This window comes from Phaseolus vulgaris, chromosome 3 (genome assembly GCF_000499845.2).
Source record: "Phaseolus vulgaris cultivar G19833 chromosome 3, P. vulgaris v2.0, whole genome shotgun sequence".
Classification (NCBI taxonomy): Eukaryota; Viridiplantae; Streptophyta; class Magnoliopsida; order Fabales; family Fabaceae; genus Phaseolus; species Phaseolus vulgaris.
Genome location: NC_023757.2, coordinates 4,743,333 through 4,814,986, shown reverse-complemented (window position 1 = coordinate 4,814,986; position 71,654 = coordinate 4,743,333). Strand labels below are relative to the sequence as shown.

General features: G+C 32.6%; 5 protein-coding genes across 14 annotated transcripts in view; 2 read left to right on the top strand and 3 right to left on the bottom strand.

The window, feature by feature from the left end:
- Positions 1–1,423: 1,423 nt before the first annotated feature.
- Positions 1,424–15,437, bottom strand: LOC137806367 (pre-mRNA-splicing factor ATP-dependent RNA helicase DEAH10). Of its 3 annotated transcripts, none has more exons than XR_011080336.1 (14): positions 15,237–15,423; positions 12,465–12,670; positions 12,313–12,359; positions 12,102–12,182; positions 11,765–11,978; positions 11,002–11,422; positions 10,537–10,740; positions 9,577–9,737; positions 8,773–8,958; positions 7,814–8,045; positions 7,327–7,526; positions 7,085–7,219; positions 6,690–6,907; positions 1,424–1,877 (listed from the first exon to the last, which is right to left on the bottom strand). XR_011080336.1 is itself a non-coding variant. In XM_068606430.1 (14 exons), exons 2-13 carry the CDS (start codon positions 12,518–12,520, stop codon positions 6,713–6,715), a joined length of 2,121 nt encoding a protein of 706 aa, XP_068462531.1. In that variant the 5' UTR covers positions 12,521–12,670; positions 15,237–15,437; the 3' UTR covers positions 1,424–1,877; positions 6,690–6,712. The 3 variants fall into 3 exon arrangements, 2 of the variants coding, with proteins under 2 accessions (XP_068462531.1, XP_068462532.1); XM_068606430.1 differs by having other exon boundaries at positions 6,690–6,896; positions 15,237–15,437; XM_068606431.1 differs by having other exon boundaries at positions 6,690–6,896; positions 15,196–15,385.
- Positions 15,438–21,063: 5,626 nt separating this feature from the next.
- LOC137806365 (uncharacterized) lies at positions 21,064–26,804 on the bottom strand. Its single transcript, XM_068606427.1, has 5 exons — positions 26,685–26,804; positions 26,587–26,609; positions 22,233–23,827; positions 22,040–22,156; positions 21,064–21,948 (listed from the first exon to the last, which is right to left on the bottom strand). Exons 3-5 carry the CDS (start codon positions 23,811–23,813, stop codon positions 21,214–21,216), a joined length of 2,433 nt encoding a protein of 810 aa, XP_068462528.1. The 5' UTR covers positions 23,814–23,827; positions 26,587–26,609; positions 26,685–26,804; the 3' UTR covers positions 21,064–21,213.
- Positions 26,805–28,800: 1,996 nt separating this feature from the next.
- On the top strand, positions 28,801–41,018 carry LOC137806364 (cell division control protein 48 homolog B). 7 transcript variants are annotated; one of them, XM_068606425.1, is made up of 14 exons: positions 28,801–29,088; positions 29,492–29,594; positions 30,319–30,473; positions 30,595–30,639; positions 31,360–31,453; positions 31,553–31,702; positions 33,038–33,142; positions 33,673–33,772; positions 34,687–34,968; positions 35,041–35,210; positions 36,111–36,239; positions 39,928–40,015; positions 40,133–40,210; positions 40,409–41,018. In XM_068606425.1, exons 5-14 carry the CDS (start codon positions 31,380–31,382, stop codon positions 40,877–40,879), a joined length of 1,647 nt encoding a protein of 548 aa, XP_068462526.1. In that variant the 5' UTR covers positions 28,801–29,088; positions 29,492–29,594; positions 30,319–30,473; positions 30,595–30,639; positions 31,360–31,379; the 3' UTR covers positions 40,880–41,018. The 7 variants fall into 7 exon arrangements, with proteins under 7 accessions (XP_068462526.1, XP_068462520.1, XP_068462521.1 ...); XM_068606419.1 differs by having other exon boundaries at positions 28,803–29,097; positions 31,398–31,453; XM_068606420.1 differs by having other exon boundaries at positions 28,805–29,088; positions 31,398–31,453.
- A 9,820-nt stretch (positions 41,019–50,838) lies between these two features.
- LOC137806366 (protein SPIRAL1-like 1) lies at positions 50,839–53,249 on the top strand. 2 transcript variants are annotated; one of them, XM_068606428.1, is made up of 3 exons: positions 50,839–51,018; positions 51,840–52,115; positions 52,957–53,249. In XM_068606428.1, exons 2-3 carry the CDS (start codon positions 51,882–51,884, stop codon positions 53,041–53,043), a joined length of 321 nt encoding a protein of 106 aa, XP_068462529.1. In that variant the 5' UTR covers positions 50,839–51,018; positions 51,840–51,881; the 3' UTR covers positions 53,044–53,249. The 2 variants fall into 2 exon arrangements, with proteins under 2 accessions (XP_068462529.1, XP_068462530.1); XM_068606429.1 differs by lacking the exon at positions 50,839–51,018 and adding an exon at positions 51,445–51,524.
- Positions 53,250–64,325: 11,076 nt separating this feature from the next.
- Positions 64,326–71,654, bottom strand: part of LOC137806362 (U4/U6 small nuclear ribonucleoprotein Prp31 homolog) — a 7,531-nt gene continuing 202 nt past the window's right edge. The window contains exons 2-8 of the mRNA XM_068606418.1: positions 71,538–71,603; positions 71,290–71,427; positions 69,939–70,831; positions 69,751–69,821; positions 66,080–66,182; positions 65,849–65,924; positions 64,326–64,713 (exon numbers count right to left, since the gene is read on the bottom strand). Coding sequence (XP_068462519.1) covers positions 64,606–64,713; positions 65,849–65,924; positions 66,080–66,182; positions 69,751–69,821; positions 69,939–70,831; positions 71,290–71,427; positions 71,538–71,603 — 1,455 coding nt within the window. The 3' untranslated portion in view covers positions 64,326–64,605. The remainder of the gene's footprint in view (positions 64,714–65,848; positions 65,925–66,079; positions 66,183–69,750; positions 69,822–69,938; positions 70,832–71,289; positions 71,428–71,537; positions 71,604–71,654) is intronic.

Below are 71,654 nucleotides of genomic sequence, written 5' to 3'. Positions count from 1 at the left end.
ACAAAAAAATAAAGTACAACTTTGAAAATGTTTGATAAATTTGTATTTATTTTTATGAATCTTTAGAGTTTAGAATTTAGGATTTATATGAATTACTATGAGACTCTAACAACATTTTTTTCAAGACTAAGATGGATGATATTGTATAATGCATCTTTTTATTGAATATTAAATTTTAAATTTTTAAATAATGGTATATCATGATTTTTTTATGAATAATTTGTAATATTTCTTATGTTTTAAAATTATAAGTTAAATTAGACTAGGTCGGATTGCCTGCTTTAGTAGTCTTATAATGAATTATTTATAACAAATACTTTTACTATCACTTTTGACTTGTGTCTCTCATACTAAGTCACTCATAACTGTCACTTTTTCTGTTATCCCTTAACTTATATACAATATAATATTAGTGAAAACATGATCAATTCTCAAAAAAGTAAAGATATATAAATAAAATCACTCCTAAAAAGAGCTATCTTCATTAAGTAAATATATATATATATATATATATATATATATATATTGTCTTATATCTGTTTATAAATACATTTATAATAACTTTTGTACATAAACTTATATTATATCCTTTATTAAAATATTAAAAATGAAATAGTTATTATTAAAATATTTTTTAGGAATATTTATAACTTTCAAAATATCATATAATTTAAGAAAAAATAGATAAATAAAAATAATTTTCTACATTTAAGTTGTTATTATTATTTCTACTAAAAATATATATTAGACAAACAAATGTAGAGAATATGCAAGAGTAGCATTTGGAAGATAAGAAAGACTTTATTTTTAACTTTCTTTGTAAATATTTGTGTATGTGCATATATATATATATAAGCTGCAGATAAAACTTCTTATAATGATTATGCATAGGATTTAATGACATGTAGAAGTAAGGAAAAACTAGCAAATTGAAAGCTAAAATTCTGTTTGTAATTACGGAAATTTCTTTTAGAAAGAAACGGAAAACAAAATCGACAATTGCTCCTGCACCCAATACTTTGAACCTGCACCCAACATAATTTCAAAAATTCCTAAAATACCCTTTATTTCGGAAATAAACATCTGGAATTGAAAATAATGTATTCCAAAAAAAAATCAGGAAGAGGCTTTTGTGTTTTGGATATAAAAATCCGGAAAAAAAAATCAAAATTTCATTCTGGATAAAAAAATCCAAAACTGAAAGTAATACATTCCGGAAAAAATTATCCGGATTGTGTTCCAGAAAGGGGTCTGGAATGTAATTTTATATGTATCCCATTTTCTTAAGGGTATTTTCGGTATTTCCCCTGTAATTGGGTGCAATGATACGGTACAGGAAGCAATTGCCACAAAATCTACCAAGCATTGTATCCGCAATCAAAAGCGGTCCTTATGGAAAGTATTCAGTGATAACACCATGACAAAGCAAAAATCTACTAATTTTAATGTTTTAGTAACCTTCGAATATTGCTGACAAGGGGAGAAAATAACAGTAGCCCTCATTTATCCCCCACAATAAAATAAAATACCCAATAGCCCTCAACTATATTAAATAAGTGGACTCAGAACTTAGCAGACTAATCACATTCTGCAAGTTTAAATTGAGTATTTTAAAATGATGAAGAAATGAACATTTATAAAAAAAAAAAAAACATGATAGTCTGTACACAATTTCATTGTTCGAGCCACCGCACCAATGAGGTCACAACTGTAAGGTGCACCCTACCATCACATACTTGCTCCTCAATCTTAGTGGCGATTGCTGCCTAAGAGAAAATAACGTGACAACAACCCAGCAAGAGGTGCTTGTCGTTAGAGGATTGAGTGACATCTCCACATACAAGGCAATGTGAAAGACAAACCCCTTAAATCAAAACCTGTCATTATGAAAAGATCCATAAAGCAGTGGCGGGTCAAAATTTGAAGCTTCTATTGATATGTTTCAACAGATAAACAATGAAGTTACCAACAAAATGAAAAATCAAATATCTAAGCACCAAATAAATGGAAAAAAAATGCACTGTTTAGCAAAATAGCAGTCCAAAACTAACGATGTCCCGATTTTTTTGTCTATATGCAGAAAGCATAACCATGATATTGTTCGTAAGTACATCAATTTTATTTCTGAATATTGCATAAGAAATGAGGAGGAAGTATCTATTGCAACTGTTCTCTGGTGTATTTGATTATATCCCCGTACATAAGCAAGGAAAGAAAAAAGAGTATAAGAAGTCCACAACACAACCAAATATAAAGAGGATAAAAAAAACAGAGATCAAGAAAACATTTAATATGGCGTGCCAATCTCAACTGGAGATCCAAAAAAAACAGCATCAGTAAAAGACAATGAAAAACTCAAAGAAACCAGAAAAACTAGCTGATCCCAAATGAACTCAATATAAGGATGTTGTGCTGAGAAGGTTCTAGCATTTCGTTTCAACCATATACACCAAATCCTCTGAATTTTACATACAAGGAACTTTTGAAGAACCTGGGACAAACCCAGTGTTCACCAAAAACCTCAAACTAGTTATTTTGGAGAAATGAAGCTAACAGGGAAATGCAAGAACAAGTGAGAACATGATTTATGTTCCCCTTCCTAAGTAATCTAGAGTTTTACTAACTTGGCGGCTTCCGTACTTGGAGGTACTGATTGGCAAGTTATGAAATTTGGATTTGTTTTGACAATTTTCTCCATAAACACTTCTAAGAAAAAATTAAATAAGCTTCTTCATAATTTGTACAAGTTCTCTCATATTCCCAAATATTTATTTTTTAACTTATGCATTAATTAATTTTAGCTTATAGAGAAGCTTATTTCTTTATCTGTTACTTTTTCCAATAAAAGTGCTTATGGAATAAAAAAAGCAAGCCCTTGGTAGTTTTATTGACATGTGCAAGAACAAAACAAAAGATAGACTTCAGAGGATTAGAAAAAGCATGACTATAGGTCTCCTAGCTCACAAAAATGTGTTATTTTTCTTTCTTTTTGTATTTCATGGAAATCTTTAATCATTAGGATTTGTTTACTTTGATTGTATTTTCTTTTAATTGAAATTGTAATTTAGAACTTGTTGGGCCTCAATGGAACACATTAAATCAAGGCCCAAGTTGATGGTGATTCTGGTTTCAAGAGACATGGTGTGCATCAAGTAAAACAAGGAAAACACCAAGCCAAGCATTGGAAGTGAGACCTAGGAAGCGCCAACTTGAAAATTCTAGATCCTCTTTTTGAAACTTGGCATGCAAAGTGTGACTTTGGGCGCACCACTTTTAGTAGTTTCCAGGCTTATTTTGAAATTCATATTTTGGAGCAAAAATGGCCAAGACACATTGCCTATATAAGGCATCCATGTAACCTTGTTTCACATCTTTGAATAAATTGAATTTCTTCAAGAGCATTGTCAGTTCTCTTGAGTGTGTGATACTGTCTATTTTAGAGATTTATCTCGAAGTCTTAGGAGTTCAAGTGGTGTTCCTCTCACTTATCTTTAGTTTACTCAAATGGAATGATTCTTCATCTCTTCTCTTCTCCACCTTTTAATTTTCTTTTTCCCAAAGTGTCTTTTAATTCAAGTTCATTAAATCTGTGACTCGAAGCTTCATCATGAGTTCATCTCTTGAAAATCAAGCATAGAGGAGATTCATCTAATTGAGATTATGATTTTACAATGATGTTGTTCCAATTGATTCTCCAAAATTACCTAAGGACTTGATGGATTGTAAGAGAGGAGCTACTATGTAGAAGATCAGTCTTCCATACTCATAATTGAGGTTCCATCATTTACTAGGCAAATTTTTATTTTTATTTTGCATCATGCAAAAATATGTTATGGTGTATTATAGAATAGTTAAATATATTAGAATAGGTTAACTTATCTTCTATCTATCTCTAGGAAAGCTAAAAAGTTGTTTTTGTGGTACCTATTTGTCACCTAGGTGTAGTCTTTTCATATCTTCTTTTTGTATCTTTGATGTAAAGACTCCTATATAAATAAAGAATCAGGTAAGAGATGAACCAATCTCTTAAGCAGTATTTCCCATATTATCATTTTCCAGTTGATATTAGAGTCGGTCCATTGTCCAGTGATAAAACTGTCACTTGATGATGTCTATCATTGCCAACTACCACATTCATTTTTCTCCAACAAGCACCTAGTCTAGTTTGGCTCGTAGAGCAATGGAGATCCCATTGTCCACTCATCAACTATTGTCATTTTCTATGGCAAGCAACAGAAAACCCAATTCTAGTCATCCCAGTGATGTCAGGCCACCTTCAAAGGTTTCCCCAGCCTCCCTTGTCCTTGTTTCAACCTTTGCTTTTGGTTTTCCACCCTTTTAGTGTGCAGTTGATGGCCCATGACCGATTAGGCAGGCATGCATAATCAATTATGGTAAGGGACTTAATCGATTAAGGTGTAAAGTGTAATTCACTATGACCCTAACAATAACCGATTATGCATGCTGCCTAATCGATTAGGGCCTGAGGCATGATGACAATTTTTTCTAAAAATCCATTCTAACATTCTGCAAACGTCATTGTGTGATTGCATTTCTTGTCTTTGACCAAACTTTTGTTCGGCCCACATGTTGAAAATGTTCGAATTGGAAATATGCCTAGTTAATTTAAGTTTTGTTGAGGTATACTTTTATAATCGATTACAAAAAACCATAATTGTTGGTCACACTACAAAACCCAAAATTATACCATTTTGAAAAAACAAAAGTTCTTACTACTCTTTAGACAAAATTTGAACCCTTAATCACTATAATTTTTTTACAATTATGAAGAATTGGAACAAAGTTTGCGTCTTTTGTTTGTGAAATTTAAAGTACAGTTTTATCTTTGTCAAATTAATTAAATAATTAATTATTTGTTCACACAATTTCAATTCAGTTGGGGATAAAAAAAATTCAAGATTAATATCATGTCTTCATCATCCTCTAGACGAAAGAGAGAAAGGGTTAACTCTAAAAGGATTGATGCAGTTGAAGACATGATCCGGGAACTTACAAAGAGTATAGAGTAGTCTTCAGCTTCGTGGACATTTCTTATTGAACTTTGAATTTGTGGTTCTAATATATTTCCATGCTTTTCAGACTTTTTTTTTGTAACTCAGACTTGTTTCACTAGTCGATGTGAGATCTCTAACACACACAACTCACACAGAGACATGGACATCTCGTGTGTAGGACTAGATATTTGTGGGTTCCTGATAGCAACCTGATGGCAGGTGGCACATTAGGCCCAACAAATCTCGCTAGAATAGACTTTGATATCATATTAAAAAATGAATTTAAACCCAACTCATCCTTACAAAACCGACTTGTAAGGTGAGGATTATCCTCCACTTATATATTGTAAATTGGTGTTGTCTCTAATTGATGTGGGATTTTCCAACAACTATCCACTAGAACATAGTCAATCATACTTGTCTCTTTTAAGATATCCAAAACATACTTCCTTTTAGAGATTAAAACACCTTTTGGCTAAGCTACTTCAACACCCAAGAAGTATTGAGGCTTTTCCAATATCCTTGGTTTGAAAAGGTTTACACTTGTAATAGTTAAGAAAATTATAAATAGGATGTTGATTACATGTAGAACAACTACCTTTCCGAAAGGAAATGGGTCAGGCTGAATCAACATTACTAGGAGCCCTAGTATTGAGTGACGATTGAGAAGAACTTGAAGAAGAGGATTTACCTTGAAGCATCGTACTAGTAACTTGGGTCCAAAGGTAATAAGAGGAGGTGATGATGGTTCAAGAAGATTTTAAATAGGATTGGAATTTTCAAAAGCAAGAGGAACAATGAACTCAACTAATGGTATAGGAAGGACCTGTTGGATGGAATAAACATCTTGGACAAATGTAGACCCATAGATAGTCCTATGGATCCAAATCAGAAATTAATGGCAAAGCAAACTGAATCTTTCTCAAAAGATGAAGACGACTTGTTGGGAAACTTAATTATCGCACTATGACTAGACCTCACTTGTTTAACCAAACAGTTATTCACATTGTTTCCAACCCTTAATTTCATGAGAACCAAGTAGATAGAAATTGTTTGTCATTTTGTTCAAGAGAAGTTGTTGTCCAAGGAAATTTGCATGGAATTTGCCAGCTCCAATGATTAGCCTGCAGATATTTTGACTAAATCTTTGAGATGACCTGAAATTCAACTTATATGTTCTAACCTTGGTACGTACAATATCTATGTTCAATGTTGAGGGGAAGTGTTAGAATAGTTTAAGTTGTTAGAATAGGTAAATTTATCTTCTATCTATCTCTAGGAGAGCTAAAAAACTGCTTGAGGTACCTATTTGTCACCTAGGTATAGTATGTTCATATCTTCCCTTTGTATCTCTCATGTAAGGACCCATACATGACTCAGCTGAGAGATGAATCAATCTCATGAGCATTCTTTCTCATGTTTTCACTCTCAAGTGTGTAAAAATTATGGTGAAATATAGGTTAAGACAGACTTGTAGAAGGCAGTAGAGATGTATGCAGTGCTTTAAATTCCCAGATTTCATAGGGGCCAGCCCCCAATAATGAAGACAGTCCAAGGGATTACATAGAATTGTGGATGTAAACCATCAACTTTTCACATTATAGACGTATTTAAACTACCAAACAAAATCAGGCCCAAACAAAGAAGAATTGAAGAATCAATAATGTGAATCACCTGTTTAGTGGAACCACCAAGACTTAATTCTGCATGGCGTAATATTGAGGAGCCAGCTCAGTTAACCATAGGTAATCAACTCTGGTTAAATTTCTGACATACTTGTTATTAGTTTGGACCAATTCGTTAAATATCACACACTCTGGTTTTTGCCGAAATAATACGGAAGAAGGGTGGATCTGCACCACCTGACCACTTGCCAAAGCCCTGCAATGTAACTAAGCAATAAGAGTCTTTTAATAGCAAAATAAATTACATAGGCAGTTAAGGATTCCAGTTAGTGTCAAAATACCAAAAAATAATTTCAAAATTAGAAGACCTGAGTTTGACCTAGTTACAGGAGGGACTTGAAAGCAAGCCACACAAACAGGAATTTCTAACTTGAATTTAGATACCTGTATGTCCCCTCTGGCTGTTTTACAGCTGCATTGAGGAAAAAGGAAGCAGCTAGGCATCTGCGGAATTGAAGCATATCTTCTCCACATGAAGAAAGATTAAGACCCATTTGTTCAACATGTCCCTTAATCTGCCTGCAAAAAAAGTATTTTGCAAGTGTGAAAACATAAATGTCTGGATTAGAGTACACTAGAAAAAATATCATGAATCCTTGATATTTAGCTTAACATGGTAAAATTACTTGTGAATGTCACGAGCATGTCTAAGAGACCGGCTATTAATATAATTTTCTTTGCACCATTTCCTATAAACCTTTTCAGTCTTTGCTATACCCATTTCCATTGATCTCTTCTCCAAAAAATCTTTAGATGCTCGATACACATTAATCAATGTGATGTGGTCTCCCTCAGGACTTGAGAAGCATTTAGTTGCAGTTCTTGCCTGGTAAAATATGAGAGAAACCAAGAAAAATAATTTTAGATAAACACCAAGAGGGAACAGTTGTATATGGAAAAATATGAAGACCATAACCTTCACACAGTCAGTCAACTTCATATGTTCAAATCATGCAAATGATATTTGTAAATATTTTGTTAAATGGTTAATAGAGAGATACACAATATATATACATATATATATATATAATCACTGACCATCTTTATATTACGCTTCATCATTACATCAAAATAGAATATAATAGGAATACAGTTGGAGTTCAGTCATCAAACCTCTTCTAACTTGTCACGAGGACTATAAAATATGGATTCCACAGACAGCAGGGCTACACTTATCAACATCTCCTCCAAGCAGTTAAACTGACTAGCTAAAATAAGAGCTTTGGAATAAATAGGATCCAACGGCAGTCGAGCCATTTGGTGTCCTACAGGATCAGATAGTTGACACTCATCTGTTAGGGCACCCAACAAAAATAGCTGCTCCAATGATTTTATAATAGCTGCCCTGTTCAAACAAGTGATAAGCACAAGCTTTGAGTAATATTTTGCTACGTCAAAATACAGTTTAAAATTACAGCAACAAAGATTCCTAAAAAATGCTAATTTAGTTCTGGAGAACAATGCATGAGACAGCATCAAAAGCATTTTGACTCACTAATGAGTAATGGCTGATGCAAAATAGTAAATCACTAAATCCCTTATACAGTTTTATATTACATCTGGTCAGAAAGAAGTGGCTGGTTTGTATTATTGTTACGTGCATAATGGACATCATAAGCACAGCAACTACATGGACTATAATTATCAATTTGAAACTGCAGCACAACCCCAAAACTGCTATAGCAAGATAGTGGATAGCATGATGGCTGCTATACTAAAGATTATAAAAAAAATATTTCAATTAACACATAAAAATGCTTAAAACTAAAAAGTTATCCAGACATATGGTTCTGTTGATCATGGTCCATGTAATGGTTTTCAGTAGGTTTGGTCCCTGGACTCTTAATTCCCAAAAGTATAGGCCATAGTATACGTAACATTTTATTAATTTTTGGTTTAAATGTCATACCTCTCATATCATTTTGGTATATGAAAAATATCTAGATACTCCTTTAATAACTTCACTTTTCAAGATAAAGAGAATTTATCAACCAAAAACATGGAATCACATAAATATCCACAAATGCAAAAGTAGGGAAACTGCCAGACCAAAATTCCGGAAGGTCTCCTACCTTGAAGGTTTCTCAATAAAATCAAATCCTAGTATGTCATCAACACCCAGGGCCTTAAGCTGCAAAATGACATTAGAAAGATTGCACCGCTTAATCTCCGGCATTGTTGAGTCCTCGAGTTTCTCAAATTCTTTTTCAGGATATAGACGAAAGCATTTTCCAGGTCCTTCACGCCCTGCACGCCCACTAATACCAAAAAAAGGCAATATTATTAATCAATTTGTATTACTCTTCACAAGTAAAATTCATTAAATATATACTAAATTCATGAAGATAATTTAACTGAAATTAACTGTACAAAAACTTACCAATGATTTCACAATAACCAAAACAATATTTAATAGGGAAAAAAACATAAAATAAATCATAATTCAAGAATGAGCAATTGCATAAAATAAAAATGTTCAAAAATTTAAAATATTTCATGAAAGCGAAAAATGATACTTTACATTAACAGGTTTATTCTATTCTTATAAGATATATTACAAGGTTCACAATCTTCCACTTTAACTGATAAACAAAATTTAAAATGGTCAAGCATATGCAAGCATACTAATTTAAAAATAAATAATAAGTACTAGAAATATTGATGGTAGATTCACATCTAAAATGTCCTAGTCATGCAATACCATGTTTCGCTCAAGAAAATCAAAGATGCCAATTACAAAACTCAACTGAAAAAACAAAAGGAAGTTGTCCTTGGTCAAATTGAGCCAAACTTCATTTTAATTAACCAAATTAATTCAACCATTATTTACAAGTGAAACTAAAGATTAAAAAGACTCAAATATAATCTAGCACCACCTTCTTTGCAGAGCTTGGGACTTGGATGTAGGCACTATAATCAAGGACTCCATGCCTTTTCCAGGGTCATAGGAGCGGGCTTTAACAAATCCAGGATCAATTACATACTTGATTCCAGGAATTGTTACTGACGTCTCAGCAATATTAGTTGCCAATATCACCTTCAAAATCAACAAAGAGATAAGTTTAATACAGCTAAAAAGAAGTTAATCTCGGAATTTCTTTTAAATCTATATAAGTTCGCATACATTGGTGGTGTTCAAGTCCATAATTATAAAGTCAGAGATACCATTCTGTTATTTCAATGTATTACCTGTAGGAATTATAGCAAGGCGATTGACTTAGTTTCTAAAGTAAAAGAAGTGTTAGTTGAGAGAAATAAAGCCTTAGTGGTAGTAGAGGTGATGTCTAAGATGATAGTAGTTGCAGTGGACACGGTTGTAAGGTGATGGGTTCAGTAATGGCATATTGTTGGTTGGTATACACAATTGCTTCACCGTAAGTGTGACTGCTAGTAAAAGAGGTATTGTGGTAATGTTGCAAGAAGATGACATTACTACATAAACGGTCTGATAAAAAAAAATACATAAATGGTAAACATAGGAGCTGGATCATGTTAAGAGTGCATAATGTTGTTTGCTTGCTTACGCTAATCAATTATGAATAAGATTATCAATACACAAGTCCTATGTCTGCAATAAAACTTACATGAAATTTCCATATTTAAAAAAGCCATATGAAATCATGTACATGTCCTAAACCTACCAGAACTCAAAATAACAACCAGCATTTACTTTAAATTTGTCAACGTACTCATAAAAAGGTGTTTCAATGGGACATGCAACTGCTTCAAATAAATAAAATAGTTTTACAAATAAGTAATCAAAAAATTATTTTTCCCATTTTATTCAGTTCTACCAGCAGCATATATTAGTTAGATCAAATGCATGGCTAGTGTACCTTGCGAAATCCAGATGGAGCTGGTGCAAAGACCCGCATTTGCTGCTCAGATGGAAGAGCGGCAAATATAGGCACAATTAAAAGCTTCTGATTTTCTTTAGGTAATTGTGGGAGTTTCTCATTGATAAGCCTTTCAACAGATTCAATCTCTTCTTGCCCAGTCAGAAATACTAGTATATCACCAGGACCTTCCTCTAAATGAATCTGTAAAATCAAAGACAGATATGAATTTAAATTTAAGCAGCAATTATGAACTTTATTCTTCATTCATCATGACAATGTTAAGCATGAACCAGAAATACCATAACCAAACCATGATATATGAAACTGTAAATACAAAAAAATGCATACAAAAACCAATGTACCAGACTAATGCATTGTTTGGGATCCAAAAATCTCTATCTAACAATAAAATAAAAGTTAAATCACATTATACTGAAATACATGGACTAAAAAACCAAAGACCTGGAATATTGTTATCAAGGAAGCATCTAAATAATCTGTCTCTGCTATGCGAGTATAAAATATATCTACAGGAAACTGTCTCCCTTGGATGTGAACAGCTTTGGCACCACCAAAGTATTCAGAGAAAGCCTGTGCATCAAGACTGGCGGACATGATGATTAACTTCAGTGGGGCATACTTCTCATGGCGGGGCTTTTTATGCAAATGGCTACTCTGGTCATTTTCTTTCTCCGACATCATGACTTTCTTCAAATTCCTTTTTCCAAAAATAAGGCCCTGACCATCACTAACAGAACTTGACCGCACAAGCTGTACATTCTTTAGCAAACCCATTAAGACATCAGTGTGAACAGTCCTCTCATGAGCCTCATCAACAATTATAACAGAATACTTAGAAAGATATGGATCTAGCAATGCTTCCCTGTAAGCACAACAAAATGCATATCAACACTCCAATACTCATAAAACCATGGGAAACAACACATTTTAATTCAAAACCTTTTTAGCAGTTCCAAACATACAACCATATTAAACCAACAATCCCATCTCAACCATATTAAGCCAAATTGCAAATCCTTGAATCCCACTAGCTTCACACAAACAGAAAGAAAAAGTAAAATTTTCACCTAACATATAATATCTTCTATCTTTTGTACCAGGAAGGAGAAAAATCAAAGAACAGTGTTTTGATTGGCCAATTTTTATAAGATTAAACTAAACGGAAAAAGGTGAAAAAGTAGTCCGAGCTATGCAAAATGAGTACCTCAAAAGCAAACCGTCGGTCATGTACTTAATCCTTGTTGAGCCGGAAGTCGTGTCATCAAATCTAACAGCATACCCGACCTTCTGACCCAACTCAACACCACACTCCTCAGCAACTCGTTTGGCCACAGTGACAGCAGCTACGCGTCTAGGTTGTGTTATCCCAACCCTTCCATCGCGGCAAAATCCAGCATCAAACAGAAACTGAGGAATCTCTACACAGAACAACATAACATAGTGAATCCACTACCCTAAAACAATTTTTTTATTTTATCCTGAAAACCTAGATTACAAAAAACACTGTGATAAGCATTCCACAAGGATAAAATGTAGCCTACGAGTAGTTTTTCCACTTCCAGTTTCACCAACAATAATCAACACATCGTTCTTCCGGACCTCTTCAACCAGTCTTTTCTCAACTACAACAGAAATAAACAATGCCAACACTAATAAGCTCATTCTGAGTAACTATTCTAATTATTACACATTGCCACAAAAGTTGAAAATGAAAGTATTAACTCTTAAAACATTAAGGCAATAGATACATACCTGAAGCAATCGGAAGGGACTTCCTCTGTTGCATTATCTTCTGCCTCCTGCATAAGAAAATATAACAAATATTGAATCACAAATTGAAAAGTTTCCATTTACTTTTTCGTTCTGAAGTGATTGCAAAATCCTAACAGGGTTTAAGAAAATACCGAGCGGAGAACTGCGTTTGGTGATTGGGGAAGTTTCCCCGATGCACTGAAGGCATGATTGATACACAAAGGAAACAAAGCAAAGAACAATACAACACTATGAAAGAACTTGAAATTATAACCACACTTGTATTTTCTGGTTTTCGCGGCCAAGCCAAGACCCTTTTTCAACTGGTCTTTTAAACTTAAAGTTGTTTTGTCTCCCCCTACAAATAAACAGACAAAGATCACATCAGAAGTGAGAAAAGACACAACAAGAAAAGAAATGATGAAATAATATGCTATAACCAACAAATATATATTCATACCACAGTCATATTCAAGCACGCAGTAAACATTTATCAAATGTATTTTCACTAGCATTCAAATATCTAGTACGTATTTTTTTCCATTTCCTTACAAAAGCACACCCAACCAATCAAGAAGCACATAGATTGACAATGTTGAATTTAGAAAACTAAAAACTGATCATGACACCGTATATCTGTTTACAACCACTTTTCTTCCGGCCAATTGATCTTACATTTAATTCAAGTTAAGGTGTTAAAAACAATCCAAAATCACAATTTGAGCACCACATAAAAGCTCTTGGGGTGGCCACAAGACAGCAAATTAAAGCTGGACTAAAATAATTTAAAATATATATCAAACCCAATCATTGAGTCAATGGACAAAACAACAAAAACAACAAGCACATACTTGCAAAACGAATAAAAAATCTAACATTCTATCTTCACATTTTTTTAATTGTTTCGGTGGAAACAGAGTAATAACCCTCCATTCCCACCATTATCATTCACATTTCACGATATAAGAGCGAGCTCAACGCCATGAATTGACTCAAATCAATCAGAAGATAAATATATTACATCAAAATTACGATTCCATACAGCCAAATAAAAACGAAAACGAAATTTGGAAATGGATCTGAAAAAGGGAAATTGATGAGGTAAATACATTGTTTCAAACTAATCTCATCTTATATAATCAATAATAAATTAATTTTTTTAGGACTACATTGAATAAGATTATCGTAAAATATAAATAAATGAGCAATTAATTAAAGAGATAAAACGTGAATCAGTTGACCTCTCGGCTTATAGTTAACCAGTCGGTCTTTCAACTTCTTGATCTATAGAGATCCAAGTCAGACCAAATGATAAGTCAACCTCTTTGATCTCTCGACATGTTGTCAGAACACAACATCCCATATTACTAATTTCATAGGTTAACAAAATAATGCCAGAAATAAGCCCTAATGATAGGTCCTAATTAGATTAAACTTCTAAATGAATCATAATCACGAGTTTATTGAAAGTATTGGGCCTAAATAAGGGCCCCCGTTAAAAGGCTCATTGCATAATAGTACAAATAGCTAACTTGGGTATAGGTATGACCAAGATTATAATCACATCTCACTTATTAATTCTCTCGCAAACTTGATATTGGAGTACCTACTTGATATTGAAGTACATATACATTTAGAGGGAAATCCACCTCACTTGATATACTTCAAAAGATCGAGAAATCGTGATCGAGAAGTTGAGAAGATCAAAAGATTGAAAAGGATAGACAAATTAGGATCTTACTATATCATAATAATATTCATTTACTCAACCCGATAAATTATTTTATATGAACAAAACACATTTTAGAAAGTTGCATAATTTTTTATTAAATTCTAAATACTATTGAATGTGAGAGTATCTATGTCAAAATCATAAATTTCATATACGGTTATCTTTACCTTAGAATCAAATCTTGAATCAGGTTTTTGCTGATTCGTAAAAAAATTTCAAAGCATAAGAAAGCGTGACTTCTTGAATTATTAGGAAGGGGAATTTAAAGATTTTCATGGTTTTCCCCAGCATATATGACTAAACCTGTGCATCATTCCAATTTCAACTGAAGTTAGTATACTGAAGTTAGTGCTAATACAAAGAAGTTTATCTAACAATTAGTAAATAAAATGAAGGTGCAAGTTCTATTTGTAACAAGGACAAACTAGACATTTGTTCATACAGCAGTTACAATATTCCAAATGTTAGACCTTCTCTGCATTCTTCAAAAAAACATATGCTTTAGCATGAATCCAGAATTAAAAGCTAGCAAATCAAATTCTTCCTATGAAACTCAGTTTAATCACCATGTTGGATTTAAGGTAAATTCAGTGAACCAACGACAATGACAATAATTATTTTGAAGTGAATATAGTTTTCAAGCCGATAAAACAATAGAATAAAGACACTTAATTGGCTCATTTCACTCTACTATCTTATCCTTTGAAACTTTTCCTATCGTGATTATATGACTTTGGTGCATCTCAATAACAGATAATGGCATAACACACATAACAATTCCCACACAAAAATCGAAAGGCAATACACTGAATACAAATTCAAGTTCATGAAAAGTGCATGCATGACAATAATATAACAATTCCAAGTTTTAATTAGCATACTGCTAATATTGTGATTAGTAAAAAAAAAATAGATAGAGTTGTAAACTTTCACATTCTGACTCGGGGGTAAAACAAGTCTTTGCTACACAATCTTGACAAAACTAAATAAATAATAATAATAATAAATTAGAACATTATGAAAGAGGAAACCGAATGAAAAATTGAGAGAAACAACAGTTTAGAATTTGAAAAATATGAAAGGACTAGGATTCTTTCAGTTCCAGTAAAGTCTCATCAATAACTAGATGTACTATGTATGAGGCAAAGCACCTGGCTGAGGAGGATGCGAAAGGTGTAGGAGAAGAACGCACCAGTAACGGCATAGAGTTTCACTGAGACAAGGTTGGGAGCGCCGAAGCGCCAATGTCGGAAGCCGATGTCGGAGGAGGTGATTCGACGACACAACGGCGGTGATTAGACGAACGGAACGGCGACGGTGGGTTAACTACGGGAAGAAGCTTCACTAGGGTTATCAGAGAGAATGAAATTTAAATTAGAAATTTGGATTTTCTAATTTCTAAAATGAATATTTAGGTTGTATTTGGGTTAGGGAGAAGATGTGTGAGGATTTGAGAGATTGAATGTGTGAAGATGTGAGGATTTGAGAGATTCAATGTGTGAAGGTGTGAGAATAAAGCGTGAAGGGAGTGAGTGTATTTGGATTGAAGTACGATAAAAGTATATTTGTAAAAGGATTCAATTCCTCATATATCATTATTTACACTTTTATTCCCCTACAACAACATAAAAGTTGAATCCATAAACATAAATTAGTGTTTATTTTTATTATTATTGATATTGATAATGTAATCACGTTAATTTCAAGTAAAAATTATAAAACATAATTATAAAATAATCAAAATCAATTAGTATTAATTGGTATTGAAGAAACAAATAATATTGAAGTGTCTACCTAAATAAATGTAAAATCCTAAAAAAAATAATGTAAATGCTACACTTGATGCTTAAAATTGAAAAAAAAAATGTAAAACATAAATAAATATAAAAAATAAAAACAACAACAATAAAAATAAAAACAAAAACAGAGATAAATAAAAAATGGCAGAAAAAATAATAATAACTAAAAACATAAAAGATATAAAATAAAAGAAAAATAAAATAAGATATAAAAAAATAAAAACAAATCTAAACAAGATAAAGATAAAAAATATTAAAAAAAACAAATCTAAACAAGATAAAGGATATAAGGCGATACTAAATAAGTATGTTACATCCAACATATTTGATTTCTCCATCTTTTCTTTTGTACTACATACCCAACATTTTGTTTGTTGTCAACAAACTTCATTATATTTTATTGTTCACTTTGATGGATCAATGAAATAATGTCTCATTGAAGGATGTACATTTCGTTTTATGACACCAAAAGTTGTTGTTATCAAAAGGGGAATGACCCCACAAAGAATGGAAGAAGACATTGAATGATTGCACAAAGCATTCATGAAATCATCCAAGTTGACCCTTCCACACCAGTGTCAACCATAATAGCGCACATGAAGTCATATTTAGAGTATACAGTCACATATAAAAAGGCATGGCTAGGAAAACAACTAGCCATAAAAAATGTATATGGCAATTGGGAAGAGTCATAAGTCAACACTCATAAATGCAATGCAACTTTACGTTCCTGAGTTTATTTGAAAAATAAAGACCCAACCTGCTTATGAAGGAAACCAATTGGACACGGGCCACATAATCTTCAAGAGGGTATTTTGGACATTCAAACCATGCATTGATGGTTTCAAATTTTGCAAGTCGGTGGTCCAAGTTGATGGAACTTTCTTATACGTTATTGGTCGCAGTTGCGCAAAATGACTGAAACAACATATTACCAATTGCCTTTGCCATCATAGAGGGTGAAACTGCTGATGCTTGATTCTTTTTCTTGCGAAACCTACGAAGATAAGTCACTCCGCAAGATGGTCTCTGTCTCATTTCTGACCACCATGAATCAATAAAGAGTGCATACTCTAGAGACGGTAGTGGTTGGAATAACAATAATTTTGTGCATTTGTATTGCATGCGACACAAAACTTCATGAGGCGGTTTAGAAACACAACACTAAAGAAAGATGTTGTCAACATGGGTAATTGTCCTCATACATTAAATTAATCAACTCTTTCAAATTATACACATTATTTTTATCAATTTTAATTACTAACTAGATTTACAATAATAATAAAAATAAATATTATTTTTTGTTTATAGATTAAACTTTTATGTTGTTGTGTTGTAGGGTTTAATTTTTTATTTTCTTCATTTAAAAAAAAATAAAACTAAATATTTTTAATTTATTACATTTTTATTTTTATTTTGTAAAACCTTATTTTTTTATTCATTAATTATATTTCTAACTATTTTAAACATTAAAAATATTTATTTTTTTAATGCATTCAAAATTAAATTTATCGATTTTTTATAATTTATTAATTTATTTTTTATTTTACTTTTGAAATGGTGCTATAGAGAAATAAAAACATAAGGGTACTACATGAGAAAATAAAAGTGTAAATAGTGCTATATGAGGAATTGAGTTGTTTGTGAGTGATGTGATAGTTGATATTTTTTTTTTTTAATATAAAATGTAAGTTTGCAAATTTATTTTTGTATTTAAAAATATTTAAATAATGAAATATGAGGTATTTTTGTGTAGATTTGAGTTAATTGAAATATTTTAAATTATTTTCGGTACAGTTGAATAATTTATTTTGGTATCATTAAATAATTATAGAAACGTGGAAAGAATAGTAAAAATAATATTATATAAGCATATACAAATTTATTGTTATATTTATTTGTAAATTTTGAATTTTTTTTATATTCATTGATTTAGATTTATGTAGATATATAATCATTTAGATATTTTAGAGGCCATTTTATAATAAGAATGTTATATATAAAGTGAATTGTACAACAAAATTATTTATAAAAAAGATAAAATATATAGAATAAAGTATGAACTATTATATAAGATGAAAAAACAATAGGAAAAAAAAAATATTATTATATGTATTCTTCCATTAATAACAAAGCAAAAAAGAATGCAATCATAGGTTCTTCTCTCCATCGGAACAATAGGGTCGTTATGCTCATTACTAAACTTGTTGAAGAGATAAAATAGAACCAAGATATATCTAACAAAAAATAAAAAACACTACAATTCTAGGTGGTTTGGTTTTCTCCTCAAATCTTTGCATATGAGGAGAATGAGAGAAATCATTGTTCATGAGGATTCACTATCTCCCCTTCCGTAGAGATCTCCTTATCTAAATCATTAATATCCCTTCAAATCATTCATTTTGAATAGTAAAATCCTTGAAGCAAACAGAACCTTAAATTTATGAAATTAATTAAAAAATAAGCAGTTTAATTGTTTTTGTCCACTCTACTATACTTTTTAAGAAATAGTGAGATTAATTCACTAAAATTGTTTTAAAATTAATACATTTATTGTTTTTTAATATACTTGAACAAACATTTAAACTACATTCATTACAAAAGGAGGAGAGAATCATTATGTAACGATGAGAAATAGGTGGAATTGAAGGTCTAACATTTTATTTATAAATTTTGATAAATTGTAAATAATAAAATATTTGTGCTGTTAATCTTATACTTTTTTTATAATAAATACCATAAAAAGTATATAAAAATGATTTATTATTAGTGTAGAAAGAAATTTATCATAAACTTTATACGAGAAATTCTGGGAACATTATTTTTAATACTTTTATCTAATTTTCTTATTATAGACACTCTTACATGGTAATTATGAAACTCAACTACTGTGTTAGAAGCAAAAGTAGCATTAAGCATCGTGAAACTTCTGCAAATATGAATCTCACAAACAATTAAAAAAATATAATATTATATTTTGTAATTTTTAGATTACACATTATTACACTACTTTTTTCACATGTTCACTATGTTTGTGACTATTTTAAATTCAATCTTCGGTTTCATTTTACTGCTCCATAAAACTATTTTTATAATAAAACTATTAAATACAATATTTTAATTTTTTAGTTATTATGCAGTTAAGTTGAGTTGGATTTATCAAATTTAAAAATCATGAATTTATTGTTCAACTTAAATCTAATTGAGTACACGAGAAAAAAATTATTTAAATTAATTATTCAACCTAAAAATATAATTAATTATGTTTGGATGGTTTCATGAGTGTAACCAGGTTTATATTCGTGCTAGTAATACATCTTTAAAAAAAAAATCAAAACCATTAAAAATTGATCATTATTTTCAAAAGAAAAAATGATTTATTTTTAAAAAAACATCAAAATATTTTTTTAAAGAAATAAAAGAATAAAATGAATACTGTAAAAGAAAAAAAAAATAATTGTATTTGTATAGACTAGACTAACAGGGCCTATATAGTTACTAGCAGTAACAATTGTTTTTTATCTTTCGATCACTCCTCCTTTACCCTTCTCATACTCGTTCTTTCGTGCTCGAACGTTCCTTCTTCACTTTTCATCTCTACTGCTCTTTGATGCATGTCCAAGAGTGAACCTAAAAAGGATTCTCTTACGATCAAGTAAGTACTCTATATTAAGAGTGTATGATGTATATTGATAAAAGTGTCTCTTAGTCTTGTGTAGAAAACTTGTTTATACTTTTTAGTGATGGGTTATTTCATTCATAAAGTACACCTGGCGCGTATCTTCAATAAAATAGTATTTTGCAATGAAATGAACGCACACTCATTGAGGAAAGGAGACCAACTCAACTCGCATTTTGCAAATCAAATATGAGACGGATCTATACGGAATTGGTCAACCCGCACTATCACCCTAAAACCAATATACAAAGTTTTATAAGAACGATGTATTCATCTTCAAAATGACAACTTAGTCACCGATAGAGTAAGAGAAAAAGGCCCATGTGCTTTTAATATTTATTATTCACACACTTTATCAATTAATTTTGTTTCAACCTAAAAAATTAAATGCATTTTCAATTTTCTACTAACATTTCTTTTTTCTTTTACACAATTAAAAATTTATTTAATTTAACAAAATGTTTTTTTATAATAATAAATATGTTCTAACTATTTCATATAATTTGTATTATTTTTAAATTAATTCTTATGCAATATTGAAAATAATGTTTTAAATAAAAATAATTATAATCCATAAATAAATAAATCAAATTAATTTTTCAATAATCTTAAATATAAGAGTAAATTTATAAATTTACATTTTTATCAATTAAAAAAACACAATTTCAATCACAACATCACTAAAAAAATTTCATAAATATTTTCTTCATTTTTCCACCTTTTTTTATCTTAATTTAAACAACCTCATATCCCCATTCCACTAGTCTCAAATCCAAACAAACCATGTATGTGTGAAAAACTAGCAAGGGCTTGCTCCTAAAAGGTTAAAAGACCAGCTAAATGAAATATTTTTTTTTCTATTCTAGTACAATAGCCTGAAGACCCATACAAAATCCTTCAGTGAAAGGTGAGAAAGTGACAGATAAAAGATGACATGAGCAGGATACAAAACCCTTTAGCCTCCTAGAGTTACACAAAACCCTTTACCTCTGAGTTAGTTACGGTGAAACCAGGAATTATCCAATTGCATGCATGAGTTTAGAAGAAAAAAAAATTCTTTGTCCATGTATGATTTTCCCAAATTACTTGCCTACACTGCAACACGAGTTGTCTTAGTTTCATTAACTGAAACTATGCTCGTCTATCTTTCCTATCCCTTAAAAGGAGTATATTGCAACTAGCCACAAAACAAAACCAAAGAAGTAATCATGGATTTCTTCCTGAACAATCCAAAATACAAAATTTGTAAGAACACAAATTTTGCATTCCTATATAATCCAGAATACAAAAAGTCACAATTTAACTTTTGAGTTCTATACTTTAGGAAGTATCTGGATTTTACATTCCAGAATTAAAAAAAATATTCAATAAAAAATGTAAAAAGGTAATTTAATTAATTTTCAAAACAAGAAGAACTGCATGGAGGTGCAGGAAGAATTTGCCTACCAATTGATATCCAAAGTGGCCCTTAAGTTAATGTTCTACAGCAGGCAATCACAAACAATGTGGGGACTGTTTGACAATTTGCATATTGACCAGGATTAAAATCTAAGCAGACAGATATTATTTTCCAAATCCATAAGGGCTCAAGTACGTTTGCATATAGTATTTTTTAATATCTACCAGTCAGTCACCAGAATTTAGAAGACAAATACTACGGGTAAGGAACTAAGAAATTCTGAAATACATTGTCAGTGGTGACGAAATGAAGGGCCAGCAAAAGAGTAACGAGAAGAAACTGGCAACCTGTCTCCATGATATGGCCGCAGTTGATGACGATCAGACAAAGCATCAGGAGCATCATAGATTGGGTAATGCCTATCTCGTTCAGCCTCTCTCCTTGGCAAGTTATCCGTCCCAACAAAATGACTTCGCCTATTCAAATAAGAGTTTTCCTCCCTGCTTAAAGGTCCCAAATATGCATCCCTAGGTGAAACACCGTGGCGATAGACATGATAAGGATCCCTGCTGTCATTCAAAAACAGAGAATCCCTACTGTCATTCAAAAACAGAGAATCCCTACTGTCATTCAAATAAAGATGATCAGTTCGAACACTTTCTACATGAGCAGGAACATTTCTCGGGTAGCCATGGTCCAGGTGATGAGGTTCATAGTGTCTGTCATAAGATTCCAATCTAGGATTAACATGAGATGTGGTAGCCATATTCCTTCTATATCTTGGTAGACTATAAGATTGATTGTTCTCCATTGGATACAGATCATGACCAATTTCCTCTCGTTGGTCAATTTGATGATCCCTATAGAAAGACTGCACATTATAGTTTTCCCTCTGCAACTGGGACCATGATCCCCTAACACTCTCGGGAGATTCTCTATCTCGAATTATTACTTTTGGCTGGGAGTGGACAGGGTGCACACCTGAACGAATTCCAACTGGCTGGAAAAGTTGAGTGAGCTTCCTCACCTGAAACAGAATATTTCAAATAGCATTCACCATAAAAAACAATAGAAAAAGAAATATAGACAGGCCACTAGAGGTAACGTTCAATTCTTACTTGTCTAACAGTAAGTTCTGTTCTGAACTTGTGTTTTTCATTATAATTCTCCTTGATGGCTTTTTTGAAAATGCTCTCAGGTAGTGGGAAACAATCAGCAGCAATTTTGAACCGCACCTGAAGGTGTTAGCCATCAGCATATAAATAAGAAACAAGATCAGAATAATTAGACATGAAAATGAAAGAAAGTAACCTGAGCAGGAAATTTGCCACCAAAAGCTTTGGGTTCAAGCTTCATGCTACCAGAAGATGAGGCCTTGTAAATGCCATACAGTAGCTTCAGATCAAAATCATAAAGAAAAAGCTTAAGTCCAGGTTTGATTTGTAAAACATCATCCTTTTTACCAGCTGAAACACCCATGACACGATAGCGGAAACAATCGGGTTTTGTCTTTGCATTGCACATAAAGATGAAACCACCAAGCTTTTCACCCTTCTTGTCTTTCAATAGATTCCTTTCCATGCCACCTCTCTTAACTTTGTGTTTTACGCTCCTAGAACCCATGCGTAAGTCCCTATGTTTCTCTTCACTCTCTAGATTTTGCTTAGTCTTATCCTTACGAGTCTGGGTCTTCTCTCTGAGACTTTTGCCATTGGTGCTCTTGTTTTGGCTTTCTTTTACTTTTTTTCCAACCTCCTGACTCTTCCCTTTCAGTGGTTCATTATCAGTTTCCTTCAGGTGGCTATCGTCTGAAATTTGTTTCTCATCTGCATTATCCAACACTTTTTTGGAAATACTAATTCTTCTTTTGCCATGAATATGCTGAGTACCACTATTCTTCAATGATTTACCAGCATGAGATTTCTTAACAATTTTATATTTTGCCTTCAATGACTGTGGAGTATTCTTGTCACTCAACTCTGGTTTACTAGATCCTTCAGGGGGATCGGTAACCTTCAGTTGGCTACTGTCTGACTCTTCCTTGGGACTTTTGTCAGCAGTGCTCTTATTTTGGCTTTCTTTTATTTTATTTTCAGCCTTCTCACCCTTACCCTTAGGTGGTTCATCATTTGTTTCCTTTAGCTCACTAGAGTCTGAAATTTGTTTCCCATCAGCATTATCCACCACTTTTTTAGAACTCGTAATTCTTCTTTTCCCATGAATCTTTTGAGAACCATAGTTCCTCCCCTGAAGTTTACCAGCTTGGAATTTCTTAACAATTTTAGATTTTGCCTTCAAAAGTCGTAGGGCATTCTTGCCACTCAAATTTGGTTTACTAGTACCTTCAGGGGAATCAATATCCTTCCTTCCATCAACTTCTCCAGAAGAAGGATGACCAAAAGTCACTTCAGGAAGATTCTCAGTGTTCAGCATATCATGTTTTCCTGGTGACAGAGGACTAGAAAACACTTCACTGGGATTCATAGTGCCCATCATGCCATCTTTTTCTGATGTTGGAGATCTAGAAGCCAATTCAGGAGGATTCTTAGCACACTTCTCATAATCTTCTCTAGATGACACAGGATTATCAATGCTCATCATATCATCTTTTATCAAAGCCATGGGATTAGGAGACACTTCAATAGGATTTACAGTGCCCACTATACCATCTTTTGCTAAAGACATAGCATTAGAAGACACTTCTGGAAGATTCTCGTTACCCATCACATCATCTTTTCCTGAAGATGGAGGATTCTCGGTACCCAGCATATCATCCTTTCCAGATGACAAAGGATTCTCAGTGGTCATCGTCTCAGTTGTCCCTGATGCCAGAGGATTAGAAGACAGTTCAGTAGGATTCACAAGATCAATCTTGTTATCTTCTTGATCCATATCACATAGGCACTCTGCACAAGATTCCAAAGGAAAATTTTAGTACATCCAGAGAAGATAAGAACAATGTTGTCAAACTCGTAACTCGAAGGCGGATCGAAAGGGGTCTGAAAACTTGTAACTCGAGGATCGTAACTCAACTCGGAAGAGTTACTATTCAAGTTACTACTATACATAACATAATTAAAAATAGATTCATAATTCATAAAATTGTCCAAATATATAACATAACTAAATGGTCTAAATACATAATATAACTAAAAGTAGATTCAAATAATGTGGAGCAGTGGCGGAGCAGAGGTAGTGGCAAAGCAGAGGCAGCAAATTGCAATGCGGCGGTGGTGCGTAGTGGCGGAGGCAGCGGGCGCAGTGGTGCACAACGACGAAGGCAATGAATCACGCAAGCGACGATGACGAAACGCAGTGCTAGCGGCGACGACACGTTGCGCAAGCGACGACAGTGAGCACGAGCGGCGACAACGAGCACAATGGCAGCAAAACGGCACGACAGAAGCACATGTTATGAAAAATTTAGGTTTCTAGGATTTATTAGGTATAGGGTTTTTTTGGTTGCGTCATGGATCGTGGAGGCTGATGCATCGTCCGATCCAACCCTTGGATCGCTAGATCGCTTCGATCCAGAGAGAGTTTGCTCCCACCTACGATCCAACCCGTTTTCGTCCAAAAAGATCACAAGATCAGAAGATCGTTTATCTAACTCGCGATCTTGACAACATTGATTTTTCACATAAACCAGAAAAGGCAATAACATTTCAACTAAAGAGAGGCTGAGAATGAAAAAGAAAGTAGTGCCAATGGTCACAAAATCATTTGGCCTAAAAACTGTGGATAAATAAGGGCAAAGTATGTAGAGATTTTGTTAATGTATAAAGCGCATTGGAATTGAAACAAGGAATAAGAGCAAAATTAAAATCACTTGTACAAACGTGAAGACCATGGTTGTGTTTAAATGTTAGTAATAAAATAAACGGAGCTACTGTTGGAAAGCCACCTTAATTGTAGTCACCCCTAATGCACCATAATTGCAGCCTCGTCTCAAGAAGGCACTTGGTCCCACATTGACGACAAATATGGCTTTAATAGAGTCTAGAGAAAACTTGGCAGTACTTACCTTATAAGTCAATTTTATATGATTGGGTTAGAATCTGTCTAAGAGATACTCAAATAACTTTTATGTTCAATCACCTCTAACAATAATTCAAAAAATCACTTCATACAAAATCTCAATTTAAGCTGAATTCTTTTTGTTCAATACCTACTCATCCTTAATTTGCCAGCTACTAATCCTATTTATTGGATTTATATAAATTATTTAATAGTAAATATATGAGCTAAGATATTGCAAGTAGATTTTTATATTATTTTTCATTAAATGATTAGGCATCCATTGCATTTTACATAAATAGACGAAATGTATGAAAACAGTTTAAGACAAAACCTCCAAAACAATCAATAGTTTTGTGCATAATAGAGGAAGCTTGAAAAGAATAAACTTGGCCAGAAAATGAATGGTTTGGCTGGAAAATAATTGGTTAGGCAAAATCCAGGTGAGCTCAGCCAAACTTTTGACTGGAAAATGGAGAGGCAGAGGTGCAAACAATGAATAGTGGAACTACCCCTCCTCCTTGATCTGGCCGCGTTTTGCATGACACAAAAGCACAACGCTATCAGTTTCCTGCAGCAACCAATAGCCACAACCATATGGTCCACTACAGTGCAATGGCAATGTCATTTGTAGAAACCGATAAAATTGCTGTTTGTAAGCAGTAATAAGTAATAACCAATGATATCAGTATTCAGAAAGGTCGAAGAGGTCGTTGGGGGAGAAGGATTATTTGCTTACTGTGACAGCTTCTTATTTTTTTTTATAGTTTTTTAGTTCCTTGGAAGTTAAGGAATGGAAGGAATATTGTTTTGGAGTCTATTAAAGATATACAGATTAGATTTTCACACATTTTTTAGGAGGAAAATAGGTGTGCGGATAGGTTAGCTGCATATGGTCTTAGAACTTTAATTTTTATTTGTTGAGATTGAGTGCCTCCTTGTATCATCTCTGAATTTTGAAGAGATAGATGTGGTCTCTCACAATTTAGATTCTCTTGGGTTTTGGTTTGGCTCCCCCCACTTTGTATTTCTTTTTCTATTAATTGTATTAAGAATGCTGCATAAAATCGGTACAGATTGTAGCGCTACCCTGGTTGCGATTGCAATTAGTAGAGTGATGCAATGCAATAGTATTCTTTACTTCTGGTTAAAGAAAAAGAAGAAATAACCAAAAGAGGAAATGATATTTTAATCCAAAAGAAAAGCAAAAAGACAATATATTCTATAATCAACTCAACAAATGAACTGCAAAATCAAGTTTGGCCAATTGTAAGACCCAAGAGCAACCCTAAACAACTACTTACATTAAAGCCCATTAAAGAATCCGATCATTCGCTATAATTTAACAGAATATACAGAAAAAGGCAATGCTATACAGAGTAGACAAGAAAATGAAAGTCATGCAAAATGGTAAAAGAAATACAGCAGAGGATGAAAAATATATTCTTTAAAACCCTAAAAAGCACTACCAGTACTGCTGGGCCATAGAATAAAAAAATAAAGAAATCAAATCTTAAACTCATGCACCCATATAATCCTTCACCCCCAAAATAACCAGAGATTAGGTTTGAGAAACTTAACAGAAGCAGACATTCTTACGAGACAGAAACTAAAAATTAGACAAAAACAAAAACGATGAAATCTATACCTCGAAAGTGAAATTTTCGATTCCTGAAATGAAATTCAGCCTCTGAATGAAATCGCGGAAAGGGGGAAATGTAAAATCATGTTGGAATGAGAGATTACCTTTGAAATCTGAGTGAAGTGTTGGAGGGGTTGAGAGAGAGAGAGAGAGAGAGAGAGAGAAAGTTGTGTAACCGAACCAAAAAAACTACTGAATGAACGTTGAATGAAAGGGAGAGAATGTGGGACTCAGAATTTATCTACAGACCTATATGGGCTTATGCCATTAAAATATTTATTTTTAAGTAATTAATTAATTAAATTTTAATTATTAAAAATTAAAATTTTATAATTAAAAAATGACACCAACAAAAAATTATAATATAATAATATCCACTTTTTATAATGATTTAGATTATTTATTAAAAAAAGTTTAAACTGATATATATAATTATAATCATAAACTTATAAATATTAAACAATTGAATAAATAATAAATATAGAAAAAAATACAATGTATTTTACGATTTAATTTAGTTTGGTTGATTTTTTAAATTTAAAATAAAATTTACAAAAAAAAATATAAATTCTATCAGAATTGCTTAACTTCACTTAAAAATTTCTAAAAAGTTAAAGAGTTAATAAGAAGGTCAAGGAAACGACATATATATTTAGTAAATTATTTATAAACCTGAATTTTTTATTTATTTAGAATCAAATGTCGATTTATCTAAAAAATTATATTAAAAAATAGAACGAGATTGGATTATCTTGAAAGATTTTTAAATATTTTTAATTTGTCTCAGTCTTATATATTTTTATTACACCAAAATATGCATGTGAAGTAATTTATTTTTAAAATGTATAACCTGAGTAAGTCGAGGACTAAGAAAAATTTCATACATAATAAATAAATATCCCAATTCCAAAAAAAATAGACATTTACTATGATGTATGAAAATAAATATTTTTTGTTTTTTTAATACAACTAATGATGTAAAATAGAGTTATACAAAAAAAAAAATGAAAACATAATAGAAGAAACGATAAATTAAATAAATAAGTTCAATATTCTGAAAAAAAAAACTGTTAAATTACATCTTATATTATTATTATTACTACTAGGCGTACGATGATTTTTTTCCCTTAAATATCAATATTCCACTTTTATTTATTCATCTCTTACTCTTTTATTTTTATTTTTCTATCTAACACTCTTTTATTTTTATTTTTCTACTTAAAAACATTTTTTACTTAAAAAAAAAACTCTTCTTAGAATTTGGTTTCTTTAGAATTTTGTTTTATAATTTTTTATTTCTTTGTCTAGAGTAAATAAAAAATAATTTTTTTTAAAATCAATAAAATAAAATAAAATACTTTTTAAAAACATTTTTAAGTAAAAAATGTTTTGAAAATTTTAATTAAAAATGAGAAGAATAATTTTTAAATATTTATAAAATTTTAGTGAATTTAAATATATGTCTTAACTTATAATAATAAATATGATTATATAATATTTTTTTATAATATTTAGGATTTAGGGTTGGAAGTTTAGAGTTTATGACTTAGAGTTTGAGAAATCGAGTTTAGCATTTTATGGTTTGGGATTTACATTTATTTTATACATAATATTTATTTACATAAAAATACCTATAAAATATTTTATTTTATTATCTTTATATTGATATTTTTTCATAAATTTTTATACATTTAATTTTAAATTTTCAAAATTTATTTTTTCTTCTATTTTAATTTTATAAATATTTAAATTAACTATAATTTTATTAATATTTAAAAGTGAAAATTGTGCTATCTTTTTTAAATAAAAATAAAAGGATGCTAAATAGAAAAATAAAAATAAAAAGATATTAGATATAGAAAAAAATATATTAAATAAAAAAATAAAAGTAAAAATAGTGATAGAAAAAAAGTCAGCGCGTCTCACATTTTTTTATTTAATATAATAATATTTAATATTTAAATTAAATAAATAATATTATTATTAGTACATTTATATTTTCAATATAAATATATGGTTTGTTTTAATAAATACAAAGACAATGTTTTAATTATACGATAAAATAAAAAAATTACTGATAATTTAAAAATAAATATACACACTTCAATTATTCAAGAATATCAGTCTAAACCAAAGAGAATAATCCTCTTTTTATATTATTATAAAATAAATAAGTTGGGGATAAAATGAAATATAAGTGGAGGACTAACAAAAATTCATACATAATAAATAAATATCCTTTGGTCTTTGTAAGTCTCAGATAGATGAGAGAGAAAAATGTTATAACTCTTTTAATAAAATTAGGGTTTCTTGGTTTTGTGAAGTATGCTGTAAAAAGGGGTTAATATAACTCAGTTCACAGTTTCAAGCTGGCCATTGTATAGGTTGAAGACACCGACAGAATCAATTTAAGAACCAACGAATTCTACCGCTTCACCATGCTTGCAATCGATTCATCCACCGAAACTGAAGGAAGTGACATGCGAATTGCACCGTTTGAATAAGAAAGTATGTGAGGTGAATTTTCGGTTAACAAAGCACTCAGTACCCTCAATTTCATCCACGCTATGGTTCATTTTCTTCTACTTTTATCTGTTTTTCCATAGTTTTTCTGACATGGTGATGTGTAGAATATTGAAAACCCATTAGAGTTTCAGCTACTTATTTACTAAGACTGATTAATTTTGCTAACTATTTTCTTTTCTACAATTATTTTAATATTTGTTATGAAAATGGTGAAGAAATGCAATTCATTGAACTTGGCCGCCATAGGAATAACGAATATTGAAATTAAAATGAATAACAATTTTGACATTTAATTCAATTTTATTTAAGCAATTTGCTGCTATTCTCTCTTCTGCTCCTGTGTCTCCATCCATAATCTCATCTGTTTCATTCCATTTCATGTAAGTTTCATCTATCTGAAACTTATAAGTCCACGACAGGACTCCTCTGCGACACGACAAGCTTCACTGTCTCTCTCCTGGTTGTGGTTGGCCCTGCTCGTGTTTCTGGTATGCCTTTCACCACTTCCCACATTATTTCCTGTCCTATTCTGCTGTTCGTCAATTATTTGCTGTTTAGTGTTATTGAGCGTTGGTGAGGTGTTTGAAACATGGAGGATGACTCTCCCTACAATTGTGATGGCTGTAGAATTAAATTGCAAATAATGCTTTTCATTAGAAGATTACTCTTAAGTTGTCACATGGTGTTTTAATTTTAATTTCTTTCTGAAATGATTGTGATGTTTCTTTATATATGATTGGCATTTGGTAGTTGGAAATTGTATTGTAAATGAGAACCGTTGGTTTCGAATAATAGGCGAAATGAGAAGAAGGATCAGGAATGCTCTTTTAACATGTATTGATATGTTTAAATTATTTGCTACTTTAAGTACTCGCTGTGAGATTTTTGTTTCATGTTCAATGTGCTGCAACTTGTACCATTTCCTTGTTTCTAATTAGATAGATCTAAAAACCAAATACCCTTTGGAAATAGATTCTCTCACATACACAATACATGTCCCATTTAACTTGTGACTCACTGGTTGAATCAACAATCCAATAACTTGATTGAATCGATGACTGGATTGAGTTTTATATCACTGCCAATGATATTTAAAATGTGGCCTAACTTATCCTGGTCACAATGAATCAGTTAAGGACTGGTTTGGGTCCTGATTTTCCAAGGCAAATATTTGACTTGTCCACCTCACTCATCAGCCTGTTATTTGTGCAGAGATGGAAAGCTGTACCAGCAACAGAAGTGACAACAACAATCACTGGAGAGCCGAGGAAGCCATTGGTGGCAACACTGAAGCTCTTCAGGCCCTTAGAGAACTCATCATATTCCCTATGCACTTCTCTCAAGAGGCACAGAAGCTTGGCCTTAAGGTTCAATTTTTCCCTTTGTTCAGTATGTTTTTTCTTCTATTAATCTGTGGGTCTTGTTCTTTGTAACTGTCAATGAATCTTGTCCCTTTGTTTTTATTTTATTTATTTTATTTTCTTCTAGTGGTCCAGAGGATTGCTGCTGTACGGTCCACCAGGCACTGGAAAGGTGATTTCTTTTGAAAAATGATCCCCTTTTTAACTTAACATGGAACAGAGAATATACTGCAATTTTTTTTGTTTATTTTCCAAGTAGCCTTTTCTGTTTATTTAATTATACATAATTCCTTGTAGTTAGTATAGTTGAAAGCATAGTAGCTACCAGATCAGCTGCTCCATTTTGCATTAGGTTACTTGGGTTTGGGTACTTATCATACATCATAATCTGAGCGGGTTGACAACAATCCACTGAGACCAGTCTGATTAGTACATGAATATAGCCCTCATGTTGATAACACAATATACTGTTATAGTTATAGAAATAAGGAGTTGATCCTCGATGTAGATTATATATGTATATTATTAGGAACACTTTTATTTATTCCTGTATAACATCTTTTGTTATTAGAGGATATAAAATATTCTCTTTTTATTGTATTGATTCCTTTTACTCAATATAAATAAAGTACTCGTGCTGTTTCAGAAACACATGGTTTCAGTTCAATGTTTCTTTCTTCCCTAGCGTTTAACAGATACCAATTATAGACAATCTGTTGGTAAAGTCCTGGACTGTTGTTGAAGGGATAAAGGCAAGATTTGTCAATGGGAATAAATGAAAATGACAAAAAACAGATAGACAAAAAAAATACAGGGTTGGATTTGATGTCTTAATATGGTGCAATCATGTTATGAGTCAAACTTACATTTTGCTTGGTTTGTGAATGTAAAGTTAGTTATATCTCTACCTGTATGGTGAATTCTATTCAGACAAGTTTGGTACGAGCAGTTGTTCGAGAGTGTGGGGCACATCTGACAATTATCAGGTACTCTTCTTTTTTAATGTAGTTTAATGGATCTAGTGTTTGGAGTTCTTTGACGTTGATCAATTGCTTGTCATTATTTGTCTGTTTATGTATTTTCAGTCCACACTCTGTTCGTAGAGCACATGCTGGTGAAAGTGAGAGAATTCTCCGTGATGCTTTTTCAGAGGCATCATCTCATGTAGCCTTGGGCAAGCCATCGGTTATCTTTATAGATGAAATCGATGCACTGTGTGCTCGCCGAGATTCCAAGTATGAAACAATTGATGACATATTTGCTAAATAAGATAAATTTAGTCTGTGAACACAATTTTGATGATGGTATTCTCTAATGTAAATTAAAACATCTCCTGTGAGAGACTCTCTAATCTTGCATTATTTATATTCTTTGTTATAATATTTTACCTCTCGTTAACTTGTTTTAAATCTGTTATGTGTTACCCTAAACATTTTACATTTGCCTGATTTGTGGATAGGTTGTAGCCTGTCTGTCTGTTGAGTGTCATCAAAATTCAGAAGTTCAAATGTTTTATTTTAATATCATTTCATTGATATTTGTTGACTAGGTTATTATTTTTGTCAATATATTTTGGGGGAAAATTCACATACTCTAGGAGTAATTGTTGTGATACTTCATTTAATATATTCTCACAGTAGACATCAAATTTCATGAATCCAACTGTAAAATTGAATATTTTCATCAAGTAGCTTAAATTTACAAAAGCAATTATGAAATTTTAAATCTATTTGATGCTTTATGAAATAACTTCATTGTAATGAAAAGAGGTCAATATTGAATCTAAGATTTACATACCTATAAAGGTCGAATTTATGTAACATTGGTTTACATGGTCATTGAGGTAATGAGATAGAATTCAATGGTTGGTTGATGAAATTTAATATTTATAATGTGATAATAAGCAGACTAAGTGTATGAGTTATTCCTAAAGTAAGCGGATCCCCTCTACACACGCATATTAAAAATAGTCATGAGTGGAGTGAAATATTAAAATCATTTAATGGATATCCTTTAAAAAGTTATTTAAAGTTTTCAGTATGGTGTTTCCTTTGTTGTCATTGGCAATAAATGGGCTAGTGTTGGATGTTCCAGGTCAAGTGTATTAAGTGATGATAATGAAGAGTTTCTTTTGTTTGTTTAGAAATGTGACTTCTATTTGAGGTTTTTATTGGAGAAGAATAGATTGGGACAGGGTAGGAGAGAACGGGCATCTTGAGTTGCTGGGATATTCTATATACTTTGTCTCTGTGTTTTATTGAGTGTGGAGGAGTTCTCTACTAATTCCCTATAAACTTATCTCTTTTATTCATACCATACTGATACAAGTTGCAGAATTTCAGTAATAATACGTATTATTCTGCTATTTCTGGACCAGTTGTATGAAGTTGTCTTGAACTTCTGTTGCATTTGTACAATATTTTGTTCCTTCATATTATAAAGTGAAACATGTGGGTCTGGATCTGGTGAATTTTTTGAGTTTTATTAGGGTAATTATACAGTTTAGTAGGAATTTATTTATACATGTAGCAATCTCACTGATGACATTATTTCAAATTGTCTACATGCAGAAGGGAGCAAGATGTTCGACTTGCCTCTCAACTATTTACTCTGATGGACTCAAATAAGCCAGCCTTTTCTGCACCAGATGTAGTTGTAGTTGCATCAACTAACAGGTTAGCTGCTGCGTTCTCAATAATTATTTATGAATCTTTAGAAATATAAACTATTGGGAATGAATGCAAATTGGTTCTCTTATGAAATTCAATGTTCACCCATACCCAGCTTTTTTAAACCTGTAAACTATGTTTAGAAACCTGATGTCACTACTACTTTAAAATTTTCATAGCATGCCATTGAAGAAGTTATTATTGTTTATGAGCAGTGAGTGGTTGAAGTTGTTGTAATTTTCCTCCTGATGGATTAATAAGAACAGTGGGTGGTTTAAGTTGTTTTCTGTATGTTGATCGGTCATTAACAGCGCTGTGCTGATATGTGATATTCTTTTATAAATTTGATCCTCTATTTTTTGATGATGTCTGGAACCTGTGAATTTATCTCATTATTTTCATGGGTTTTTTTTTTTAAATTTATGGATTTAATAATATAATACAGGCCTTTCTTAACACTGCTTAAAGTCATTCACCTGATCTGGTGTTTGAGTACTTTCCCTGATAAATTTCCTGTATCTGGTTTCTGCATATAGAGTGGATGCAATTGACCCTGCACTAAGAAGGTCTGGACGTTTTGATGCTGAAATCGAAGTTACTGTCCCAAATGAAGAGGACCGCTATCAAATTCTGAAGGTAACTTTTAGTGATATAAAATATTTGTCTCTTGTATGATGATTTGGTTATTCAGATTATACCACCCCAAGGTATTTTGGAGTCCTTACCTCTTTCTCAATATGTAATGTTGAAAATCACAATCTGAAGAGAGAAAAAATTGATTTTCAGTGATAATTTCAAAATGATATTGCACAAGTATTTATAGCTTATGAGGCTCCGACAATGATACTGGACATAACATTGACACTAGAACATGACTAATGTCTTAAGTTATAGAACACGGTGTCACCACTCATATATTATCAAGGTGACAAAAATCTCAATTGAGAATTAAGATTTATATAATATTCACACTAATTTATTACATTTTCATGTAATAACATCCTTCACAATAGAATTCGAAATAAGGAACATGTTTCTTAATAGTTAAAAGAACTAGTTAAGTCTTGTGGAAACAAACCTAAAAATTATCATGCATTATTTATAATAGAAGTTGTTTTCTTTCAATTTCTTTTTTTACTTTTTGTTATTACAGTAGTGTCTAGGAAGTGTTTAACCAATAATAGGTGTCAGCTTACTTTCTTTAGTAATGGTCAAGCGGGTTTGAGGTGTTCAAGATGTGTTGAAGAGGTGGCTGAGCTGAAAAAAATGATTTTTAATTGTGACATGGTTGAGGACATGAATGTTTCTTGCTAATTAAAGTGGGATCGTGCATTGTCCACACTTCAATCTATGAGGGGCATGGGTTGCATATATGAAAGCTTTCACGGCTCTCCACTGAAATTTGTTAGTGTAATTTCTCAGAGCAGTTGGTTAGGAAGAGAGTTCAATGTTAAAATGTTTTATTTTTTTGCTTATTTCATAGAAGTCTTGATTGCTGAAGTGTGTGTGATAGCATGTATTTATGTGGTTTTCATACGAACTTATTACAGTTGTATACAAAGACAATTCCCTTGGATCCCAGTGTTGACTTAAAGTCTATTGCTGCGTCGTGCAATGGTTATGTTGGAGCTGATTTGGAGGCTTTGTGTCGTGAAGCCACCATGTTTGCAATAAAAAAATCCTCAAATGCAAAAGATGCTAGTAATTTCAGTCTAACAATGGAAGATTGGAAGAACGCAAGGTCTGTTGTTGGTCCAAGTATAACTAGAGGTGTTACTCTGGAAATTCCTAAAGTGACTTGGGAAGACATTGGTGGATTAAAAGATATAAAGGTTTGTTAAAATGTGCATTTGATTTGAATTTGAATGTGAGAATCTTCATTGATACCTGTTGTCCATGAACAGAAAAAACTCCAGCAAGCTGTTGAATGGCCTATTAAGCATTCTGCTGCATTTTCAAGATTAGGAATATCCCCTGTACGTGGAATTCTTCTCCATGGGCCTCCAGGATGTTCCAAAACTACCCTTGCCAAAGCGGCTGCACATGCTGCCCAAGCATCTTTCTTTTCCTTAAGGTTTTAATAATTTTAATGTTTTAAAGTTTTATATTTGTAGTCTGGGAGATTGGGTTTTGGCATTTTAACACACAAGTTGATGGTTAACATGAAATGGATCTTTTCCTTGTTTTAGGGAACTGATAGTCATTGTAGAGAGAAAGACACTCTTTTGTGCTAGGACCCACTATTTTATGTTCAAACCCTTCTTATTATTTTGATCTCCCTCTGAATATAAATTAATCTTTTTCTAGTGAGTATCCAAATCATTCTAGGATGCATGGTTTTCATAAAATAAAGAAAAAGAAAGAGTTGTAGGATAATACATGCCAAAGAAATGAACAAAGTTAGTTTGGAATCCAACAAAATAAATTGTCTTTAATAAATGAGTAAACTAATGTTATTAGATTATGGGCAGCTATTTGGAAATTTAAATCCCTGTTAACACCTCCTCTATCATCTCCCATCCATTCTGTTGATTAGTAGCACTTGTGTTATTTTCTGTATTGGTGATGCTATGCTTTGATATATTCTAGATTTCTAGTTCTACAGTTCTATAACTGTTATAATTATAGAAATGAGGAGCACATCTTATATAATCAAGAATATCTGTATCTAGATTATATATGTATTATTAGAAATGTTTTTATTTATTCCCATATCATATCTTTATTATTAGACGGTATAAAATCTCGTCTATTTATTGCATTGATTCCTTTTTTTCTATAAATAAAGCATCAGTGTTGTTTCAGAAAGATATGGTTCCAACTTAATGTCTCTCTTTCCTATAGTTTACAATAACATTCTGATTTCTGTGAATATGTATTTTTTTCTTTACATCTATTTTTTGGCAATTCAGTTCCTATAAGAATTTGGTTTTCAAATAATGGAAAAATTTACAAGTAATGAATGATGAATTAGTGGTGCAGAATTGTATTCGATGTATGTTGGAGAGGGGGAAGCTTTACTTCGCAAAACATTTCAGAGAGCACGCCTTGCAGCACCCAGTATAATATTCTTTGACGAGGCTGATGTGGTAGCTGCCAAACGGTTAGTAAAATTTCTTTATTTGAAATATATTATAGAAAAAAGTAACATCATTGTTTTTTTTTTGTTCTGAGCAATTTACCTATTGGTGTTAGAGTAGTTTAACTTGTTAGAATAGGTTAAATTATCTTTTGTCTATTTATAGCAAAGCTAAAGGTTACTTTTGGGGTACCTATCTATTACCTAGATAGCTGTAGTCTTTTCATATCTGTGTATCTTTGGTGTAAGGACTCGTACAATACATGAATTTCCAGAGAGATGAATCATTTGTGAATCATTCTTTCTCATTTTCATTCTCAAGTTGGTATCAAAGAGATTCGATCCAACCTCTGTCTCATTGTCTGATGAGAAAATCACTGCCTGCCATTGGTAGCAACTGCTGATCACCATTATTTTTTCTTTTGCAAGCACTAGGTTTGGTTTGTTTCGTCAAGCAACAGAGAACCCATTGTCCACTGTTTGGCCTCCATTTTTTGTCACCTCCCTCCATTGACCACCATTTTTTGAGTACCAAATCTAGCGCATCTCGCCAAGCAACAGAGAACCCAAGAAGTCGCAAAGGCTAAATTGCTTCCACACACCACCTCTTTTTACACTCCAACCAGGCACATGAAAGCCATGCTCCAGCCTCTGGTCATTGAAGTAATGCTGCGTCTCCTTCACAGGTTTCATCAACATCCCTTGTCCTTGTTTCAACCTTTGTTTCTAGTTTCCCACCACCATTGAAGTGCAGCCCTTAAAACATCTTCCTTTTGGGACTCCCACAATTACTTTGGGAAAGTGTAATGGAAAATATTACCTCTCTTGATTTGCATGTGTTGAGCTTTGGTTCCTTGGTCAAGCTTTCCATGATCACTTGGAAGAGGATGATAGTAGTAAAATATCATCAAACAAAGTTAAATAGTGGAAGAGGATAGTAGTAAAATATCATCAACTTAGTTGAAATTGATCATTCCTTATTGCTTGGTGTTAATGTACTGGTTCATAACTAGGGTGATGCTATTCTTATTATTGTTTGCTTACTCAGAAATAGAATATTCTTTTTCTCTTTTAAAAGTCATATTCCCTTATACATTATTGTTTCTAGATGAACTCTTTATCATGTTTTTCCCGTGTCTCTGATTATGTGTGTTTTTGTCCATGACATGTCCCAAGGTTGAACAAGCTGTCTATAAGAGCCATCAAATGTTTTTTCCTAGGATATGCTCGTCTCTAAAATGGGTATTGATGTTATTATCCAGAAACTAAAAGGTATTATTTGTTTGGGAGTGTCACTTTCTTTTGAAGAGACTCCTTTCTTTCTTTCTTCTCTACAACATGCTAGTTCAGTGCAACAAAACTTATGTGTACGATTAGTTGAACCATTGTTATTTACCCTCATGACACTCCAAATCAAACCACTAAACAAAGTTCCTTTCCTCTAAGTCTACAAAAACTATCATCATCGTTCCCTTTGGTCACTTACCACCACAAAAGGCTAGTTCTATGTTACATGGCGAGTCTTCTTTTTCAAGTCATTTATCACCATCTATTCATTTCACAACTCCCCGATAATAAAGATCTTGGCTAGTCCATTGCTTTTCAGAAAAAAAAGTATTCATTCTACTTGTCATTGTTATCCTATTTACAATTTTTCTAAGCTACCATCTGTTGCCTCCTTCATTTTTCTCCTGTCATACCTATGTTCTCAAAGTGTATATGAAGAACTTTATCATCCTAGATTGTGACAAACCTTGATTGTTGAAATGCATGCTCTTGACTAGAATAACACATGGGAGCTAATTCCTTTTCCACCTAGAAAGAAGAGAATTGGGTGTAGGTGGGTTTACTCTATTAAGGTTGGGTTAAATGGTACAATTGACTGTCTTAAAGCAAGATTGGCAGGAAAAGGATACACACATACACACGTTCTCGAATATGGTGATACATTTTCACCTGTCTGTAGCTATAATTACCATTGCCCAACTATTCTTTTTCATGGTTGTTATTTGCCATTGGCCTTCCAACTAGATATAAAGAATGTCTCTTCATGGTGATCTAGAGGAGGAAATCTACATGAGCAACCTTTTGGGTTTGTTGCTTAGGGGAAGTGTTATTTAGTATGTAAATTGTATCGATCTCTCTATGGTCTCAACAATCTCCACGTGCTTCATTTAACAAATTTAGGCATATTGTACAAGTTTTTAGGCTGAAACACAGTGAAACAAATAATTGTCTTTTATTGTCATAATTTTTATGAGAAATGTGTGTATGTAATTATGTACATTGATGAGTCATCATTGAAAATGATGCCATTAAAATTTGTCAACTATATAAGCATTTATGCAATTACTTTTAGACCAAAGATCTTGGATGCCTTAAATACTTTATAGGTATTAAAGTAGCTCAATCAAAGGAATGTATTGTAATTTCTCAAAGAAAATATGCCTTAGATATCCTAAAGGAAACAAACATGATTGCTTGTATGCACATGGATAGTGTTATGAATCCAAATTAGAAGTTAATGTCACAACAAGGTGAACCTTTCTTAGACCCAAAAAGATATAGAAGACTTGGTGGGAAACTTATTTATCTCACTATTCTTAGACCTAACTTGTGTTTTGTAGTTGGAGTGGCTAGTCAGTTTATGTAGGTTCCTCATGTTAATCACTAGAATGTTGTCATTTGCATCCTCATATACCTTAAGAAGGCTCCACGACAAGGATTGCTATATGAAGATAAGAGAAATATTCAGATGTTTGAGTGTTGTGATGTTGATTTGACAAGATCTCCTATAGATAAGGATCCACTATTGGATATTGTATGTTCATTGAAGACGGTATTATTTTTTGGAAAAACAAAAAATAGAATGTGGTTGCTCAATCTAATGCTAAAGTTGAGTGTTGGACGTTTATGGCACTCACTTGTGTGGATAGAAATATTCCTTTTTAAGAGCTGAAATTTTGTGAAAATCAGCAAATGATTATATACTGTGATAACCAGGAAACTATTTACTTTAGTTTCAAACTTGTGTTTCAAGTGAGAACCAAACACAAAAGTTGACAGCCATTTCATTTGACAGAAGTCCTTGTCCAAGGAAATTTGCCCAGAATTTGCTTGCCTTCAATGATCAGTTTTGAAATATTTTAACTAAATTCTTGAGAGGACCTCAAATTCAATTTTTTATGTTCCTTGTATGCTCTAGCTTGAGAGGAAATGTTAGTGTTAGAATAGTTTGACTTGTTGGGATAGGTTAACTTTTTTTTTTTCTATATTTGGGAAAGCTAAAAAGTTTCTTGTGGTAGGTATCTATGGTGTAGTCTTTTCACATCTTCTTTGTATCTCTGATGTAAGGACTCATAAGTAGATGAATCAACTGAGTGATGGATGAATTATCCCGTAAATGTTCTTTTTTATATTTTCATTCTCAAGTTTACCCATGCTGGTAGTATTTCATGATCAGATTTCCCTTTTTTTTTGAGGTACAAATCTTTTAATGCTGAATACTAAAGTTCGGTGGCTCAATGAGTAGTTAATATGTAGCATCCTGTAAAGTGGGATTCATCAGACAGACCACATGAACTAAACTGTATTTGGTCAATTTTCTTTTAAAAAATGTTACGTGCATCTATGATTTGCAAGATGGGAACGGAAACCTTTTTTTAATATTTTTTAGTGTATAAAATTATATTAAGTATTCTTCTAATTGTAGGGGTGACAGTTCAAGCAATGGTGCTACAGTTGGAGAGAGACTTTTATCCACTCTGCTAACTGAGATTGATGGCTTAGAAGAAGCAAAAGTACGTGTGCCTTTTTCTTCTTTTGCTGTTTGTTTTAATGATATTTTAACCGTCCGTTTTTCTCTACTTCTGAAATTCTTCTTTTCTGCCTGTTAACCATATACTTCTTTATTTCAGGGAATTCTTGTTTTAGCAGCTACAAATCGCCCCTATGCAATTGATGCTGCACTTATGCGTCCTGGGCGTTTTGATCAGGTGCAAAATAATACCCTCTACAATGCTTTCAGCTTGTAACTTCAATTCTACATGTTAAAATATACCAATGATTGTGCATGTACAGTAGTAGAAGAATTTCACAAATCACTCCAAGCAATTGACATTGATTTCAGCAAGTTGAAAGGAGTTGATCAAATATATTCTGTCTGACTCTGGTTTATTTCTATAAAATGGTAGGTTCTGTATGTACCACCACCCGATTTAGAGGGTCGATATGAGATACTTTGTGTTCATACGCGGAAGATGAAAACAGGGCATGATGTTGACCTCAGAAGGCTAGCAGAAGACACAGAGCTGTTTACAGGTGCTGAATTGGAGGGATTATGCAAGGAAGCTGGAATTGTAGCTCTAAGGCAAGACATATCTGCTGCAGTTGTTTTTGACCGCCATTTCCAGATTGCCAAGAGTTCTTTAAAACCAGCGTTAACAAAAGAAGAAATCGACTCGTACTCATCTTTCATGAAGACCTCATCTCGAGCTTTGCCTAGCCACTCTGAAGCAGGTTTGAAAGCAGACAAGGGCAGAAGGAACAGGTCAGATTCTTTGTCTTTTGTCAAAATTGGGGTTGTCAGCTCTTTGTTATTGGCTGCTGCTGCTAAATACTATATCATGTATGGAGACCAAAGTGTACATCACATAGCTACCTGAAAAGCATATTCCTTTTGTAGTTTTTGGATCAATCCATTTTTTATTGATAATAGTAGGATTTCTTTTGTTAAATACATATTATTTGTAAGTTAGTTATTCAAAAGGTATTTATAGATGTGATTTTGCATTTAATTAAAAGGTATTTATCCACAATAACTCCTTGGATTATTGGAATGGAAGTGATTGACTTAATCAATTCTAGATATATTTTTAACAATATTCCTTCCCTTCCAACATATATTTTCCATTCTAATCCCAAAACCACATTTTCATATCCCAGTCTCAAACCCATTTAATTTTAATTGAACTATTTTATCTGCCACCAAGTTGAAATAATTGAACTATTCTACAAAGTATTCTCCACTCCCATAAGAATTGAATTTTCAATTTTATCCTTTAGTATATTGGATTGTGATTTTGAAATGTATTTATGAATTTAGAAATATATTCTAAAATATGCCATATAAAATGTATTAATATATTCTAGAATGCATATTTGAAAATACATTTTTAGATCAAAAATACATTTCGAAATGTGCATTCCAAGTTGTTATACATTCTGCTATTCTGAAATGTATTTTTGGATTTGAAAATACATTTCGGAATGTGCATTTCAGTTTGTTATCGGATTACGCAATTCTGTGTTAACACATTAGGTATATTTTCAAAGGAATTTTATAAATCTAGAAATATAAACTAAAATATTTAATCTATAATGTATTTTTTCAAATATAGGCTTGTCATTTCACCCTCTCACGGGGTGTAGGTTTAAAAATATGGGGTGCAGAATGCAATGCCCCTTACAATTTTTTAGTTGGCCTCATAGCTTAATAGATTTCTTGTGCCATTTCTTTTTTCACATCCATAATTTTTCGTCCACATGAAAACTAAAAACTAAATTTATAAATTAAATTTATGAATTAGTTTCTAAATTGATATCTATTATTTATAAATTTTATAGAAAAATGTTAATTTTTATTTTTATTTTAAAGTTCAAAATTTCGATATCTAGATTTATAACTATAGGATCACACATTAATGAGTTATAAAATTTATAAAAAAAAATTAACTAAAAATGTTACTAATATGATATATATATCAGAAATATATAGACAACAGAGGGCCACCTAAAAGTAAGATTAAAGTCTTTATAGAAAAAAAAAATGTAAGAAGATGATATAGTATTTGGTTATTATCCAGTTAAGAGTTTAAAATTTTAAAATGTCACATCACCATTAAGTTTCCCTTACCTTAAGGTTTATAAAATGTCATTTCTAAAAATTGCTTCTAATTCCTAAGGCTTTTCTTCTCCCTTCTCTTTTTATCAAAATAGTGAAATTCATCCATGTTATTATTAAAATAGCAAAATTTAAGAATTTTTTGAATTCAAAACAAACAAATCGCACTTCTAAATTGCTTAATTAAACTCTATTATGTGAAAGTTGTTTATTTCTAAAAAAAAATAACTCAATTTTATTATTCAATTTTTTTAAAATAATAGGTAATGATAAATTTGTAAATAATATTTTACATCTTTAAATAAAATTCAAAATTTTCTAAAAAACAAGGTGATGCTCGTAGAGAAGAAAAATAGAATTCAAGACTTGCAAAATGCTACCACTACTAAGTTTTCTTGTCTTCAATTATATTTTTACTTTATTCTCATCTTTAGGTATAAACATACTACCACTTAACAACATAGATTTTGATTGTGTCGGAAACTATCACATTTCAACTAGAATAAATATATGATCTAAAAATAATTCTAAAAAAGTATTGCATATCGTAAAGAATAATAATAATAATATTTAATAATCAATAAGGGAAAGAGATGTATAAAGATTAATGAAGTTAAATAGATTAATGTATGTAGTTTAATAATCTGTGTAAAACAAATTAATGGTTACCGTATAAAGTAAATGATCAACGTACAATGTGTAATCCGATAAATAACGTAGGTATAAATTAAAAATAAGTCTTTAAATTAGATAATAGAAAACAGAAAACAGAAAATATGGAGAACTACTAGAAACTCAGAAGAATTACATGAAGAGTCCATTGAACAACTTGAAATATATGATCTAAAAATAATTCTAAAAAAGTATTGCATATCGTAAAGAATAATAATAATAATATTTAATAATCAATAAGGGAAAGAGATGTATAAAGATTAATGAAGTTAAATAGATTAATGTATGTAGTTTAATAATCTGTGTAAAACAAATTAATGGTTACCGTATAAAGTAAATGATCAACGTACAATGTGTAATCCAATAAATAACGTAGGTATAAATTAAAAATAAGTCTTTAAATTAGATAATAGAAAACAGAAAACAGAAAATATGGAGAACTACTAGAAACTCAGAAGAATTACATGAAGAGTCCATTGAACAACTTGAAAAAGCCTAGGTTTGCTTAAGAAAAGTTGAGATGAAAGCATATTGGAAATTAATGGTCATCGTACAAAATAAATGGTTATCCTACAAAATAAATGGTCATCCTACAACATAAAATATAATTCTACTTCTACAATAAACATAAACAAAGAGATGATAGTTCAACTAGTTCAGTACAATTTGAAAAAAACTTTTAAAATTTAAGAGTTTCGTCCTATTTACCACAACTTGATCAGAAGTAGCTTTATATCATTAAAAAAAATTAATGGACAGGAAAAAGGGCATAAAGTGTATATAATTTTTTCATATTTTCTTTAAAAAAAAAAGTGAAATGGATAAATATTTTAATAGTCAATATTTGTATTAAGATATTTTAAAATAGGCTTAATTATCATTTTAATTTTTATATTATTAGTTTTGAATTTTTTTAAAAATTTAATATAATTTTTAATTTTTTAGAAACGATTCAACATTTTTAATTTTGTTATATTATCTTTATTAAAAAAATATTAATAAAGTTGGAAGTTGCCTTCATTGTTATCATTATCTCTCGCAACATTTATGAAGCTTGCTCATTCTTTATGAATGTGCCACCAAATCAAGTTTTCTACTTCCTCAATTGTTTTCTTCTTTTATTTTCTTCTTTTATTTTCTCTTTCAAATTTTTCGTACAATGCTTAATCGATGTATGACGTATAAATTAAAAATAATTCTTTGGATTTGAATAAAAAAAAAACTTTGTTGACATATATTTGTTTAGTCAAAAGAGTCCTCCGTTTATATTTGATAATTTATTTCACCTTGTTGAATAGAGAATCATCACATGAAAAATTGGTAAATTTTCAATAAGTAATTGAGTGTGAGAGTCAAATGAATCGAAAGATTCATGTTTGATTCAGAAAGAGATAATAAACATTTTGAAATGGAACCAGAAGGTTTGCCTAGAAGCAGCCACCCTTGAAAGAGTGCGTAATAACTCACTGATCGAGCGCTCTTGCGCCGAAGATGAACGGGGCTAAGCGATCTGCCGAAGTTGTGGGATGTCAAATTAAATTGGTAGGGGAGCATTCCGCCTTAGAGGGAAGGACCTGTGCGAGCAGTGCTGGACGAAGCGGAAGCGAGAATGTCGGCTTGAGTAACACAAACGTTGGTTCTTATTACCTACTTGAAGAGTCAATTGAATAGCTCGTAAAAGCCTAGGCACACTTAAGGAAAGTTGAAACATAAGCAAATAAGAATAAAATGGTTATCGTACAAAATAAATGTTTATCGTACAAAATAAAATATAATTCTCTTCTAACAATAAACAATAATGCTCCGTTTTACGTTTCTGCACTTTAATTTTCTACACTTTACTTTTCCTGCTATTTACATTCCATGCACTTTAATTTTCTACACTTTACTTTACTTTTTAATTCAATTTTCTTTCATTTACTTTTCTACAATTTACGTTTAATGAGCTTGTTCCTTTCTTTTTCATTTTCTCTATGTAAAACCGCTAGACAATTTTGTAAGTGATTGTTGACTAGATGGTATAACAGTTGTACATAGACTTTTTTGCATAAGTCATTTTAATTTTGCACAAATCATTTTACTTTATGTATAATAATCGTTAAATAGTCTAGCACGTGATTGCAAACTAGCCAATGTAATAGTAGCAATTCATTATTTTTGTTACATTTCTCTTGTTTTTAGTTTATGTTGTAATTTACTTTCATGTTTTTAATATTCTGTCATTTACATTTTGGTTCTCGAATGTTGCTATTTGGTTTTTCAGACAATATTCTATAGACGGTCTAGTATTCACTCTACTCTAATTTTCAGTTTATTTTATTTTCCAGTTTCAATTTTAACCTTCCCCCATTTGTTAATTTGTGAAAGAAAGATTACATACAATGATTTACACATGACATGTTATCTCAACTGAACTATGTTGATCATATAGCACAATATGGAAACTTAGTTTAATTTTGAAAACCTGACGCAACTAAAGGTTCATCATGGACAATAATGACTTTTTGTATGTTTTTGACCAAACATTGTTTAATAATGTAATGTGTACTTCATGAAATTTATTTTTTTAAAACTTAAGAGACCAAATAATCTTGAACACCTTCAAGTACACATATAATTTAGAAACACCTTCATTTTCAATCTCCATAGTGATGAACAGTACTAGAACAATGTTGAATCCTGTTAGACATTGTGTTTCTTCATTGTGATTTTTCGGGTGATGTGAGATCTTATGGAGGAGGGGGTTAGTTGGGAACTATTTATTAAAACTCCTGATATGCAACTGAGGATGACCTTGTGATGGAGGACCATCTAAGAAGATGCAGATTGGGTCATTGATAAGGGTCATGGCTAGAAGATCAAAGGAAGAAGGACCTTAGAAGTCTCTCCTTTTATGGAGAGTAATATATTGACTTTCTTGTCCAATTATTTTTAGCCTTATAAATACGTATAAAAGTACATAAAATAAAGTAGAAACGTGTATCAATAGGATTTTCTTGTTGTAAAATATACTTAAGTGGATCCAATTTGGTGTTAAATATGCCTTGATTTGGAGAGTTGAGGGCTCAAATGGAAGTCAAGGTGTAACTGCCTCCATTAGAGAAGCCAAAAACCTAATTGAAGAGACAAAAATAATAAATTCACAACTCATTCATCACTCCATAGTGAAGCTTATAAAACCAAGAAAAGGAAGCAAATTCATCAATGTTGGACTCCATATGACTAGGTGCTAACACCTTAAGTGTTTTTTTTTTCTAGACTAGTGATTGGGCAGAACCTTTCCATCTATCTATAAATAAAAGACTTACCTCTCCCCTTAACACTTCAATTTTGTTTTGAATACAAATTGAACTTACCTAAAACTTACCTAAAATATTGGCGGTGGAAATATTTGATGGCACTGGACATTTTGGCATGTGGCAAGGAGAGGTCTTGGACTCTCTTTTTCAGCAGGGTCTTGATATTGCTATTGAAGGAGAGAAACCAAAAGAGGTAGAGGAGAAAGATTGGAGCATCATCAACCGGTTGGCATGCGGAACTATTCGATCCTGCCTGTCCAGAGAGCAGAAGTACGCTGTAAAAAACGAGACTTCTGCACACAAACTGTGGAAGGCATTGGAGGACAAGTTTCTGAAGAAGAGTGGTCAGAACAAGCTCCTGATGAAGAAAAGGTTGTTCCGATTTGACTACCAACAAGGTACTACTATGAATGCACACATCACTATGTTTAATCAATTAGTAGCAGACCTGTTGAATTTAGATGTGAAGTTTGAGGATGAGGATTTGGCTTTGATGTTGTTATCATCTCTTCCTGATGAATTTGAACATTTGGAGACTACGCTCCTTCACGGGAAGGAGAATGTGTCGTTAGATGCTGTTTGTTCTGCTTTATATAGTCATGAATTAAGAAAGCAGGATAAGATGAGAACCAAATCAACGACATCAGAAGAAGCATTGGTGGCAAGAGGTCGTCAGCAAAGCCAAACAAAGGAGAGAAGAGGGATGTCTAAGTCTAAAGGTCGAGTCGTTGCCAAAGATGAGTGTGCTTTCTGTCATGAGAAAGGACACTGGAAGAAAGACTGTCCAAAACTGCAGAAGAAAGGGAAGACTCCACAAGATGCAAATGTTGTAGAATGCAAAAGTGACGTGGAATCAGATATCTCTTTAATTGTCTCGCTTTCAGCATCATCGTATCCAGATGAGTGGATATTGGATTCAGGTTGTACTTATCATATGTGTCCCATTCGGGAATGGTTCTTTGATTTTCAAGAACTCGATGGCGGGGTTGTTTACATGGGTAATGATAATCCATGTAAGACAACTGGGATAGGTTCAATCAAGCTGCAGAATCATGATGGATCCACCAGAATTTTGCGGGATGTACGGTACGTGCCAAAGTTGAAGAAGAATCTCATCTCATTGGGGGCTTTAGAATCTAAAGGCCTAGTTGTGACGATGCGAGATGGAATTCTTAAAACAACTTCAGGAGCACTGGTGATGTTGAAAGGCGTGATGAAGAACAATTTGTATTACTATCAAGGTAGTACAGTGGTGGGGACAGTAGCGGCAGCAACTTCTAGCTCTAAGAAGGATGCTGAGGCAACGAAGTTGTGGCATATGAGGTTGGGACATGCTGGAGAGAAATCCTTGCAAATTCTTACCAAGCAAGGATTGTTGAAAGGTACGAAGGCTTGCAAACTTGAATTTTGTGAGCATTGTGTTCTGGGAAAGCAACGAAGAGTGAAGTTTGGCACTGCAATTCACAATACCAAGGGTATTCTGGATTATGTGCATTCAGATGTGTGGGGACCTGCCAAGACTCCGTCAATCGGAGGTAGGCATTATTTTGTCACTTTTGTGGATGATTTTTCCAGGAGAGTTTGGGTGTTTACTATGAAGAACAAAAATGATGTGCTTGAAATTTTCCTTAAGTGGAAAGCTGAAGTTGAAAACCAGACAGGAAGGAAGATTAAGGTTCTCCGAACAGACAATGGAGGAGAATACAAGAGTGATCCGTTCCTGAAGGTATGTCAAGATTGTGGCATAGTTCGGCACTTCACTGTTAGAAAAATACCACAGCAGAATGGGGTGTCGGAGCGTATGAACAAGATACTTGTGGAGAAAGTTCGTTGTATGTTGTCTAATGCTGAGTTAGGCAGAGAGTTTTGGGCTGAGGCTGTGACATACGCTCAACATCTCGTCAATCGTTTGCCATCATCTGCTATAGATGGCAAAACCCCGTTAGAGGTATGGTCTGGAAAACCTGCAACTGATTATGATTCTTTGCATATTTTTGGTTCTATTGCATATTATCATGTGATTGAATCAAAGTTGGATCCACGGGCAAAGAAAGCTCTTTTCATGGGCTTTAGTCCTGGAGTGAAGGGATACCGTTTGTGGTGTCTAGAGGCAAAGAAGACGATTATCAGCAGGGATGTTACCTTTGATGAATCTGCCATGTTAAAGAAGGTAAATCCAGAAGGAGCTGATAGTACTCCACAACAGGTGGAGTGTGCCCGAAAGCAGGTGGAGTTTGAGCCGACAGTGGTGATGCCAACACGAAATACCACAAGTCACTCTCCTATGGCAGAAGAAGAGTCAGATGAGGAAGAGGTTCCTACCCAAGAATCTCAACAACAATCAGCGCCAATTGCAGTTAGAAGACAGAGACGAGACATTCAGAAGCCTACTCGTTTCATGGATATGGTTGCCTATGCACTTCCAGTTGTTGATGACATTCCATCCACTTACCCAGAAGCCATTCTGAGTTCAGAGAGTGGTAATTGGGCAGGTGCGATGGAAGAGGAGATGCAGTCTTTGAAGAAGAACAAGACGTGGAAGCTAGCACAATTACCGAAAGGTAAGAAGGCAATTGGGTGCAAATGGGTATTTGCAAAGAAAGAAGAATTTCCTAATAAAGAAGATGTTCGCTACAAGGCAAGGTTGGTTGCTAAAGGCTTTGCTCAGAGGGAGGGAATTGATTATAATGAGGTATTTTCTCCAGTTGTTAAACATTCCTCCATTCGAATTTTGTTGGCCTTGGTAGCACAGTTGAATTTGGAGCTTGCTCAACTTGATGTAAAGACCGCGTTCCTACACGGTGATTTGAATGAGGAAATCTATATGACTCAACCAGAAGGGTACAAGGTTGATGGTAAAGAAGATTGGGTTTGTAAACTTAGCAAATCGTTGTACGGACTGAAACAATCTCCGAGACAGTGGTACAAACGATTTGATAAGTTCATGAAGGATCAGAAGTACAAGAGAAGCAAATATGATCAATGTGTGTATTTGCGCAGACTTGAAGATGGTTCCTACATTTACTTACTCTTATATGTTGATGATATGCTGATTGCAACAAAGAGCCAAGTTGAGATTGATAGGTTAAAGGCTCAGTTGAGTAAAGAGTTCGAGATGAAGGATTTGGGGGAAGCCAAGAAGATTCTCGGCATGGAGATAAACAGGGACAGAGAGAGGGGAAAACTTTGGCTGTCACAGAAGCAGTATTTGCAGAAGGTACTACAACGTTTTGGTATACACGAAGATACAAAACCTGTAAGTACCCCACTTGCTCCTCATTTGAAATTGAGTAGTCGTTTATCTCCGACGACTGATGAAGAACGAGAATACATGGCGAAAGTCCCATATGCAAATGCAGTTGGAAGCTTGATGTATGCAATGGTGTGTACAAGACCAGATATTTCACAGGCTGTGAGTGTTGTTAGCAGGTACATGCATGATCCGGGCAAGGGTCATTGGCAAGCTGTGAGATGGATTCTACGGTACCTCCAAAATACCTTAGATGTTGGATTGGCATTTGAGCAAGATGAATCACTTGGTCAATGCATAGTTGGATATTGTGATTCTGATTATGCAGGTGATTTTGATAAGCGACGGTCTACAACTGGCTATTTGTTCACTTTAGCAAAAGCGCCAGTTAGTTGGAAGTCTACCTTGCAATCTACGGTGGCTTTGTCTACGACAGAGGCAGAGTATATGGCGATTACAGAGGCTGTGAAAGAAGCAATTTGGCTTCATGGGTTGCTTAAAGACTTGGGAGTTGGTCAGAAACAACTTGAGTTATATTCTGACAGTCAGAGTGTTATTCATTTAGCAAAGAATCAAGTCTTTCATGCACGGACGAAGCACATTGATATTCGTTATCACTTTGTGCGTGAGATTCTCGAAGAAGAGGAGATTGTTCTCTAGAAGATTCACACTACGGAGAATCCTGCAGATATGCTCACCAAGGTGGTTACAAGGGCCAAGTTTGAACATTGTTTAGACTTGGTTAATATTTTGCACATTTGAAGTTGGCGCCCAGAGGCGCAAATTTGAAGCACTGTAAAGTTTTGTTTTTGTTATGTTTTGAGAAGATTTGTTTTAGGTGGGACTTGAAATTAAGCTAAGGTGGAGATTTGTTGATTTTGGCTTAATCCCAAGTCCCACATTGGTTGATTTGGGAAGGAGGTTTGAGGGTTATATATTAACATCCCCTCTTTCACTGTTAAATATCCCAATTTGTAATATCTTCTCTCATAGTAATAAAAGTGAGCTGTTTTTGCTGTGCTCGGAGATTAGGCTAAACAGGCCGAACTCCGTTAACAATTTTCGGGTGTGTTCTTTCCTCTTTATCTCTTTTATTATTCCGCTTTATTTATTCAATATTATTTGTCGGGTAGCTCTGTTAGGGTTTTGTTTTAGTGGGAAAATTACCCGTTTTTTCCCAACAATTGTATCTATACCTTTTAAAATTTGTTAGAACTGTGCTAGAATTTTCAAAAATCCAACAAATAGTTTTTTGAATTGAACACTTCACCGATAGTATCTTACGTGTGTCCGACACAGATACGCCATTTAAGAAAAAATTTCCGAGCCTCATAGGATTTAAGTTGAAAAACAAATTCATGATTTTTAAATTTTATAAATCCAACTCAACTTAACTGCATAATAAATATAATTAAAATATTACGTAGTTTTATTATAAAAATAGTTTCGTGAAGCAATAAAATAAAACTGAAGATTGAATATAAAATAGTAGTGTGAAAAAAAAAAGTTTACATTGATAGTCTATTTTTAAATTTAAATTTGATTATCTATTATTATATTTAGAACAAATTTATAGTACATCGCAACGTGTGAAATGTGAGGGTATTTATAACATACTTGTCTTCCCTTTTCTTTCCCTGGCCTTTTCGTTTCCCAGATCTGCTACTTCCTCACCCACAGGTAACCCATTCTCCTCTTCCGTTAGGGTTCCCAATTTCGCCCGAATTGCATTTTTTCATTTCAATTCTCGATACTAATTTACAATTTAGCATTGTATTTGGCGATCCCTTGCCTACCTCGTCAATTTCCCTTCTTCAGATCCATTTGCAATTTTCGTTTTCGTTTTTATTTGGCTTTATGGAATCGTGTTTTGATGTAATATATTTATCTTCTGATTGATTTGAATCAATTCATGGCGTTGAGCTCGCTCTTATACCGTGAAACGTGAATGATAATGGTGGAAACGAAGGGTTGTTACTCTGTTTCCACCGAAACAATTAAAAAAATGTGAAGATAGAACGTTTGATTTTTTATTCGTTTTTTTTGTTTCGTCCATTGACTCAATGATTGGATTGGATATATATTTTAAATGATTTTTGTCCAGGTTCTAATTTGCGGTCTTGCGGTCAGCTCAAGAGCTTTGATGTGATGCCCAAATTGTGATTTTGGATTAACTTTAATGAGATGTAAGATCAATTGGCCGGAAGATAAGTGGTTGTAAAACAGATATACGGTGTCATGATCAGTTGTTTGTTTTCAAATTTCAACATTGTCAATCTATGTGCTTCTTGATTGGCTGGGTGTGCTTTTGTAAGGAAATGGAAAAAAAAACGTACTAGATATTTGAATGTTAGTGAAAATACATTTGATAAATGTTTACTGCGTGCTTGAATATGACTGTGGTATGAATATATATTTGTTGGTTATAGCATATTATTTTATCATTTATTTTATTGTGTCTTTTCTCACTTCTGATGTGATCTTTGTCTGTTTATTTGAAGGCGGAGGCAAAACTTTAAGTTTAAAAAGACCAGTTGAATAACATGGGTCGTGGAGTTAGCTATGGTGGTGGTCAAAGTTCATTAGGCTATCTTTTTGGCAGTGGAGAGGCCCCAGCTCCAAAACCTGCGACAAATAATGCCCAACCTGAAGTGCAGGCTGTAAATGATGTGCTTCCTTCAAAACCGGCTGAGGCTCCTAAAACAATAGACCCTAACAAGCCTGCTGGTATCAACAGTCACTCTACTGAAGGCCAGAACACTGGCAACTTCATCACGGTAATATTTGTATCCTCTAACTTATCTTTAATTTCTCTTTTATCCAAGTGTTAGTATTATAGTTTACCTCTGTGTCAAGAACTAACTATACAAAAACTGTTTAAATGAACACACAGTAATGGTGTTATATGATATCTCTGACACCTGAACTCATTATGAAAGTTATGACTGCCCTAAGATGGATTAAAACTGCTACACTACACTTACAAAATTAGTTGGTTGTCCCTAATGTGTTTTAATCGTCTTATATGTATTGTACTATAATAGTTTTGTTACTGTGGGTTTATATAAATGATGATTTAATTTGTCACCTCGCTTGTTCATAATTCTAAATAATTAGGTCTTGATCTCTGTATTTAGTTGGCTGTACTAATATCTGAACAAGTGTGGAAACGATCAAATATGTGAATGATAAATTTTTTATCTGAGTTTGATTCTTACTGCTATATGCATAAGAACAATTGATTGTTTTGCCTTATCAATGAAGATGAATCTACTTAAATGAGAATAAGTATACTTAATCATCATGTGTTTATCCTTGAAAATCAACACTGACTGTTATTTGTGAATATGTTATTGCTCACATTTCTCAGTGTTGACTTCCTATCCTTTATTTTTAATCTGGTCTTAGGTGTGCTTATTTAAACTGTCATGGCAAATTCATTACAATACCCCCTCATTGTGTTAAAGTGATGATGTCTTGCCAAATGAAACTACATTAAGATGTTACTTTCCATGACATTCTAAAGTGATAAATGAAAAGTAGATTGCTGCACCCGTGCTAAGATTCATTTATCTTTGAAAGATTGATGTCTGAATTTCTTTTCCAATTCATCTGCAGGACCGACCCTCGACCAAGGTCCATGCTGCCCCGGGTGGTGGTTCTTCTCTGGGTTATCTCTTTGGTGGACCTGGAGAGGCAAAATGATACCTTGGTTTGAAACTTTTGGTCAATGAATGATTTATTTTGAAATTCAGGTCGTGGAAACATAATGGAAGATATGGTGTATTATAGGTTATGGGTGCTGGGATAAATGGGTCAAGAAGAGTGTTATATTTTGGATGTGCTAAACATCTATTACAGAACTGTTTGACAGAATTAAATATTTCTATTAAGTGCACATTTGCTTCCAATTTTTCTTTCCTTTTCCTAGATATTCTTTCAATTTGTTATCATGCACGGGAATATTTTGATGGACAAGAATAGTTCATGATGAAATGCAGGCATAATTGTAATGTAGAGTTTGTTTCGAACTCTCAACCACAAGTTAGTTGTACAAAGAGGAACCCAAAATATTAAAAAATTATTACTTAAACTTTTAAATTACAAAATTATTAAATAAAAAGTAAGATCTATAAAACTGTTAGTTTTGATAAATTTCATTAGACAAGCATTTTATTTAATTTTGAGTTAAAATATATTTATATCTGAACTTTTGTCAAAAATTGGTTCTATAAAATATAAGTTCTGATAAAATTCTATTTACTTAAATATTGAGTTGGAATAAGTTGAGAGCGGTTTCAATTTGTTGAGTATTTTTCAAGTCATAATCAGTCCGAAAGAGACTAAAAGAATATGATTCTTCACTTTATTTGCAAGGTGGAAAAGGATGGCACGTTTCAGTGTTCACAGAATATCAGAAAATATAACCGTTTGAATTAGGGATTACTTTTATTCGGTAAGAATATCATTGTGTGAATGCAAGATCAACTATAAACTCTTCTTTTATCAATGAAAGAATAATTTTATTTTAGAATGAGTTAAATGTATTTTTTTTAATCTCTGAAGTTTTGTCAAAAATTGGTTTTAGATAATTATGACAATAGTTTTTGTTCACAAGAAAGGTTAATGTCTACATTGCTAATAATCTTTTACTCTCGACCAACTTATATAAATAAAAAATATATGCACATCTTTCTAGTTACGTAAACTAAATATTAACGTAATTTGTTAATGAAAACTATTATTATATAATTATTTAAAAATATGAGATATATATTGTTTAACATAGGACTAAATTCATTTTATACAGAAAATCAGTAAAGAAAAACATATTTAATCCTTTTAGGATTAGATATTCTAGGGGATTGAATTGTTCTTTTATTTTATGCTGTCTTGCGAATCCTCTGCTGTTGAGAAATGAAAGTCAAGTAGATTGTGCTATGAAATTGTTCTTCTTTACTAAAAATACAAAAAAAAAAGATAAAAAGACAAAAGAGGAAAGTTCCATTTGAAAAATAATGAGTGAGTGATTAAGTCAATCTTAATATACATTATCGATAATGAAATGATTACATCAAAAGACATATTTTCCTATTAATTAATATACATATTTTTTATATATGGATTGTTCCATTCTATATTAACTCACTTTGTATTCGTGCGTTCCCTTCAAGGAATGTGTGTTGAATCTATTTATTCATCTGTATAAGGAATGATCTGCTACAGTCAATCTGCATAAGAAAATTACAATTTTATTAAAAAAATAAATATTAATACATCTGTTATATATATATATAGAAAACAAAAGCTAGAAAAGATAGTTTTTGTTAGGGTGTTTCTTTTTGCACTCCATCAAATTTCTTCATGCACCTCCTCAATTTTGAAATTTTATTTTTATAACAAAGAAGTTAATTCTGGAAATGGAAATTTATAAGAGAAAAATAATATTCCATAATAGCTATTTTACCTTCTAGAATTTAAAACAACTATTTTGATTTTCGGAATTTGATTTCTGAAATTAATGGAGTGCATGAAGAAATTTGAGGAAGTGCATGAAGAAATGTCATTTTTATTATTATTTGGGCTAGCAGACTGGCCTACTCAGTTGCATACTTAACCAACACGAATTGCAGGTTATGCGGAATGAACTTAAGCGGGTGCAAATATTAAGTGGACCGTTTCTTCCTGCACCTCCATATCTTCTTCTCCCACCTCCATACATAACATGAAAATACATTTTTATTCTTTTTGTGTTACCCCCGTAAAGTAGTTTCCAGATTATGTAATCTGGAAACTTATTTGAAAAAATACTTCCGGATTACATAATCTGGAAGCTAAATAAGACTTCCGGATTATGTAATCCGAAAAGTAATCATGCATTTGAAAAAAGATTTCTGGATTATGTAATCCGGAAGCTAATTACAAATTTGAAAAATGACTTCCAGATTACATAATCCAGAATATTATAGAGGAACATTTTTGAAAATATATGGAGGTGAGAGAAAAAGGTACGGTGGTGCAGGAAGAAACCGTCTATTAAGTGTGTTTCACAATTTCATAATAGATTATGAACCGATGAATCCTAATTTTTTTGGATATTCTTTTATAAAAGTATTCTCTATAACTAAAAGTATTTGCCTTCTTCTAAGACTTGTTGCTTGCTCTTCCCCTTCTCACACCTCACATTTTGCATAAATAATTAGATGCTTACTATAACCAAAACAATAGTACTTTTTTCCTCCTCAATTATTCATAACTCTGTCACTCCATAGATAAATAGAACCATACCATTGCCTTTAAAACATATCTTCTAGCACCTTTGTCTCTTCTCCTTCCCCTTAACACATTTTAAGAGTTAATTATCGTTATACCATGAAATAACCCCAACATACTTGGTACCTTTTTCCTCCTCATTAATGACACTTTCATACTTTCTTTTTCACTCCATTTTCTTTGTACTTTTATTTATAAGAAAAGATGTATATAATAAAAATATATTTTAGAAAGATAGGAATTATTTTCCCTCTAAAGGCTAACACAGAAATTGTAGGATCCAATTGAACAATTAAACCTAAGATAAAAAAAAAAAAAAGAAGCTTTTACTTCTTGCAATCAATCAATTATAATATGCATCCAATCAATTTATCAAATTTCAGAATTGTACTTTTATTCTAGAATTGGAAATTTGAAATTGAAAAAAGATATGATTCTGAAAAAGAAATTTCCAAATAAATCTTTTACATTCTAAAAAAAATTATAGAATAAAATTGAAAAAACCAAAATCTCATTTTGAATTCAAAATTTTAGAAAATAAAAATTCAGAAACATATAAAGTTACTCCCAAAAGTTATTCTAGAAAGTCTAATCCAAAACTAGGAATGACAAATCGGGTAGGGTGGGTCGTGCAAGTCGGTCCGCAATCCACTGAAAAAAATGTGGGATAGACTGCTATTCCAACTTGCTGACCTGCTTGGACCCGTTCCACATAATCCACAACCCGTGTGGACAAAGTGTGGGGCAAGACGGGCTGACTTGCATGACCCGCATAATTTAACAATCTAAATTTTTTTCTGCACCCCATATTTTATTTATCCAGCCAGTCTCATATTTCACATTCCATAATTTTTACTCACATCTTATTATGTATGTGTCGTGTGAATAATATCGTGAAACCATTTATCTAATGTATCTAAATATAAAAATAAATAAATTTATTCAAAATTTATATTTAAAAATTACTTTTATTAATTTTTTTAAAAAAAAATTCTTATACAGGCTGGCCTGCAGGTCAAGCTTTATATGGGACGGACCAACCCGATCCATATTTTACGGATCAAATGCTAAGTGAGTATGCGGGATGAATAACTCTGCATTGTCATCCCTATCCACATATTTAAAAATTAAAAAAAAAAGTATTTTTATGCTTAGTTCAAAACAGTGTTCTGAAAAATTAAATTCAAAAGATATATTCTGAAATACTAAATCAACATATTTAAAAATTAAAGAGTCTTCTGAAAAATCAAATTCATAATGATATAACATATTTAAAAATTAAAGAGAGTATTTTTGGTATGTCATATGAGTGATGAGGTGCAAATCCAAATTTATTAGGTGCACCAGCTGAAAAAGAAACGTACTAATAATATTACAATATTACTTTTACACTAAATTGGCAACACGAAACTTCTCAGAAGATTCTGGTTCACTTACAAGTAGAAAGCACGAACACAACACTTAAAAGTAGCCCATCTAAGATGGCCATACATGAACAATTTTTAAGTACTTTCTCTCTGTACGCACAACAGTTTTCAAATGTTCATCAAAATGGAAATTTCAAGGAAATTTCTTGTGTTCTATAAATGACCCTATTCTGCTGAATCAGTTCTTCAAATGATCCACTATCAGAGAAACCTTTTGTGACACCTTCACTAATACTCCTCCGATCAACCAACATGGCTTTGCAAGGACCTGACTTTGACAAAATCATTCACTTCCTCTCCATTTGTATCCTAGCTTTCATCAATGAAGGCTCTTCCTCCCTCTCTAGTGCCTTCATGAACGAGCCATGGTCATGGAGTCTAAGCATTCCCATCAGTTTGTATGTGAAATTTGCTCTTGAGATTCATTCTCATCTTGGAATCTGTGTTGGGATTGGAGTACCCTCTTTGGTCTATTGGGGAGCCACACGTGGTGCCATAGATTGGTACTGGCAAGCAGCCTTGAAGTTCAACCATGAGATTTTCAAAACTTGCTTGTTCAACATTGTCATTGGCCTGTTACACTTGTTGGTGTCAAAGCTGGCTCATTACGTCATTGAGTGGGTGAGGGATCACAAGTTGAACAAAGGGTACTTCTCTCATTGGCCACTGATTTCTAAGTTGGACTTTGATTCACTTTCTGAGCACCCTTTACTGAGGCCAATTTCTGTCAAGTATTTGCTTCTGAAGCTCGTTGAATTGCTCACTGTCTTCTTCTACAATGGGAACATATTGCTCTTGAGCTGGTGCTTTTCAGGACAGGTTTACAGTTATGAGGTTGGCAAAGCCATCTCTTGGGTTAGCTTGGGGAGCTCCATGTTTGTGTGGATCAAGGCTTTACTGAGTGAACTTGGAATGCAACAAGAACCACCTGAAGAGAAAGCATGCAAGAAGGCTGAGGAAAAGGATAACAGTTCTTCAATTCAAAGTGTGGACACCAAAGCTGAAGCAGTAATCTGCTCATCAGAATGTTGAGGGGAGAGTAAGTGTTGTATGAATGACTCAATAAGATCATAGTTTTAAGTGTATCAGCAGTGAATTGTAATGAGTGGTATTTCTTTTGTATATATATATGTTTTGTCATAGTTTTAATTAGCTACAGTTTTATGTGAGGGGAATGTGTACTAAATGTTGAAACATACCTTGATGATGTGTAGAGGTAGACATGAATTAGGGAATAAGGGTTTAGTATGATTCTTAATCCTGTCAATGTTTTTCATGTATGAGGACTGTCTCAATTTATTATCTCACTTCTTATTTATTTTACAAGAGCTGTGTTCAAATATAGAGATAGATCTATTTTATGAAATGAGTGTGTTTCTTTGATAAATATAAAAATGATCATATAACTTTTCATTTATATCCACCTATTACTTATTTCATCTCAAATAATTGTGATTAATATAGTATTATTTTAGGTTAACCAATTTCAAATCTGCTATGTAATATTAGGTTAATTATTAAAAAGAGATTTAAGTCACTAATAAATACTCTTATTTGAAATTTGAAAGAAAAAAATCTCAAATAATACATGTGATTCCGATAAAAAAAAAAAGTAAAAATATTCAAATTATACACTAACCTAACCAATCTTTCACAACAAGAAAATCATCATGAAATAAAAACTAATTTTTAGAGATAAAAAATAATTAGTTACTATAGTAACTAAATTAGATATCATTGTAGAGACTAAAAGATTTTTTATTTTTACATTTCTATTATTGTTAAATGGTTTCTAAATCGGTATCTAATTAACAATCAATGTTTTTGCTACCAGATTTAGAATCTAAATAATTGGTAGCAAAAACTTTGGTTACTAATTAGACACCAATCTAGAAACTATTTAACAATAATAGAATCTAATTTAGAAACCAAAATTTTGTTAGTTTCTAAAAATTGATTTTTATTTCATGATTTTCTTGTAGTGTTTGTTATTAACAAGTTGAGTTTATTTTTTTTATGTTATTTTGAGTTTTTTTGTAAAAGAGAAAAAACACATTAAGAGAATTAAATCTCTCTTTCAATATTAGTTATAATAACCGTCCTAAATAAAAATAACATAAAAAGTATAATTTTTTAGGTTAGTTGAATAACTATCGGAAAAAATTACTTTTTAGGTTGATTATAAAGAATTGTCATATGTATGTCAATTAGAAAAGAATCATTATAAAAAATTCTTTTAAAATATCAAATTACACCTTTTGTATAATTTTTTATGTCAATTTCAAACACAATTAACATAAAAAGAGCTAGTTTTTATGACGGCTATAAAAGAATTTTTATAGAAATTATTCCTAGTATAAAAAACAAAATCGTCATAAACACAGATATTTTCAAATAAAACCTTAATTAAATATTTAAACATAAACAATTTAAAAATTTACTAAAACTTGATATTATAGTCAACCACGTAAAAATTGTTAATTGTTAGGATGAATTGTCCTATATAGATAGAGTGATGTTACTGTCCATGTTTATGCATATTTGTACAATAAGATTAGAAAACATAAAAGTAGGAGAGAAAGCTGGTGGGATATGGTGTGAAAACATTAGGGGAGTAAGAGGATACATTCATTTTTTTATCAATTTTATGATATAGTAGCTATTTTTGTTTTGTTTTTAGTTATATACTATTTGGGTTAATTAAACTCAAACATATCATAATTGTATGTTGTCTCTGCATTGTTTTGCACTAATTTAGATTTAAAAGGGTTTTGACATCCCCAATGTCCTATCTATGCAACCACCATTGTAAAGTCACACACTAGGTAGGGTTTTCTTAATAGAATATGGTTGTGGCTTACAGTAAAATTACAATTATAAGGCAAATAAAATAATTATATGTAACAAGTAACAAAAAGAAAAAATTAAAACAATGATATGTAGCAAGTAACAAAAAACAATTGGTTTGTGTAACAAAAATAAATTCAATCACCATGAAGATCTTACCCACATAATATTTCTTTCCTTTTCATTTTCAGAAAGAATGAGTTCACCAAGAGTGAAACATGGACCACTATATTTTGGTAGCACTAAGAAAACCATAAAACAGTATGATTAATTTTCTATTGAAGAAAAAAAAAAATCCATTTATTTAGTGTCATAACTAGAAATCTACCTTAATAAAAATATATGATTAGTTAACAATATTTAGGGGTGGCAAAGTGGGGTGGCCCGACCCGCGACCCACGATAAAAAATGCGGTGCAGGCTCACTTTTTAACCCGCTGACACAGGACCCGCGCTGGCCAACAGCGGGACGGGGCAGGCTGACCCGCAAAAAAATAATAAAAATAAAAAAATTAATTGACTTGACAGCAATGGTACAGTGGAGAAGTGACAACTTTGAGTGAAAGAAAATTAGGTTTTCACTCAAAACACAACGCAGTTACGCTGTTCTAAAAAACACACACGACACACTCTACTTTGCAGTGTCGTCGCTCGCTCTCCGCGTGGTTTCGCTTGCAACTGTCACGCGCTATTGTCGCTCTGTTGCTGCACACCACTACTATCTTCACTCCTCCTCTACGTTCCAAAAAAAAAAAAAAACAGGTCAACCCACAAGTCCGCAGGCCAACCTGCATGCGGGGCGGGTCATGAAAACCAGCCTGCATTTTGTATGCGGGGCGGGCCTATGCGAGTCGGCCTGCTTTGCCACCCCTAACAATATTTATCAAAGAAGCTGCATTTTTATGGAATCTACAAGTTTCAACATAAAAAATATTTGGCATCCTATAAAATGAGAATATTAACACACTACGATGGAAGACCATATAGAAGATAACATATTGAGTCCCTGATCAAGCTGTGACTAGAAGATTGGAAGATGAAGAAGGACTTCAAAAGACTCTTTTTTTTATGTAATGAGATTTATTAGACTTACTTTTCCTTCTTCTTAACTTTGTAAAAATGTATAAGATTAGCCTTGTATTAAAAAACAGGAGTACAAATTTTGTATATGAATAGTATTTTTTTCTTGTTAAAAAAGTAGAAGTCAAAATCCTAATTAGGGTTTGACTTGGGAGTCAAAATCCTAATTTGTAGAGTCAACATGCATTCCTCTTCATTAGGAAAGTCAAAATCCTAATTGAAAAGGTCAAGAGAAGTCAACAATATGGTCCGCTACACACCCACATGACTATGCAAACATCAATGGTGCAAAAAGGCTTACAAATACAAAAGGTAATTCAAACTATAAAGAAACAAAATCTAGAACCTCCTAAAGATCCAGAGAAAAATAAATTAAAAGAAAAATAACAGGAAAACCTTCAAAGTCCATGGAAACAAGAGATATTCAATGTTTAGGTAAAGGTCACATGTCTTTTAAGTGTTCCAACAAAAGCGTCATAATCTTAAGAAAAAATGATTTGTACAACATTCAAGATGACTCTAGTTCTTCTTTTGCTTCCTTGTAAGAAGAGTCCAGCCAGACCAACTAGAAAGTCCAACTATGAATAAACATGATAGACGATATGTAAACCTATATTAAAGCAAACACTTACGAAGCATGAAGAAAGATTAACAATACAATATTTATGGACACACTAGATGACCACTACAGCTTACAGATCTACTTGTCAAACGATCTATCATATCAGAGAGTTTTATACTTAAATTTTACACTCTTAGAATACTTTATGAAATTGCATGATTGTTTTTAAAATTCTAATTGGAGAGGCAAGAAGAGAGTCCACACGACTCAACTCAAGTCACATGGCTAAGCAACAAGTGGAGGAGCATTAAAGCTTATAAACACTTGAAAAATATATAAAAAAAAAAGTGAGTAATGTTAGACTTGCTTTGCATGGAGTGACGAAAATATAAGTGCAACTGCACTTTACACTATTAGTCTCACATGCCCTAGTGTATGAAGTGTTTTGAGTCTATCCTTTTATAATAGAGACTACCATGTTAGTTTTTTTTTTTTATCGACAATAAAAAATATCTTACCTTCACTCATAACTTTATCACATAAAAAATATCCTAACTACTTTATTTATTATTAATCCATCTTTATTTATATAATTTTATTATATATTACTTAATAAAAAATTAATAATATTATAATAATTAATCATATATATTTATTTTCTATTAATATAACTTTCAGATGTCACACTAATTTTGTTTTTGGAAATATGATAAAAAGAATAATCATGATAATCATAATTGGGATAATTCTAGAGGTGGGGAAAGAAATAATACTTGGTGAGAGATGAGTTAGTCGTTACAAGATTTGAAATAGAAATAATGGTGTTGTAGATTCTCTGTTTATAAGGAATATAATGAAATAATAGAAACGAATATAAAATTTAAATCCTAAAATTAGACTATTCAACATTTACATATTTATATATTTAATAGCACTATGTATATCTGTTTGAGATATATGCTCATTTGACATGCTATATTACTCGTGTGTATATATATATATATATATATATATATATATATATATATATATATGTATGTATATAATTTATACATGATGTTGCAGAGCACATCTTATTTACACATTGTGACTTTTTTTCATTCTTCTGTAATCAAATAATTTATATTTAAAATTTAAAATTGTATATATTTAGCATTAATTGTTAGGCTTATGTAACATTAGCAAAAAGAGTTCACGGGTTTAGACACAGATGGTTAATATATTGAACCAAATGTTAAAAGGTTTAAGTACTCTCCCAATTCAATTCTTAACAAAAACAATCTTTCATTAAACTTTAGTTTAACTCCTGATCGTGATCGTGTCAAATTGGTTTAAGAAAATTTATTGGAACATTAAGGAAGCATATATATATATATATATATATATATATATATATATATATATATGCAAAAAAAATGTAATGTTAATGAACTGCTAAATCGAGAGGGTTAGCTATGGTTATTGTAGTTGGGCCCAATTTGACAAGGCCCAAATTAATAGATGTGTGGTTAATAAGATAGTAGGTACAAAAAGAAAGATCCAAATAGGTTATGAGTCCAATAAGAAAACACTATAAATAGGACATCAGTCTCTAAGAAGTAAGTAGAGTGATTTTTATCTGATAATCATACTAAACTGATTTTGACTTTGGCATCTGAACTTAATGGTGTGTGGTTAATAAGATAGTAGGTACAAAAAGAAAGATCCAAATAAGTTATGAGCCAATAAGAAAACACTATAAATAGGATATCAGTCTAAGAGGTAAGTAGAGTGATTTTTATCTAATAATCATACTAAACTGATGATTTTGACTTTGGAATCGGAGCGCCTTATAGGTACATACACCCAACCGTGAGAAAAGATCGAGAAAAGAAGGCGAAAAGTCCAATTGATCTTATCCAACTTAGGAAGCTTGTCAGCCTTAGGAACTGTTTGAAGCAGGAGCCAAGTCCGAGAGCCCAGTTCAAAAGCTCAATCCGAGAACATTAGCATTTTGCTAAACATAAATTATTTTATATTAAAGGTATATAGTTAGAGTTCATATAGTCGAAAAAGACAATGTTTCATAGTTCAATATTTTCCTTTTAGAAAACTTTTAATTGTCACCCAAATTTAATTCAAGTCATTATAATTTGAAGAAATATCTCTTCTATAAGGAATAAATTTCGCCTAGATTGGTTGTTGACACAAAAATTTAATTAAAACCATAGTCATAAAGATAATTTTGTTAATATATATAAAAAAAACTACGTAAAAACTCATTCTAAATTTTTTTTTTTATTGATTGATACTGTAAAAACCTTTAAGCCTCGATGAAATTGAACTCTTAATTCTCAAAAGGGGCATTTTCAGATACGTTTGTTTTTTACTTTTAAAAACCAGTTAAGTAACCCAAATTACTACTATTTTGTTCACTTTTGCACTCTCTTTTTCCATGGTTACTTACTACACATTCATGAAGTGTTAAAATTTCATCTATCTCTAGAATTCAAAAACATGTGTAATTTAAAAATATATTCCATATTTCAATCTAAAAACATTTTCAAATTTTTGAATTACATAATCCAAAAATATGTATTCCAAATCTGAAATACATTTTTAAATTTTACATAGGCAAGACATTCTAAATTGCTAATTTAGAATACATTTCCTAAGTTTTGAATTTCATAATCCAAAATACATTTTCATATTACAATCCCGAATATAATTACAAGTTATGCAATCCTAAATGCGCATGGTCAATGAAGATAGTAAGTACTAAAATGGCTAGCAAAGAAATTTGGTCTGAATTGACACAGATTGGGACCAAAAAACACAACACACTTTCTTTCCAGAAAGGTAATAAAAAAACTACATTCCGGATTACCCTGTTCATGATAAAAGTGTATTGGCTTGAGTTTCTATGGGGAGCATGAAATACCCAAAACTTGGTCAATTCCAATATGACAATGCTTTTTTTGTTCTCAAATGAAAATGGTCACTATGTCGATCATCATTTCTGCTATTACGAAAAGAAACCTGGTATAAGGCATAGCAGAAGTCACATACTAGCCATGAGAATTTGACTTTATACACGGTTTCATGTCCTCTTAATCTTCGAAAATGTTCCTGTTTCAGAGAAGTAGGTGCTTTGAGTTCCACTACCAAGTTGGTGAGCATGAGCCTGTGGATTTGACAGCTCAATACCCTGAAAAAAATAACTTACTCAACATTAATGCAAAACTTAAAACCAAAGAAAAAGTAATTATGATTATTGTGCTAAAATTGCTATCAAAATCAAGTATTTCATCGTCCATCATAAATATCAGTTAAATTATTGACATAAATTAATTCACGAGAGATATTGCATGTTCTTCGGTGGAAACTTGGTCATTTGGAGAAGGAAATGTAACAATGTTGTGGTTGAAAATTATTTTGAATGATCTTAAAAGTGAAATGTGAAAAACCTATGACTCTTTTCTGAAAACAAGTCACCTATAAATATTGCTCACAATCCAAGTCAACATGACAAGACCACGCAAATATAGATAGACCGACACTTCATCATGAAATATTACACAATGGCCATATCTACTTCCTATGTCCCATCAGGACATCACCTTTGTTTACAAAGGACTTTCTATAGAACGGTTTCGTGATCTTACGTGCAAGCTGTGAATGATAAATATGATATCAATTTGCCAACTTCCAGGTGAGTGTTGAGTTACAAGGAGATACTATTAATTATTGTAATTATTACCAATAAGATATAGTAGGTATACAAAGAGTTATAATTTATTGTAATTATTTCTAGGGTGGTAGAGCTTTATATAATGTACCTCCTTGTACTGGTTTACAATCAAGGAATTGAATCAGATTTTCTCCTCAGTTTTTCAAGTATGTTCAACTTATTTTATATTAATAGTGAATCACAATACATTTTGATTCACGAGTCAGAAAATTGGTTTTCCGATTCACAAGTAGTATCCTATTTCAACTACGTTGGTCAGTCCCAAAAACACTAGTGTTAGTGAGATAACAGGATGATCACTACTACAAGCACTATGGATAGATACAAGGCTTACAAGCTAAATAATTACAATGCTAAACAATGTTTTCAATCAAAGCTTCCAACGACCAATTTGGGATAAATTCACTAATTTTAGAGTGATAGCAGGATGACTGCTACTCCAAAGACTATAGGCAGGCTAAATAATTTAAATGCTAAATACTGTTTCCAGTTACAACTTCTCACCCATTTTGTGCAAAATTCACTACTTTCATTCTAGTTAGGTTCTAGAGAGCAGGAGAAAATATACAAAAACAACAAAAGATGAGCAAACCTGAACAGGTGTAAATGCAAGACTTGATGTCAAACCAGATGTAGCACCACTGCTACCATAATTCTTTTCCTTGAATCTGACAAATGAAAATAGTCCACCAGAATTGTCAGCGTGGTCAGTTAGATAAAAAATGTACTAGAGACAAGGATGATAATTTATCATCTTGCAACAAAATCAGAATATTAAGTAAATAGAACATAATATAGAACTTGAGCAATGAGAAGCACTAACCTTTTAGCAACTTTTGCAGCAAGTTTGCTTTGACCAATAGACACACGCAGTTTGCCACTGCCAGCCTGACCAAGCATTCCATAGCCCTCACCCAGACCATCTCCTGCAATTTGCATGCATAAAAGTATAAGAATATAAGGAGAGATTGACAGTTTTACATTTTAAGTTTCCAAAGGATTTCAGATAAATTCATTAATGCCAAGTTAGGACTTAAGGGACTTATTGTGTTATAAGAGCAATTTGGCTAAGCATGTAATAGCTTTACCCTTTTATTACCATTGTACTTTGACCTGGATTGCAAACATGGAACATTACAGGTATAATATTCTGCCTATGGCTTGTACGTACTATTTGTTTTACTAGTACCTGATAGATTTAAACTTCAGATAATATATTATATTATATGTACTTCTTGTAATTGTAAAAAGCTGTTTTCTTCTCCCTTATTCCGAATTGTAGACTGCTGGCATCTATAGCAGGCAAGCTGCTCGGCTTTCTTTTCAGTCAGTGTACTCCATGCTCCTTTCTTTTATATACATTATATATGCATATATGATATATGTATATATATACATGCATATATGTATATATACATACGTGCATATATGCTATACAGCTGAGTGCCAAAGTGGGTAACATCTCAATATCTCTAGTTGGTATCAGGGCAAGTGTGATTCACTCCGCTGCCTCTGTCAATGTCGGCCATCATCCAACACCAGCCGGCACCGCTATTATCACCACTGGACATCACTGTCCCACCCTGCTGCTTGCCGCCACTGTCCATTGTTGCCAGCTGCTGTCAAATTTTTTTATGGCTAATGCTTGTTGCGAACTCACAATTAGATGTTATCTTTTTATGTCATTGCGAGGGCTCTTCACTCTTCTCCTTTAGTCCTTACTTGAAGGAGATTTTTTTCATGTTTTGGTTCCCAAACATATCATCTGCTGGTCCAGTTGTCTTTTCCTGGAACACCTACCATTACTATTGGAAAACTCAATGGAAAGAAAAGAACTACTTTTCATTATCTGCATCAATAGAGCTTTGATTTCTTGGTCAAGGATATTAGCAACTAGAGGAGGAAAGTGAAATATAATTTGAATAATGCTCAATAGCTGAACACCTAAGGTGTGGTTAAGCACTTACCTTAAAGACCTATTCTCTATATGTTGCACAAGCCACCCAAGATATAACAGGAACCTCTCGTGTGATATAGGTTACAGAACTAACAAGGTATAATACCCCGGATAAGAAGAGGAGTACTCAAAAGTGTGTTTTGGAGGAAATGGGATATTCCTATTTATACAACTTCGGATGTGACCAACACGGTCACATGAGAATGCAGAAGTAACACTATGAGGAAAAGGAAGTAATATTCACATTGTCTCACGATCATACATGTGCAAGGCAAGTACTATAAGAAGCAAGTATAGCATAAGAAAGTAAGATAACTCATCAGTCATATAATATATACAGATAAGGATGGGAACAAATGATAAAAAGGAAAATGAAAGTTTATGATAAAAGACCTTGATAGCCCATTCTCGAGGGAAGGTAGTAGAATCGAGATACAAGTAGTGTATCAGAGAGCTGATATTATGAATAGTAAATTGTTTCGTATCGTGAATTGTAAGATTCATAAACATTAAAAAATTTAATATATACTTAAATATAAGATATGTATACATGCAAGATACAATAAATTATATATGTAATCCACACTGATTCACACAATACAAAATCGTTTCGTTTTGCGATTCAGCGATTCTTCATGCGAATCGCACGATACATCTAAGATTCAAGGACGAAAAAGATTCTTCAAACGATTCGTATCGTGGGAGGGTGAAACCGTATCGTTTTGTACGATACGTATCGTGAATCGTAAGATACTAACTACTATGGCAGGGGCAATTGACATGTTTTTTAAATGAGTTATGCCTATGAGGCCCAATCTCATGCCTTGCACAAGCCTCACACCTCTTACTACCCATTTTAAATTTATAAGAAACATGTTGGAATATATAAACACTTGAAATATGACTGAACTCCAAATTGCCTAGTTCAATCAAAGGAAGATATTGTACTTTGATAGAGGAAGTATGTTTTAAATATTTGGAGGAAACAAGCATAACTAGTTGCAGACCAATGGATAGTCCCATAGATCTACATCAGAAGTCAATGCAGAACAGTGTGAACTATATTCTAATGCAAAGAGATACAGAAGACTTATGGAAAAACTCATTTATCTTGCAATCACAAGATCTATTATTTCTTTTCCAATCGATGTTGTTAGTCAATTTATGCAAGCTCCCCATTGTTAGAATGTGGTGATCCCTATTATTCTAAGGTAAATTAAGAGACTCTAGCTCAAGGTGTAGTGTACGAGGATAAAGGGACAAATCTCTAGGTATTATAATGTTGATCAGGCAGAATATCCAATAGAAAAGAGATCTACTATTCGGTATTGTATATCCATTGGTGGTAATATTATCTCTTGGAAGAGTAAGAAAAAGAATGTTGCACGGTATGCAGATGCAAAATCCAAAGCAATGGCCATAGTCACTTGTGAATAGATATGGATTAAACAACTTCAAGAGTCAAGATTTTGTGATATTCAACAAATGAAGTTATATTGTGACAACTAGGAAACCCTTCACTTTTCCTCTAACCCAATTTTCCATCAAAGAACCAAACATCTACAAATTAAGTGTCATTTTATTCAACAGAAGTTGTTCGCCAAGGAAATATCCACTGAAACTTTCAACTTAAATTATCAACTTGCAGATGTCATGACAAAGTCTTTGAGGGTATCAAATTCAATTCCATATAATATATATGCTCCAGCTTAATAGCCTACGTGTTTCATATAATATATATGCTCCAGCTTATTCCAAAGAGTTGAGTTTATTTGACTTTTGGTTTACAAACGGATCATTATGGGTTTAAAGAAAAAATCCTTTGGACTCGCCAACTCGGTGGCAAACTCCCGAGTTCAACCGAGTTCACCGAGTTTGCAATGAGTCCACCAAGTTTGTTCAAACAACGAGTTTGTTCAAAAAACGAGTTTGCTTCCGAGTTAACTCGGATGGGGTGAGTAGAAACGTAAAGTCAAACGAGTTAACAAGTCAACTCGCAAGTTTGATAACCATGATTGTTAGGATTTAGATCAGAATTGCCATAACAAACGGATAGAAAAATCTAGCTATTTGGAATTTCTCATTTGCAATACGGAAAGAACACAATGGACTAAAGAAATAGAGAAAGTTCATTTGCCCACCAATTTCCAAACTCAATTCTTGCATACTTTTCTCTTCAATCCTCTTTTTCACTAATAGCCTAGCAGAATATCCCATTCCTTTTTTCCCACTACCACAAACTACATTGGCAGGTGAATATATTTTCAATCCACTCCCTTATTTTTGCCACTAATCCTTCAGATTCCTTATGTGATCGTTATTGGTTCTTATCATAGGGTTTTGCATCACTATCACAACTTCATTATTCAAAGTCTAATTACTTCCCATTCTCCTTTTTATTCCATCTATATAATCCTTAATTCCCTATTTTTCAAAATATAATAAATATAAATTCACGTATCAAATTAAAATATCAAAAGCAAAAAAATTGCTATGCAGACGTAAATCAGATCAGGATGAGAAACTGGTAAAATTACCTAATGAACTCTCTTCTGGGACTCCAAATTGCATCCTATTTGCTAACTTTCTCATGTCTGTTATTGCATACCTGTAATTAGAATCAACAGGTCATAAATTAAAAAACAAAAGAAAATTAATAAGGCAGCATATCTTCAACCAGCAACCTAAAGATCCAGTACAAACAAAAATTTAAGACTATGCTAACCTTTCCTTCATCTTCCTAAGGCGTCGACCACCTCTCTTCTTTTTAGGCTCAGAATCAGGAACTGCAAGTGCTTTTGGTTGTTTTGCCGGAGGGGGCTCCTGCCACTTCTCAATTTTTTTGTGAATCTCATCCTTGAAAGCCCTTCCAGTTTTTCCAGATGGATCCCCACGTATGGAATCTACCCGTGCTGCAAGTGTAGACTTCGCAGCCAGGAGTCGACATGCTCGCATCCTTAGAGATGGAGGAGTAGTCTGAAATATCTCTGTTTGCTCAAGGTAACCTACACGAAATTGAGATGTTGCTGTGGAGAACCCAGCAAGATTCTTTTTCTTGGCACCAAGAAGCTGAACATTACAAGCAGGCATTTTTGCTAGAGATGTCAGACCACCAGCTGTGCCCATGAGTTTAGCTGCAACAGCACTCCCAACTATAGCAGAGAGATTAGGTGCAATGTAACCCATTCTACTCTCAACGAAATCTAGAACTTTCTTCTTTGCTGAATCAAGAACAAGTGCTCGATCACAGGCCTCAACTGTCTTACTAAGGACTTCTTCTGGAAGAGGCTTGCCAGTTGTAGTTGAAGCAGTAACAGACACAACCATTATAATGGCTGAAGGTAAAAGCCCTTCTAAATCAACAAGAGTCAAATCCATTTCATTTCCTATCTTCTTGACAACACGTGCATAATCGATTGGGTGATGCACCAACGACTCAAGCTCAGGAAATTTTAATCGATACTTTTCACGAATAAAATTGTGGATTATAACAATCTCATTCTCAATGTCAACTGACAGCGCATTGCAATCCACAATCAATTGATATTCAGGATCATCTTCTAGATCTACTCCCTGAGTCAAGACATCCGACCCCATTTTCAGGGCCTCCTCCACTTTCTGCAATAAAAAGTAACATTATACCTTGTTCAGACACCCATGTCAATATATATGCCTCTATAATAAAACATCCTAGGTATCAGAAAAATGAAACTAAAAAGGAAAAACACCATGACAACATAAAACAATGAAAGAAACCCTAATTCCCAGCTTAGTCAAACTGATTCTAGATTCTACGAAAGTCAATAAAGCACTCAACAGCAATAGAAATAACAATGACCATTCACAGACAAGCCTGGTTTTAAATTGTAACAATAGTAGTAATGATATTGGAGGTCCCACCAACAACAACTGAGAGAAAGGTTTTAAGCAACAGTATGTGAAAATGAATTTGGCGGCAACATCAAGTTTTTAGAGTCTCTGCAACTGTAACAATATCACAAGCGTAGCTGCATCAATTTAAATGCTCGACTGTGGGCAATTTATAGTCGCTCAGAAAGAAATTAGGAGCAACTAACCTGTATAATAGCAATGTACCTCTGGGTTTTCTGCAACTTGGAAACACTGTCCAAGTCATCATAGTTGAGGCTTTCTAGGTCAGCCAGATCACCATCACCATCCTCTTCCATGTCTGCAGCATCGACATCGTTATCCTCCTGAAACAAAAGGAACCAACCACCTTATTCGTAACAAAACTTTTCCTGAATTCTTTCAAACCTGACAGGTTAGGTAAAAAAATTAAAAAGATGAAGAAAAAGAAGCTTACAGGAATTTCAGCCTCGTTATCAGACAGTTCATCGAGGTCGGCGAGAAAAGAATCAGCAAGCGTAGCCTGGAATCAAACACGCACAATAATAATACCCCAAATGTTCATACTTCAAAA

What these genes read in the sequence shown, in the direction of transcription:
- LOC137806364 (XM_068606419.1), top strand. Translation starts at nt 30,321, where the DNA reads ATGGAAAGCTGTACCAGCAACAGAAGTGACAACAACAATCACTGGAGA. An exon ending in GTAGTTGCATCAACTAACAG is followed by an intron (nt 33,143 to 33,672) that starts GTTAGCTGCTGC and finishes TTCTGCATATAG; the next exon opens with AGTGGATGCAATTGACCCTG. An exon ending in GTCCTGGGCGTTTTGATCAG is followed by an intron (nt 40,211 to 40,408) that starts GTGCAAAATAAT and finishes ATAAAATGGTAG; the next exon opens with GTTCTGTATGTACCACCACC.
- LOC137806365 (XM_068606427.1), bottom strand. Translation starts at nt 23,813, where the DNA reads ATGGATCAAGAAGATAACAAGATTGATCTTGTGAATCCTACTGAACTG. An exon ending in GTGGCAAATTTCCTGCTCAG is followed by an intron (nt 22,157 to 22,232) that starts GTTACTTTCTTT and finishes TAACACCTTCAG; the next exon opens with GTGCGGTTCAAAATTGCTGC. An exon ending in CAGAACTTACTGTTAGACAA is followed by an intron (nt 21,949 to 22,039) that starts GTAAGAATTGAA and finishes ATTCTGTTTCAG; the next exon opens with GTGAGGAAGCTCACTCAACT.
- LOC137806366 (XM_068606428.1), top strand. Translation starts at nt 51,882, where the DNA reads ATGGGTCGTGGAGTTAGCTATGGTGGTGGTCAAAGTTCATTAGGCTAT. An exon ending in ACACTGGCAACTTCATCACG is followed by an intron (nt 52,116 to 52,956) that starts GTAATATTTGTA and finishes ATTCATCTGCAG; the next exon opens with GACCGACCCTCGACCAAGGT.
- LOC137806367 (XM_068606430.1), bottom strand. Translation starts at nt 12,520, where the DNA reads ATGCCTTCAGTGCATCGGGGAAACTTCCCCAATCACCAAACGCAGTTC. An exon ending in GTCCCTTCCGATTGCTTCAG is followed by an intron (nt 12,183 to 12,312) that starts GTATGTATCTAT and finishes TTTCTGTTGTAG; the next exon opens with TTGAGAAAAGACTGGTTGAA. An exon ending in TGGAAGTGGAAAAACTACTC is followed by an intron (nt 11,979 to 12,101) that starts GTAGGCTACATT and finishes TGTTCTGTGTAG; the next exon opens with AGATTCCTCAGTTTCTGTTT.